At 40.0% G+C, this 72089-nt stretch overlaps 3 protein-coding genes across 5 annotated transcripts in view; 1 reads left to right on the top strand and 2 right to left on the bottom strand.

Annotated features, from left to right (window-relative positions):
• Positions 1 to 12146: 12146 nt before the first annotated feature.
• On the bottom strand, positions 12147 to 32424 carry DPM1 (dolichyl-phosphate mannosyltransferase subunit 1, catalytic). Of its 2 annotated transcripts, XM_038369674.2 has the most exons (9): positions 32290 to 32424; positions 31113 to 31212; positions 28838 to 28871; positions 26441 to 26517; positions 26310 to 26335; positions 24616 to 24711; positions 22178 to 22246; positions 21791 to 21905; positions 12147 to 13804 (listed from the first exon to the last, which is right to left on the bottom strand). In XM_038369674.2, the coding sequence occupies exons 1-9, from the start codon at positions 32406 to 32408 to the stop codon at positions 13700 to 13702; spliced, it is 741 nt and encodes a 246-aa protein (XP_038225602.1). In that variant the 5' UTR covers positions 32409 to 32424; the 3' UTR covers positions 12147 to 13699. The 2 variants fall into 2 exon arrangements, with proteins under 2 accessions (XP_038225602.1, XP_043351469.1); XM_043495534.1 differs by lacking the exon at positions 22178 to 22246.
• Positions 32425 to 32643: 219 nt separating this feature from the next.
• On the top strand, positions 32644 to 34258 carry MOCS3 (molybdenum cofactor synthesis 3). Its single transcript, XM_038369673.2, has one exon. It carries the CDS (start codon positions 32644 to 32646, stop codon positions 34018 to 34020), a length of 1377 nt encoding a protein of 458 aa, XP_038225601.1. The 3' UTR covers positions 34021 to 34258.
• Positions 34259 to 69612: 35354 nt separating this feature from the next.
• The window catches only part of KCNG1 (potassium voltage-gated channel modifier subfamily G member 1), a 10954-nt gene continuing 8477 nt past the window's right edge, over positions 69613 to 72089 (bottom strand). For both annotated transcript variants that reach the window (XM_038369853.2, XM_043495533.1), the window contains exons 2-3: positions 71881 to 72089; positions 69613 to 71342 (exon numbers count right to left, since the gene is read on the bottom strand). The exon at positions 71881 to 72089 is cut by the window's right edge and continues 596 nt beyond it. In XM_038369853.2, the coding sequence (XP_038225781.1) occupies positions 70572 to 71342; positions 71881 to 72089 (980 nt within the window). In that variant the 3' untranslated portion in view covers positions 69613 to 70571. The remainder of the gene's footprint in view (positions 71343 to 71880) is intronic.

Raw genomic sequence — 72089 nt, 5'->3', positions numbered from 1 at the left:
GCAATAGAGACCAGGTTGTACAGCATGCATAGGACAGTAATGTACAGCATACACCGAGCAGTAGTTATCACAAGTGAGCTGTGGTGACCACGTACAGAAGGAGCAATCACACCATGGACAGTGCAAGAGTGACCATACACAGCAACAGCATTCACACCTCACACCATGGACAGCGCAATAGTGATCACACTGTGCACAGAGCAATAGTAATCACACCCTTTGGCTTTAAACGGTACAGAATAGAGAAAGATGAGTAGCTAAAATCTTTTGAGAGAGTTGGGTGGTTTTGATGTTTCTTTTATTGTATTGCAACAGTTACCCATATTTTATCTGGCTTTCAAAAATAGCAACAACACCTTGCAAACTATTCATTTGCCTTGACAGAACTTCCTTTTACACAGTTTGGACTTCTAGGAGTAGGTCATACTTTATATTTGGATAATAAATGTCCCTACTTAAAATTGTCCCTCATGGAAAAAGCTCAGGGTTGACTCAGCCTAAGACTTAAGGTTAAATCATAAAACTGGTTCAAACTGGGACAACTGGAATTAGGAAAATTTAAAATTAAATTAAGGAAATAGTAAATGTCTTATTACCTACATATATTACAATATCTTTCATTCTAAAAGAGAGAGACACTTTAAATATTTCTCTCTTTTTTTGCCACCACTTTCCAAAACTAATTGAGATTTGGCAGGTTTTGATCTAACATACAGAAACCAAAGGGTTCTCTGAAACTAGATTAATATTATATATCGTTCATTACTTAGCAGCTTTTACACACACAAAAGTAAATAAATTTTATCTTAACAATTTTTAGGTTATATTTCAAAACCATAGTTTCTGTTTTAAAACAAGTGTAATCTCACAAACTAAGGCCCCAATTGGGGCTACTCATGGTGCATAAACTTAAAGTAAACTAAAGATATGCAAGGTCCCTTTGCAGGATCGAGGTCTAATTCAATAACAGTGCACAAAGTATCTTTAAATGAGATGGGCTGGGAACTTTTATTACACCATAATACTGGGATATTTTATGGATACAATGTAGCTCAATTCATTCAGTTCTCAGTGTTTCAAAACTTGTTGATTCAGGATGAGGTGTATAACAGTTAGGTCACTAGTACTGAACAAACAAAAGTCTAACTAGTTTCTCAAACCATGGCCTGCAGTTTAAGAGCAAGGAAAACTTGTAATAAATTACTTAAACTTCACAAAAGTTAAATCCCAGATTTTCAAATGGCTCTAATCTGAAACACACCCACCCTTTTTTTGGTAGAATTTTGTGATATTTTGTAGAATTTTCAATTTTTTTCTCGTTTAAGACTTTTACTTGTTCCTCAGATTTTAGAATTTATTCTTTGATTCCAAACGACTATATGCATTTTCACAGTAAATTCAATTTAGTGGCATAGGAAACAGTAAGCCATGAAAACAATCCTTCATTTACAACGTCACTGAAATACACAAAACTTATTGAACCCTACAAACAAAAAACAAATTAGTCCGTGCTAGTTACTGTAAGAGGAACTTCTAGAAAGGTGATATCTAATTGTTCTTTATGTGCCTTCTAGAAAACCTGACAATAATTGTGCAACTTTAAGCAAAGCAAAAAACTATTTTAAGTTCTTATATAACTTTCATTTGCTTTACGAGGGTAGATATTTTCATTTTATAGTGCAATATAGGAAAAAATGCTGGAAAGCTTTTGTGAAGCATAGATAAATGAGTACCATATTCTTAAGCTAACCAGTTAAAAGGAACATTCTACAATGTTTGCACCCCTACAAAGCCCATGGAGAAAGACACCCTTTCCTGAGATACTGCTAAATTGACTGTACCACAGAGTGAAATACAGTAATATGTACTCCACATCCAATTAAATCAATTTGATGGCTCTATGTGAAAACAAAAACACCCACAAACAAGCCTTATGACCTTTAAATTTGCTAGATTTGATTTTTTCCCACTCTATCTCTTTTTAGCTATTACTTATTAATATTGCAGCATAACAGATGCTATTATTTCCTAAACTTGGCTCTATCTGGTCAGAATTTTGGTTTTTCTTTTTACAGTCAATTATGATCTGAGTAGTAGCTTGCCATTTGCAACACATTTAATGCTAGTCACAACCTTTTTGCTGAAATTAAAAACAGGACAAACTAAGATGATCCAGAGAGGGAAGAACACTGATAGGTTAGCATCAAGGAGGGAAGCACAGGGATGGAAGAAAAGAGTACCCTCTGCACTATTTCAGCTAATTGTTTTGAGCTGAAACTCATAAATAACTGAGATGTTTTACATTGTGCAGACTTAACTGAGGAAAATAAATAGTAGTTACAGATAAGTAAAATAGAAGTCACCAAGAATTAATTTAGATTTGTGGTGGCAAGATAGTCCTAAAGGGTATTTGTATGTACTTAGAAGCTGTGGAAGGCAAGGAGGAGTATATCCGTAAAGTGATTGCTTAACTATTTACCACTATACTGAGGAGCTATGGAATGAGTTTATGATGTGTAGCATAGAAATTTCTGTTTTTATATTTGTCAGTTTAAGTCAGTGGTCAAGTCCAAATACTAAAATTTATTTTTCCAGGAATTTTGAGTAGTATTCCTACCACTTGAAAAAACAGACTGTAAAATATTGATACTATGACTGCACAAAAGGAGGATAGTACTGTACATTCTAATACTCAGAAAGTCTCTTATAAATCAGTATTATTATTTATGTAGCACTGTCAATGGACACAGCTTTTACAGCAAATAAAATATATAATACAAAAGAAAAAGAAATTCCTTGGTCAGTTTACAGTCTGAAGGCATTAATATTTGTTGTAGAAAAGCACACAGGGAGAGAGATGCAATCCTTAGAGAAGCCAGGCATTATAGAACAAGAGGTGAGCAGTTTGAAGGAGAGGTAAGATTTGACAAACATGCACATAGAAGGTGACATGAAAATGTGAGTGTGTGAAGGAAGCAGGTGTCTCAGTTCTGAGCCATTCTCTTAGGAGAGGGAGTGATGGGGGATTCAAGCCACTTTTCGGTCACCGGGGTTCTGTGCTCAGCTAGCAGCATCAGAGCAGCCTCTGAGCCTGCTCTAAGTTTTGGTGGCTTCCACAGGCATCTAGAGGCCTCTCTGCCGGCCCCAAATGGCTGGAGTGCAGAGTGCTCTGAGCACATCCTTCCTGCCCACAACACCTGTGCTACAGAATTCCTGGTTGGAGACTGCTTTCCAGTCCCTTTGTGCTGCTGGCTCACAAACCAGAACTGGGACCAAAGGGATCAGTGTAGAGAAAAACTTGGGAAGAGTTTAGGAAAGGGGATTAGGTGTGAGAGGAAACTTAGTTAGATATGGGCAGAACAGAGCAGCAAAGCAAGAGGAAGCTCACAGTCCATGCACCAGATGGGAAACCCATGCAGAGATTTGTGAAGGCGGGGAACACAGAGTCTAAACAACAGGAGAAGAAGAGTTTCAGAGTAGCAGCCGTGTTAGTCTGTATTCGCAAAAAGAAAAGGAGTACTTGTGGCACCTTAGAGACTAACAAATTTATTAGAGCATAAGCTTTCGTGAGCTACAGCTCACTGCAGCTGCATTTTGCATAGAATAATGCAGGGATGAATGGGAGAGATGACCAGTTCTTGGGCTAAAGTTTTGGCAGTAGGAATAGAGACAAACGATGGATTTTAGCAATGCTGTCTGGGAAGCAACAGCAATATCCAGGGCCTGATCTTGCTCCTATTTAATTCAATGAGAGTTTTGACTATAGGCTTCAATAGTATAACACTGGGTCAAACAGTTGCAAGACATAAGAGCACAAGGAAAGAGGAGTCAATGAGGACACTAAGGTTGCATGCCTCGGTGTCAGGGTGTATACTGGTGTTAAAAGTGACCTGCAAAGTGGGGGGGGGGGGAATGTTGTGCCTATATTTTGCTTCTTTGTGATGTATATAAAACTGCAGGAAAATTTATTTAAAAAAAATCCTGTCTGCTCTTTATATCCGAAATACAGATTTTTTTCTACTATGAAAGTCTGTGGCACATGGAGAATTAGTGAAATTATGGTATCACAAGAAATAAGAGACTTAAAGTTGAGCAATTGAGAGGGAAACTTGGGGTAAAATTTGACTTTCAGGGGCTCCTACATGCCTATAGCACTTTTGAAAATGGGACATAAATCACTTAGGTGCTTTTGTAAAAAGAACAAGGAGTACTTGTGGCATCTTAGAGACTAACAAATTTATCTGACCATAAGCTTTCATGGGCTAAAGCCCACTTCATCAGATGCATGCAGTGGAAAATACTGTAGGAAGATATATATACATATATAAAGAGAACATGAAAAAATGGGGGTTGCCATACCAACTCTAACGAGCCTCTCGATTAAGGTGGGCTATTATCAGCAGGAGAAAAAAAACTTTTGTAGTGATAATCAGGCTGGCCCATTACAAACAGTTGACAAGAAGGTGTGAGTAACAGTAGGGGGAAAATTAGCATGGGGAAATAGTTTTTAGTTTCTGTAATGACTCATCCACTTCCAGTCTTTATTCAAGCTTAATTTAATGGTGTCCAGTTTGCAAATTAATTCCAGTTCTGCAGTTTCTCGCTGGAGTCTGTTTTTGAAGTTTTGTTGTTGAATAATTGCAACTTTTAGGTCTGTAATTGAGGATCCAGGGAGGTTGAAGTGTTCTCCGACTGGTTTTTGAATGTTATCATTCTTGACATCTGATTTGTGTCCATTTATTTTTTTGCATACAAACTATCTGGTTTGGCCAAGGTACATGGCAGAGGGGCATTGCTGACACATGATGGCATATATCACATTGGTAGATGTGCAGGTGAACGAGCCTCTGATTAGGTGCTTTTGATAATTTTACCTTTTGTCATTGGGAGATTGTATGAATAATGGGACTGGTAATGGAATAATGAGTCATTTCTAGATCACTTCATCTTAAAATGGTAGTAAAATCCCCTAATGGCTGTTTGGTGGCCTCAGTCTTCATCCATTTCCTTGTGGACATCACAACTAGTAGTCTCAAAACAGGGACCATGGATTAAATGGTCATAGAAATCTAAGTGTCCTCCTAGAGATAGGTATCTCTGACCTGGAGATAAGGCATACCAGTAGGAAAGCTTGTACTGCCATTAACTGAGACAAATCACTTCTGTGTATGCTGCTGAAGTTTCCCCTGTTGTCAATCCAGCACCTTTCATAAACACCACTTTTACTTACTGAGAAACTTGAATTTAAAAAGTATAATTTAAATCCTAACTTCAGTGATTTCATAATTTATCATTTTTTTCATAAATGGATTTTCTCTTTCACCTATCATCTGGATCCTTTCTTGCAAATTGCTTTGGTCAGGAAAAAAAAGCACAAAAGATTTTTGGAAACATTGAAATTAACCAAAACAACATGCTTCAATTTTTTAACCTGGACTCACAAGGGGAACTAGGTGCTATTCACAAAATGGAGATGGAGTTTTGCCATTGAGTTCAATCAGACCAGTATTTCACTCTATTATTGACCAGGCATGACTAATTTTGTATTGTTATTTAAAAATTTGTACAATCTTGCATTGAATTTTCTAGGTACTTCATTGGACGAGCCAATATCTGTATGTTGGCAACTAGATATGGTCTGAAGTTTGTGTGTTTTAGACACAGATTAAAGCTATTCTGAAACACCTATTTTTACTAATATGTGATTATATTGTAGGTGCAAGAGTATAATGCCCAAAGGTCAACATTTGGCATTTGAGACTTATGCAAAGGAAACCAAAATAGAAAGAAAAGGAGTACTTGTGGCACCTTAGAGACTAACAAATTTATTAGAGCATAAGCTTTCGTCAGCTACAGCTCACTGAAAGTTCACTGTAGCTCACAAAAGCTTACGCTCTAATAAATTTGTTAGTCTCTAAGGTGCCACAAGTACTCCTTTTCTTTTTGCGAATACACACTAACACGGCTGCTACTCTGAAACCTGTCAAAATAGAAAGGGAATTAATCACAGCTGTGTACACTGTCCACTAAAAGGGAAGCTCCCATGGAATCTTTTTGCTGCAGTAAGGCATTAAATAATTATAATTTTCATAGGAATTTGAAGAATTGAAATAAGAAATTTTATTTTTTGTTAAACAGATTGTTACCTTTTGTGTTTTGAATTGGCGTAAAGTTAACAAGACTTTAAAAAAAACCTTTAAAGTTAAAATGGCATCAGCAATGTCAGCACAGCTTAAGGACTTGCAGGGACAGCAGAGGGAGTAAAGACCATTTTATTTTTGCAGAACCTAGAAGTAGTAAGATTTGTATAGTACTTTCTTAAAAATAATTTAGATTTAGGGTCTGATTTTAAGACATAATTGTTTGTCTAATTTCCCATGCAGTCAGGCACGCAAATCAGGTAGCTGTATTTGCAAATGACCTTAGCCAATTTGTGAGTGTAATTATGTGCCCAACCTATTAAAAAAAAACCCAGGGCCTTGTAATCCACAGGATTTTCCTCAGCTACAAAATTAATACAACTAATGTTTTTAGGTCCAAACTTTCACCTGCTGTTCCAAGAAAATATTCCAATAAATATTCCAAGAAAAAAATTGTTCTGGATATTTATTCCATAATTTTGGTACTGTGATTTTATATAATTCAATATGCTTTATTTATATATATAACCATAATTGGTAAGCTATTATTTTTTGGAATCATGTACAAACAACTTTCCAGTACATAAGGAATTAGAAATTTGAGGAAGCATCAGCTTAGTTACATTGGTTAAAAAACAAATCATGGAGTTGTGTAATGGAGTGAAGTGATTTGTTTTAGGACAGGGGAAGAGGCATGAGGTCTAGTGGAAGAACTGCTCAAAGAACAGATCTAATTTTCGTACCAAAATTTAGGGAATTTGAATTTCAGGAAGTGGACAGCCCCCAAACCCCTAAATATTCTACCACAAATATGCAACTTTGCTTATTTGAGCTAAATACCCCAATGCTAGGGTCGTACTGGGCTCAGTTTAGCAAGGTGCTGAGCACCCAGCCCCAATCCAGCAACATACTTAAGCACGTGGGTTAACTTCAGGCACAAGTATTTCTGTAACTTCATTAGAACTACTCACATGCTTGAAGTTAAGCACATGCTTAAGTGGTTCAGTGGATTTGCAGGACTGAGCCTTCTGTGAAAGCCCTAAGGAGAATCCATTTATTTCCCCTACTCACAGTCAATACGTCTCCATTCTGCAGTTGCACAGATCTAGAGGCCCTGCATTATATCTATCAGCTCCCAGTCCACAAGGACTGACTGCCTCCTGCCTGCTACTGGAGCTAGCCAATCAGCTGTCTGGGGGAGGGGAGCATCACTGATACAAAGTACAAGGCACTTCCTTTCCTTCTTACCATTAAGCATGCTGAGCCAAATTCATTCCTACTGTAACAACCCTGACTTCAATGAATTTACACCAGGACTTAACATGGCCTGCTATCCTCACAGGGCCCATGGATTTCTGAGAGCAGGGCAGTGCGTCTACTCTACCATAATGCTCATGACTTTGTGGTATATAAATATAGGCAATGTAATAAGCCTCCCCGGAAAAGCTAAAATGTATGAAATTATGATAAAACAGGCATTGATATCAACACTTCCAGTAGGTTTTAGTAAATTTTACCCATCTTCCCTCTCAGGATTTTCAACATAAACCCCGCTGAAAATCATAGCCTTTGCAGGAGTCAATGTATAAGACTGTAAAGCAGTTCACATTATAAGCTGCTTATATGTATGCAGTTTTTTTAAAAAATCTCCCTTTTGTCTGAAATTTTCAATGGCTGGTTTCTACCTAAAAGAGAATTATTTATTTTTAAAAAGTTAAAAGACAAACCCTTCAAGTGTATGACTTATGTAAAGGTTGGGAAGGGTGGGGGGAGTATTTTCCCCATTATAGAAGAAATTACATCTTTATCATTTTGGTCCGTCTACCTCAAAAACAGAATACATTTGTAACATTGTTAGTGGCCCTTAATGAAGACTATTAATGGCACTTAAGTTGAAAAATATTAGCTTTTTTTTAAAAAGCATGTCCATTAAAGTTCTGACCAGCTGATGACTACACTGCACTATTTATTATTGACATATTGGCTTTAGCATGCACATCAGTGGCACTTCTATTCCTATCCCCCAGCAGTGCAATCAGTGTCATTTCACTGCACAAAATGGTGAATTTGGGGTTGTTGCAAAGCTTGCATTCATGGGGCTTCATATGCTGCACAATACAGTGTTTGGGAGCTAAGGAGGGTCAGGAGCAAAGGATCCATTGTTGTACAAGTCTCTCAGTCCCATGAACAGGGGGTATACTAAAATTGCGGAGGCTACTCTAGCCCCTAAGCTGGAGATGCCTGATTAGAGAAAAAATGCTCCACAGTCCAAGAGGAAGAGAGAAGGTGAGCAGCTGTTCTCCCAAAGACTCTCTTAGGCCAGTTCTAAGAGGTGGATTTGGGCATACATTCACAGTAGACAATTCTGTTGAGCCCATGTGTTAGGGTCAAACACCCTTGCCCTGCCCCTTCTCTGAGACTCCGCCCCTTCTCAGAGGCCTGCCCTCACTCACTCCATCTCCTCTTCCTCTGTCACTCACTCTCCCCCACCCTCACTTACTTTCAACAGGCTGGGGCAGGGGGTTGAGGTGTGGGAGGCGGATGAGGGCTCTGGCTGGGGGTGCAGGCTCTGGGGCAGGGCTAAGGATGAGAGATCTGGGGTGCGGGAGAGGGCTCCAGGCTGGGGCAGGAAGTTGGGATACGGGGAGAGTATGGGCTCCGGGCTGGAGGTGTAGACTCTGGGCAGGACCAGAAATGAGGGGTTCAGGGTGCAGGAGAAGGCTCTGGGCTGGGGCGTGGAGGGGTGAGAACTCCAACTGGAGGTGCAGGCTCTGTGGTGTGGCCAGGGATTTTGGGTGTAGGGGGGCTCTGGGCTAGGGCCAAGGGGTTTGGAGTGTGGTATCCACCTGTGGGTGTGGACTCTGGGGTGGGGCTGGGGATGAGGGGTTTGGAGTGCAGGAGGGGGCTCCGGGCCTTGGCAGGGGGTTGGGGTCATGTGGGCTCCATGAGGGAGTTTGGATGCCAGAGGGGACTCCGGGCTGGGGCAGGAGGTTGGGGTGCAGGAAAGGGTTCAGGGTCCTGGCATTGCTTACCATGGCTCCTGGGAAGTGGCCACCAGGTCCCTGCAGCCCCTAGATCAGGGGTTCTCAAACTGGGGATCATGACCCCTCAGAGGGTCACAAGGTTATTACATGGGGAGGGTCCACAGCCTGTCAGCCTCCACACCCAAACGCTGCTTTACCTCTAGCATTTATAATAGTGTTAAATATTTTTAAATGTGTTTTTAATTTATGGGGGTGGGGTCGCAATCAGAGGCTTGCTGTGTGAAAGGGGTCATCAATACAAAAGTTTGAGAACCACTGCCCTAGATGCATGGGCAGTCAGGGAGGCGTTGCCCTCACAGGTCACGGTTTCCAGCCAATGGGAGTTGCAGAGCCATCCCTCAGGGTCAGAGCAGCATGCAGAGCCTCCCTAGCTGCCCGTGCATCTAGGGGCTGCAGGGAGCTGCATGGAGCTAGGGCAGGCAGGGAGTCTGCTTTAGCCTCAATCCCCTGCTGTGCTGCTGATTGGACTTTTAACAGGCTGGTCGGCACCGCTGCCATAGTCCCTTTTCGAGCAGGTGTTCCGGTCAAAAACTAGATGCCTGGCAACCCTAGCCCATGTATCCACTTCCAGAGAGACTCCAAGAACAAACATGAGCTGCTTCTTCAGAAGTGCAGGCTTTTAAGACCGGGTTAAAAGGGACCCTTTTTTTTAAAAAAAACAAAAACAAAATGAGCTTCTGCTGCCTAATTCCCCTCCCACCCACCCCCCCTTTTTTTTTTTTTTTTTTTACAATCTTAGAAATATCAACAATGGTCATTCCTGTTTTTTATGGAGAACATACTGGATAGCTACAACAACTCTGATCTGTCACTCTTTTAGAGGAGCAGTGGTGTCCAAACATTAACAAAAATTCTCTTTCCAAATTGTTATTCACAGAAGTTTTATATAAATGTGTTAACACACACAACCACCACGCCACTGTTTTGAATAGTGACTTTTTCCCCTCAATTGCTCCACTTTCACTCTCTTGGTTGTCATTTGACAAGTTTTGAGTTATCAGAGTGACTTTTGTACTAGACAAAAATCAATATTGCTAATGTAAAAGCAGTGTAAAATATTTATTTTTTAACAGTGTTCAGGCCTTTGTTATAAGACATGAAGAAATTTTTTCGTTGCTTTGCATGTTGCCTCTAAGAGGTAGCAGAAGGGGGCTCTGTCACACAAACTGGTGTTCTCTCCTTCACTTCTCAAAAATTTAGTAGCAGGGCATTGAAAGGATTTTATTTCTTTGACTACACTAATACAAAATTTATAATACTTTGAAGAACTAACTGTCTTGTCAACATAAAGTGATGCAATCTGCTCCCCCCCCCGTTTTAAATAAAAGGTTGTCTGTTCGCAAATCTCACTAATCTGCATTGAGTCTTCTGGTCAACAGTGGGTGACATTCACTCAATACACAAAGAATGAGTAAATAGGCTTCGTACAGGGTACTCCATTGTGGTTGGGAGTGGGAGGAATTCATTTCCCAATTTGAAAACAGGGTGCATAGCTGCAGCCACTATTTCAGCCCGTGACTTAAATGAGGACCATTACCCCTTGATCCAGGGTTCCTAGCCACTAGATCCATGTAAATATGGATCTACTTGTCCCTCCGAACACTCCATTTTACAGGGATCTGTTCACATTCAGCAAAGAACCAACCTCTCTAGCACTGGGATGGTGCAGAGGGCCCCCACACCGTCACTGAAGGATACCATGGAACTTCAGGGGTGCAGGACCTTGGTGCACATCCCTTCACCAAGAGGTGAATTTCACACTTGTGAAGTTCTATTATCATTTCAAAAAAGTCATCATCTGCCCACCCACATACTTATAGCATGGGGCAAGCATTATAGTTTTTCCTTTGAGGTTTTCTACTGGTTCATGCTATTCAATACCACTCTTTGTAAAGAGTAAGAAAAGTTAATTTTACACTTAATATGCAAAGTAAGAGAAGTTCTCTATTTAGATAAATGTTGCTTATGCACCAGTATTAGAGATTTTGTTCCAAATTTTCAGATCTCTGCAAACAAAAACATGCAGGCACCTGTGAGCCTAATTTGCACACACAATTACCACACTTGCATTGATAATCAAGTAAACTGGACAAAGACATGACCAGTTAGATACCTACCTTTCACAAGCAAACTGCAGTAACTGTATGCACAAATGAGGTGCACACATTTTTGAAAATTCAATTAAACACAATTTAAAATCTAGGTCACACTGTCTTGCAGTTGGATCACAAATAACTGACAATAGTGACCTTCAGGACCTAATGCATACCTTCATCACCAGTGGGCTATAAAACTACCTAGAGGAAAAAATGCGATCTCACTGCACCCCCATTATACATTTTAGCTCATTTTAAAGCTTTACGGTGACATGGAAACAACTGTAATATTTTTGGAGTGTAAGATAAAAAGACCTATAATTTAATATAAAAGTAGTTACAAACATTTTATGTTTTGGGCCCTGATCTGCAAATAATTTGTTCATAGGTGGACCCTATTCATTTCAGACTTCATTGGGCTTGCCCACCTTTGCAGGATCAGGGCCTTAGAGTGCACCAAATGAAAGTATATAAATATGGATATAATTTGTTATAAATGTGATATATAAACAGACAAGATATTACAAGGCGGATGGCTAAATCAAATCCAACTGCAATTAAATTAAAAAAAGTTGTGACCACAAACGGTTTGATTTTTTTTTAAATAACTGATTATTAATATTATTTCCTCTGAACTCTTACAAAACTTTTAAACTAAGTAAAATATTGGATGAATATATACAACTTTAAGGAGGCTATCACCAATATATGGTAGACTTTCCAGTGATAAAATGCTGCTTAGAAATTATTTATATTGTAAATATCCCAAGTGTGAATTAATCTAACATTCCTTCTGGTGTTCCATTTTGTTAACTAGAACCATAGATCAGATGTTTATATCTACCAAGATAAAAGAATGCAAACAATTAAATAAAAATAATTATATTTAATGAAGTTTTATTTCATTCTTTGGCTGCTTTGTCTCCCCCCACTCTAATTTTTCAAATGAATGTATTTTTTATTGGTACCAATTATACTCTATTACAATTCACAACTAGATAATACTCTATTTTACATATAATTTGGTATTTGTACTTTACAGCCAATTCTTTTCAGAGGCTGAGACATACTTGTCTTAATTATATTTAACATTCTTAGAACAGCAGCATCCTCTGCTTTCCTCCTCCCCCACGGATGTCTGATTGCACTCCACAAAATAGGATTTTGAAGTTTCCAACACCTACAAGTCATCAGTGAAACACTGAAAAAATATAGAACTATGCTGTCATTCAACAGCTTCAACAAATTCATTAAATAGCTTCTAGAACAAATACAACTTCTGCATGGAGAACTATTGGTTAGAGCCTTCCCACATGAAGTCAACACGAGGGGTCTTTATTGTTTTCAGAGAGAAGTGAATTGGGGCCTATGTCACCATGGGTTTGGGTGGGATGGGTCTCTCTTTTTAAAAAAAATAAAAGTTCAAAGAGTATCAGATTGTTAAAGAAAAATAAATCTATAATCAGTCACAAAAAACTAGAGTAGTCCACATTTGTATATCTTCATATTTCTATTTTAAAAAGGGTTCTGTTTCTATCACTCCTGTCTAGTAGCAGGTTTACAAAAAACAAGTCCCTATAAGCATTTGTATTAGGAAATTCCTAAGCAACTCAATATTGTGTCATTTTACACAGTCTTACTTTTCTCCAGCTCCCCTGTAAGTTTTGTAGAAATGATCTTTCTGACATTTTATGTAGACTTTTGTTGGGAAAAAGAGGGACAGCTATTGGTACAAGTATATATAAAACCCCAATTATCTACAAACCACAAGGCAAAGATAAGATAAATCCTGTTTTTTCTGTCGTTACTTTCCTCTTTTTTAAAGCCATCTTTAACTTCAACATGAATAAAATGATGAATTAATAATGTAAGCATGCAACCAAGCTTTATGCAAAGGATCATTTGGATTTATTTGTGTATTATTCTTAACTCAGTATGTCTGACTGAAATTTTCAGTATTAGTCTGGAATAAAGAAAAAAATATTTTGTCAGAATATAATTTAGAAAAACTGCACCTTTCTGTATACAGTAGGCTCTTGCTAATTTGCACACTTTATAATTTTCATGCACGTAATAGGAAGAGGCATCATGACACTTTTCAACAAAAATGTATAGCACAGAACTGAAGTGTGGTCTAATTTATTAACACTTCATTATTCGTACGAAGAACAGTACTGCATAGGTTTTCATTATTATACATTGTTCATAAATACACTAGTTCATTTAATTTGAAAATAATATTCTGTGATACAGTTTATTTGCTTTATTATTGTTGGTTCACTTAATCACAAATAGGCGACGGGTTTCCTGGTCACTAGGCAAAGCAGCAAGCTTGCACAACTGAATATATTTTAAAAATTAAATTTAACTCATGAGAATGTTGCATTTTAAATAAGAATTAACTTAGGGTAAGCTCTTATCATGTAGTTGCAAACAAAGTTAACAGTCCTTTTAAGAAAGACACTATTTCATTGCCTCCCAGTTTAGATTGTCCATAGACACGGTCCACAAATGATATAGGAACCTGTTTAAAAAAAACAAAAAACACAAGAACAATTTATTCTAATTATTTTAGGAATTTAACTTCATTAATATAAATAAAACACAGCTTTAAATCTATAATGCATTTTATATTACATTTAGCACAATCAGTATGTTCAGAACACAGCACATCATCATGTAAAAAGTGAAATTATTACAGATTTAAATATGTCGTGATTGGAATAACAGAGACTTGGTGGGATAACTCACATGACTGGAGTACAGTCATGGATGGTTATAAACTGTTCAGGAAGGACAGGCAGGGCAGAAAAGGTGGGGGAGTAGCACTGTATGTAAGGGAGCAGTATGACTGCTCAGAGCTCCGGTACGAAAAACTGTGGAAAAACCTGAGTGTCTCTGGATTAAGTTTAGAAGTGTGTGCAACAAGAGTGATGTCATGGTGGGAGTCTGCTATAGACCACCGGACCAGGGGGATGAGGTGGATGAGGCTTTCTTCCGGCAACTCACGGAAGCTACTAGATCGCATGCCCTGATTCTCATGGGTGACTTTAATTTTCCTGATATCTGCTGGGAGAGCAATACAGCGGTGCATAGACAATCCAGGAAGTTTTTGGAAAGCGTAGGGGACAATTTCCTGGTGCAAGTGCTAGGGGAGCCAACTAGGGGGAGCGCTTTTCTTGACCTGCTGCTCACAAACCGGGTAGAATTAGTGGGGGAAGCAAAAGTGGATGGGAATCTGGGAGGCAGTGACCATGAGTTGGTTGAGTTCAGGATCCTGACGCAGGGAAGAAAGGTAAGCAGCAGGATACGGACCCTGGACTTCAGGAAAGCAGACTTTGACTCCCTCAGGGAACAGATGGCCAGGATCCCCTGGGGGACTAACATGAAAGGGAAGGGAGTCCAGGAGAGCTGGCTGTATTTCAAGGAATCCCTGTTGAGGTTACAGGGACAAACCATCCCGATGAGTCGAAAGAATAGTAAATATGGCAGGCGACCAGCTTGGCTTAATGGTGAAATCCTAGCGGATCTTAAACATAAAAAAGAAGCTTACAAGAAGTGGAAGGTTGGACATATGACCAGGGAAGAGTATAAAAATATTGCTCGGGCATGTAGGAAAGATATCAGGAGGGCCAAATCGCACCTGGAGCAGCAGCTAGCAAGAGATGTCAAGAGTAACAAGAAGGGTTTCTTCAGGTATGTTGGCAACAAGAAGAAAGCCAAGGAAAGTGTGGGCCCCTTACTGAATGAGGGAGGCAAGCTAGTGACAGAGGATGTGGAAAAAGCTAATGTACTCAATGCTTTTTTTGCCTCTGTTTTCACTAACAAGGTCAGCTCCCAGACTGCTGTGCTGGGCAACACAAAATGGGGAAGAGATGGCCAGCCCTCTGTAGAGATAGAGGTGGTTAGGGACTATTTAGAAAAGCTGGACGTGCACAAGTCCATGGGGCCGGACGAATTGCATCCGAGAGTGCTGAAGGAATTGGCGGCTGTGATTGCAGAGCCCTTGGCCATTATCTTTGAAAACTCGTGGCGAACGGGGGAAGTCCCGGATGACTGGAAAAAGGCTAATGTAGTGCCCATCTTTAAAAAAGGGAAGAAGGAGGATCCTGGGAACTACAGGCCGGTCAGCCTCACCTCAGTCCCTGGAAAAATCATGGAGCAGGTCCTCAAAGAATCAATCCTGAAGCACTTAGAGGAGAGGAAAGTGATCAGGAACAGTCAGCATGGATTCACCAAGGGAAGGTCATGCCTGACTAATCTAATCGCCTTTTATGATGAGATTACTGGTTCTGTGGATGAAGGGAAAGCAGTGGATGTATTGTTTCTTGACTTTAGCAAAGCTTTTGACACGGTCTCCCACAGCATTCTTGTCAGCAAGTTAAGGAAGTATGGGCTGGATGAATGCACTATAAGGTGGGTAGAAAGATGGCTAGATTGTCGGGCTCAACGGGTAGTGATCAATGGCTCCATGTCTAGTTGGCAGCCGGTGTCAAGTGGAGTGCCCCAGGGGTCGGTCCTGGGGCCCGTTTTGTTCAATATCTTCATAAATGATCTGGAGGATGGTGTGGATTGCACTCTCAGCAAATTTGCGGATGATACTAAACTGGGAGGAGTGGTAGATACGCTGGAGGGGAGGGATAGGATACAGAAGGACCTAGACAAATTGGAGGATTGGGCCAAAAGAAATCTAATGAGGTTCAATAAGGATAAGTGCAGGGTCCTGCACTTAGGATGGAAGAATCCAATGCACCGCTACAGACTAGGGACCGAATGGCTCGGCAGCAGTTCTGCGGAAAAGGACCTAGGGGTGACAGTGGACGAGAAGCTGGATATGAGTCAGCAGTGTGCCCTTGTTGCCAAGAAGGCCAATGGCATTTTGGGATGTATAAGTAGGGGCATAGCGAGCAGATCGAGGGACGTGATCGTTCCCCTCTATTCGACACTGGTGAGGCCTCATCTGGAGTACTGTGTCCAGTTTTGGGCCCCACACTACAGGAAGGATGTGGATAAATTGGAAAGAGTACAACGAAGGGCAACAAAAATGATTAGGGGTCTAGAGCACATGACTTATGAGGAGAGGCTGAGGGAGCTGGGATTGTTTAGTCTGCAGAAGAGAAGAATGAGGGGGGATTTGATAGCTGCTTTCAACTACCTGAAAGGGGGTTTCAAAGAGGATGGCTCTAGACTGTTCTCAATGGTAGCAGATGACAGAACGAGGAGTAATGATCTCAAGTTGCAATGGGGGAGGTTTAGATTGGATATTAGGAAAAACTTTTTCACTAAGAGGGTGGTGAAACACTGGAATGCGTTACCTAGGGAGGTGGTAGAATCTCCTTCCTTAGAGGTTTTTAAGGTCAGGCTTGACAAAGCCCTGGCTGGGATGATTTAACTGGGACTTGGTCCTGCTTTGAGCAGGGGGTTGGACTAGATGACCTTCTGGGGTCCCTTCCAACCCTGATATTCTATGATTCTATGATTCTATGTAGTGTGCTCGTTCTGTTAGCAAAGCTACTGTGCTTTTCCACACGGAGACCAGAATAGAAGACTGGTTCCTCAGGTTGACAGAGACTTAGCAACAACACCTGTAGTCTCCAAAGATGGTAGAATCTGCACTGGTGGTTCCTAACTTTTGTTGTTGAAGCCTCTCCTAGCAATTGATTTGTGGATGAATGCCATCTTCTGATGTCCCTGAATGCTGTGCCAGGTATAGTTGTGTCTGGTCTCACTGTGCTGTTTTTTTGTCTTCCATTTTTTCCCCCTTTAGTGTGGATTTGTCTTTTGTTTTTTTAATCCCTTCTGATCCGTCACCAGAAGGCTACATGTTGCATAGGAGTGATATCCATTAACAGTCTCATACACATCTGGGCTGCCTGTGCTCTCATTGTTTAGTGCCTCAGGAGAAAAAGGAGAAGAAAAGAGCAGCTTAGGTTTGCGAGCTGCTGCCTGAGCTCACAGCCCTGATTAAGTGAGCTTCCCTCATGGATAACTACATTAAGAGCTGCCACAGAAACAGAGAGAAAGGCTTAGAGGAATGCCCAGCACTTTACCTACAGCTGTGAGAACACATTTGTAAGGGAAATGGGGCAAATATCTGGGATCATGCTGCTTTCTTTATCATCACTGTTCTACCGTCAGTCTTAACTGTGTCTCATGGTTGAGATACTCGAGTGTATTGTTGATCACACCTAGGGACAGGTCTGAAGATATTACTCTATCATTAGACACTGAGTTTTCTGAACAAACTGTTCTCAAAGACAGGACTGGTGAACTGGACACCCAAGGGCTCACAACATGCTATGAAGTCCCAACCAACCTCCTCGTCTAAATTTCCTCTGGATCAGTGAGGCAAATGTCCATTGAGGTGGTTTAGGCAGAGATTGTCACAACTGGAAGTGGCAGAATTAAACAAGTACTTGCTTGATGCTCCAACATCAATTCCTCATCATTGGCAAGAGGGGGATCATGAAGTTGAGCCTTCTGCTCAACTTCAATGACATAACAGAGCTGTATACAGTACTTGTAATCAATGCACATTTGGTATGCAACATCCACTTGGGTCTATGGATCTTCAACAAGATGTTATATTATTCTTAGAAAAAAAGTTGCTTAAAATACATAATTTTTAGTTCCTTCAGTTATACAAACTTATTGTCCAAATTCACTTATAAACATATTGCTTCATCCAAGTACTTCCGTCTGTCCATTATTTTGCCAAAATGATATAAATACATTAGAGCAAGAGGAAGCCCAAGGACTAAGCAGGCCCATTATTCAATGAGGAGGGAACGCCAATAACAGAAAAAAATGGAGGAATGGCAGAAGTGTTAAATGCTTTTTTGTTTCTGTTTTCTCCAAAAAGGTTACCAGCAATGGGATGACTAACATAGTGAACATCTGCGCAACTGGGATAGGATCTGAAGCTAAAGTAGAGAAAGGACAAGTTAAGACTTATTTAGACAAGTTAGATGTCTTTAAGTTAGCAGTGTCTATCGAAATACATCCTAGAATACTTAAGGAACTAGCTGAAGAGATTCTGAGCCATTTTCTTTGAGGACTCATGGAGGATGCGAGAGATCCCAGAGAACTGGAAAAGGGAAAATATAGTACCTATCTATAAAAAGGGGAATAAACACAACCCAGGGAATTACAGACAAGCCAACTTAACTTTGGTATCCATAAAGATAATGGAACAAATAATCAGTCTGTAAGCAGCTAGAAGATAACAAGAACAAATCATATCAAACCAACCTAACATCCTTCTTTGACAGGGTAAGAACCCTTGTGGACGGGGGAAGCAGTATATGATATACATCTTGACTTTAGTAAGGCTTTTGATACTGTTTCACATGACCTTCTCATAAGCACACTAGGGAACTATAGCATAGAGGAAGCTATCAAAGTGGTTGCACAACTGGTTGGAAAACAATGAGAGTCGTTATCAATGATTGACAGTCAAGTTGGAAGGGCATATTGAGTAAGGTCTCATAGGGATCTGTCCTGGGTGTGGTTCTATTCAATATCTTCATAAATAATTTGGATAATGGTATAGAGTATACTTCAAAAGTTTGCGGATGATACCAAGCTGGAAGAGGTTACAAGAGCTTTGGAGGACATGTTTACTATTCAAAATGATCTTGACAAATTAGAGACATGGTCTGAAATAAACAGGATGAAATTCAGTAAGCACATATGCAAAGTACTACACTTAGGAAGGAATCCTCAATGGGAAACGACTGCCTAGGAAGAAGTATGGCAAAAAATAATCTGGGGGTTATGGTAGATCACAAACTAAATGAGAGTCAAAATGTAATAAATACTGTTGTTTCAAAAAAAGCAAACATCATTCTAAGATGTACTATCAGGAGTGTTGTAAATGAGACACAAGAAGTAATTCTTCCACTCTATTCAGCACAGATAAGTCCTCAGCTGGAATCCTGTGTCCAGTTCTGGGAACCACACTTTGGGAAAGATACGGACAAATAGGAGAAAATCCAGAGGAGAGCAACAAAAATGATTAAAGGTCTAGAAAATATGATCTATGAGGAAAGACTGAAAAAATAGGGTTTGTTTAGTCTGTAAAAGAGAAGACTGAGAGGGGACATACACTTCAAGGTACGTAAAAGTATGTTGTAAAAAGGATGGTGATAAATTATTCTTCTTATCCACAGAGGACAGGACAAGAAGCAATGGGCTTAAATTGCAACAAGGGAGACTTAGGTTAGACATTAGGAAAAGCTTCCTAACTGTCAGGGTAGTTAAGCACTGGAACAAATTACCTAGGGAGGTTGTGGAATCTCCATCATTGGAGATTTTTAAGAACAGGTTAAACAAACACCAGTCAGGAATGGTCTAGATAATACTTAGTCCTGCCTCAGTTCAGGTGACTGGACTAGATGACCTATTAAGGTTCCTTCCTGTCCTACAATTCTATAAGAACTCTTAATATTCGAATAGAAAAGCATGTGTTAAATAAGAATACTCCAGGGCCCAAATTCAACAAAATTATCTCTGTAGAAGCATATAAAATAAAAAATTTGGATCTGCACTCAAGTGGCAGTTTCAATCAGAAATCAGCTGGCATGTGTAATATAAATACACACCACGCCCTTGTTATTGTGCCAGAACTGAGTATGTCTCATCTCCAGGCACAGCTGCCTATGCCAAAAGAGAGCCAAGGCAATCATCTGGCAGATACAGTTCTACTTCTCACAACAAGAACAGCTAGCCAAAGAAGAACATAAAACTAAGACATTCAACAAACTCTCCTAGCTTTCTCACTAGGATCCCTTTAACAACATTGACAAGCACCTCAACAGTTATATTTAGCTGGGATAGGAAGGGAAAAAAATATCAGTAACTCCATGCTGGAGAGGAAGTCAGTGCAGGATGCTTAAAAAGTGGCATGGCATTCTATGAACAGTGAAAAGAGAACATTTTGTATTCACAAGCCATCCAACATCATGGTATCTCAGGGCACAATTTCCTCTACAGAATTAGAATTTACCTCTTAAACTGTTGCTGGACTACACCTTCTTGTTCAAGAATATGCATATTTTTAAATGGTGATGATTTACATAGTGCAAAGGCTGTAACCCTGATACCACCAGAGTGTGCATCCTGTGCACTGAAGTGAATTTCACACCTGGTACAAAAGAGCAGCAAAATAAAACAGAGAAGCATAGGAGACCATCCAGGTATGGCATATGCCAACTCTGCTACACACCACACAACTGTTCTCTTTTGAGTTGGTAGATCTCAACTATCTTTTTCTTTTCATGGCCAAGTTATGTCATATTAAACTTTGACTACTACTGAATTTTGAAGTATGCACAGAACTGAAATCCTAATCTTCATGTGCAGTTTCTGAAATGGTGTGAGCATACACATACACACAAACGTGCCTAATTTAGACCCTAGCATCTGCAATTACCCAATCTGCATGCACATTTATGTGCCCAATTTTTCTGAAAATCAGGGCCTTAAAGATCTGTATCTAGATAAGCATTTCTAGGAAGAATCTGTCAGAAACAACAAACATTTGTATGGTTCTAATATATATGATTTAAACTACATTTATACATTTTAAAATGTGTCATGAGTGCCTAGAGCTTGAGGATTTATCATAATTAATTTTTGCATTACCATAGCACCTAGGAGCCTCAACCATGGACCAGGACCCAATTGTGCTAGGCACTATACAAACTCAGAACATAAGACTGTCACTGCCCCAATCTAAGTATAAGACAGGAGGCAGACCAGACAGAAGGAGGAAGTACAAGCAAACAATAAGACATTGTTGGTCAGCATAATCAGCAGTTATATTAGTGTACCAGCAGCCTAACTGTTGTCAAGTACATTTTAGGCATCCTGGCAAAAGAGAGTTTTAAGGAAATTTTAAAGGAGGATAATGAGGTAACTTTGCGGATGTTTTCAGAGAGCTCCTCCAAATTGTGAGAAACTAAAGAGAGGTTTGAAAATTTAGCAAGTGGACAATGGAAGCTAGGAGTAGGTGCAAGGGAGATCAAGAGTTGGGATGGGTTGGGGACCCTGGGACAAGTGGAGAGGTTAGCGGAAGAGAGCAGATGAGAAACTTCTGCATCTGACAGGAGAAAAGGAGGAAAGAGAGTTACAAGAGGGGAAGGAAAAGCAAACCAAGGGGACAGAGAAGGTCATATTATATTTTGTCGATTTTCTCTTAGAAGAAATATGCAAGATCCTGCACAGAGAGACAAGTGGAAGAAGGAGGGGAAGCTCTGAAGAGTGAGTCAAAGGTGGCAAAAAAAAAAAAAAAAAAAAAAAAAAAAAAAAGATTGCAAGTGTGGGATTTAATTATGTTGGAGAAGTAGAGTTGCAAGCATAACCCCCTTAGGCTCGTTTGAAAATCCCAGCCCATAGCTGCAATGACACTTCCTAGGAGTTCTTGCTCGGCAGTTTCTTTGCTTCTAATAGCCCATACCCACTTTTACAGTATAAAATTGAAATGTGATTTTCTATGCTTTTACTGTACCTCTCCAATAGTGTATCCTAACTGTCTAGCTCGAACAATCATCTCCATCTGGAAGACGTATCCTTTAGAAACACATTTTTCCATTAGTTTCTGCAAGACCTCCTTTCTGTATAACCTGTAAATTGAAATGAAATTGAAACCAGTGGCAAAACTTTGGATTTCAGATTAATTTTTGGATTACAAAGATAACATGTACAGACATTGTACTAACAGCCTACCCACATAAATACTGTTTAAAAATAGTCACTAGAAAGTTTTATAACTCCAATCCATTTTTCTTTACTCGAATAGATGTCAAGGTTCCCACTACATATTCTTGGATAACAATTGAGAAAATTTTAATACAACCTCATAGTTATAAAAAAATAAAACAAATGAGCCATGTACCTGAAACTTCCTGTTAAATCTGATGCACCTGGTCTCAACAAAACCTGAGTTAGAAAGTTGGCACCACGACTGTCAAAGAAGATATGCATGTCAATAACCACTCAAAACAAAGTTTAGAAAGCACAAGCAGGGTTTCCATAAAAGAATTTACCATTTTAACATAAAAAAAGGCAAGATTTTATTGCTTTATATGGAAAGTTATATAGCTAAATAGGTTTTCACTGCACTAGACTGGATTAATAAATGTAGAATTTGAAGTAAAAAACATTTAGATCAGTAAATACATATTTTGCTTTTCAACTGGAAGTGAATATACAGATAACAATGTTCTTTAAAAAACAAAACACTGTTTTTAAAAGCCAGATTTACTATTCTTTTGTATGTTTATAGTAGAATGATCATATACAACCACACATTATACTGCTCTGTAAAGCAAACTGCAATACAAAATATTTTGCAATATAATTTTAGACAGATTAGTCTTCTGCTTGGATAATATTCGCCTGTAAAGGGAGGAGAATGATGGCCTAGCAGACAGGACATTGAACTTAGACGTAGAAGATCTGTGTTCAGTTCCTGGCTCAGGAAGATTTCCTCTGTGACTGTGGGCAAGTCATTCCTAAAGTCTCACAACTGTAAGGGTGCATGACTTCATGTATAACTCTGTAGCTCCAAGCACACTTTGGACACTAGACAATAATTATATATAGCCAATGTATGAATGGAATCAGTACATTCCACTTCCTCCAGGCTTTTGCTCTAGTCAATTTGGTTTGGTTGGCAGGAAGATGAGGATAACTCATCCTGCCATTTCTGATTGTTTTTAATTATCAGAAATTTATTAATTTATTAAGTTAAGAGACTGATGTGAATTTTTTGAAATGTACAAAAAAAGCATTTCCATTTATTCTGAGGTATCCAACTCTTGGTTTGGGGTTCCCATTTAGTTTTTACCTTATCCAATTAGCTAGCAAGCAAGTAGTCCCTCTCAAAGAATGCAGCTCTTCTCTTCAGATTTAACATGGCTGCAATATTATATCGCTCTAAACTCTACCACAGTTTCCAATCTAAGAACGATTGTTCTATCTTCATCAGTTCCTGTGGGGTCTGACTTAAATCCAAGAGGAAAAAACACCCACATCAGCTGAAGCTTACACAGAGCTCTCTGTAAGCTCAAAAATTTGTCACTCTCATCAACAGAAGTTGGTCCAATAAGAGATATTACCTCCCCACCTTTGTCTCTCATAAAAAGATGAATAGTTATTCTAGCCATTAAAATAAAAAAAATCCTGAACATAATAGGTGTGGTGCCAACTCCTTTTCAAAATGACACCAGGGCTTCTGCTCCCAATTCTTTTGAGGACCAACTGAGTCAGACTTGTTCTGAGTGAACAGACCTCAGACAAATTCGAGAAGAGCACGATTTTATATGGGGGGAGGAGGGGAATCTACCCCTGCTGATTCAGCCCTCAGTGATTACAAGTCCACCACAGAATTCAGAAGCTGATTTCATGTTCATATGTGACTTATAGCATTTTTATTTTGTCTTCTCTTTAGGAAAAAAAAGATTTCCAACTGTCTATGGTTAGAACTGTATTAGACTTTCTGGCAAGATCTAAGGAATGGTTTATATAGGCTAGTAATTAATTTAAAATGAAAGCTTATGTTAGATAACGCTTAATAAATGAAAGACAATATTATAACCAAAAAGAGAGCAAGTGGTTTACTGTCCAGGGGAAAGGCCAGCACAGCCTTTAAATATAAAGGTACACATCTATGAACTTTGAAAAAATGTAGCAGTAGAAGCTAGTGTTCTATATGTGGCAAGGCCAAAAACTGTCCCAAATTGATACAGTGAAGATTTACCCACAGTAGTGTTCCAACTCTGACCTAAGTAGTCCAATTTCCCCAAAGAGATCACATGGTTAAGTTCTTTCTTGATGTTCTCCTATCCAGAAAATGTCAAAGCATATAAGTTTCTATTCTATTATTAAATAGGATTTTGTGATGAGAAGTACTGTTCTGTTTAAACTTCTTACACGTCCCCTCATCCCGTTTTATCTTAGTGCCTCACAATCTTTATTCTCAATATCTTTGGGATGTAGGCAGTACTATTATCCTAATTTTACGAATGGGGAATAGAGAGGCTAAGTAACTTTTGTGTGTATGATCCTGGGCAAGTCTCTGGTGGAGCAAGGAATTAAGGCTGGGTTTCCCAAGTCCTATGTTATAATGCCTTAACCATTGGACATTCTTTCCTAGTCATTTGAGATCTAATCCAGTTCACAAAGAACTGCAATTTGAACTTCCAGGAAGGGGGAGTCCCAGAGATGAAAGGCATGATGATTTATTGGTTGAGTTTGCTTTTCTTTGAAATTCTCAAAAAAAATTTAAGCAGTAATTTTCTTATCTGCAAATATATAGGTAAAAATACTAACCTGATTATTTTTCTTTTCAAATCCCAGCCGTGCACACCTCCATTTCCTTTATACCGAGTTCCAGACACAATGTCAAAGTTACCTTCTTTTTGCTTTCTTCAGGAAATACAATTTATTTCAAACATGAAAAGTCATTGTATTAGTTTAAAGCAAATTTATATTGTATAGACCTTCAAACAAGGTAGGATAGAAATTGACATGAAGGCGATAATTATGTTGGTTACATTTATATACCTTTTTAAACTACTCTCTTTACATTCTTAAAAAGCAGGACTATTTCAGAACATCTCATAGAACTTCAAAGACTGCTTCATGAATAATTTATCTAGACCTACTTATTTTAAAAAGGAAAGAAAAATTAGACTCCAATGTAAAATGGAGATTTAAAAAAAAAACAAAAACCAACACCATGTATTAAAATATTTCAACATCACCATAAACCGACAGTAACAAGGAAATTAAAAGACAAGTCTGACACTATCCTGCGCCCCTCACTGTACCTAGCTCTGCAGAATATTATATAGAATCCATTGTTTGAGATCTTCCGCATTACATCCCAGAAAGAGGAAAATTATAAACAGAGTGACACCCTTAACTTTGAAGGTACTTGCTCTCGATTATTTTTGATACAACTTTTAACGTTAAGGAAAAAAAGTCTTCCATAATTAGTGACAGTTAACTCTATTTTGTAACTGGATACTGCACTTTTAACACATCACTGACTCATTATGGAAAACAAAACTTTTGTTCAGGGACTGTTCTTGTAAAATAAAATCTAGTTTTAGTCTTTAATTTTTTTTTGACTGATCTTTTAACTACACATATACCTCTACTCTCAAAATAATAAATAATAGTTGTAACTGTTCTATCTAGCTATCTCATAAAATTTAAAGTCTGGTTCTACTCTGAAAATTAATAACTCCATTGAGGAGTTTCATGGTTATTGTTTATTAGTGACTCAATATCAAATATCCTCAGTGTGCAAGTAAAAAAGATATTTTTTTCTTCGAACTGGAAGCCTTGCAAAAATCAAGCTAGGATCTCTCCTTCTTGTGCATCATCACTTGAAAACCAAATTCCACCTCAATTACACCTGTGCAACCCCATCGGCTTTAACTAGTTTGCAAAGTGTAACTTATTAAACACATCTACTGATGATGCACTAGCAGGACTAGAATCCAGCTCTCTCTCTCTCTCTCTCTCTCTCTCTTTTCACTATCCTAGCCCCTGCAAGGATAACAGGAGTAAAAAACTTTATTTAGTCATTCAACTCAGCATCTTTAGTGCTAACTGCACACTTGAAGCAGAACTGTAGAGTAAGAAGATACCATTTTATTAAGTTACTTTTCAAAGTAAAACCAGTTAAGAAGAAAAATAAGTGCTTAGTCACACATTCTTTCTTCCTTTAAAGACATGTTCTTGTAGTCCTTAAGCAAATAAAACTTCCATTGAAGTCTATGGGAATTTTGCTGGAGTTAATGTCTGTGGTATCGGTACTTTAGAAATATTTGGGTCTTATCAGAGCCACCCAAATCCTTGCCCTGACTACGTTTCTTGTTGCAATTGGTGCTAAGCCTTGAAAAAGTTTTTCTGATGCAATGAGGCAGCCATACAGTAATGGAAGGTATTCAAATATTAACATATAACTTCAACAGCTTAAAAGTTATACTCCAAATATTAAAAATAGTACCCACCTGATAAACTCTGGAATAAATTTTGGCTGAAAACAGGCAGATGGGTGGGAAAAGAAGAAAAAGAAAAAACAGTCAGTAACAATTAATTAAAAACACTTAGGAAAAAAAAAAGACAAGATATAAAAACTTACATGGTGTGAGAGATCCGCATCCATAATAATAATGAAATTCCCTGTGGCATGCTGCATTCCATGAATATAAGCAGTGCCTGATAAAGACATCATAGAAATAATTTCATCACTATCTTAACATGCACACAGGTCTCTAACCAAATTCAATCTTTCAACAAAGTCTCAAAATTATATTACAAATGTGGATTAAGTAAATACCCCTGAGGTTTTTGTTTTAAAAAAATAGGATAGAAAAATCATCTTAATGTTTGAAGATTGTTGTTTCTCCAATAATTTCAGTTCTAGATTCCAAAAGCATAAAACTTTGCAGGACAAACTTCACTGCAGTAGAAATAACCTGAAAAATGTGACTTGGTAAATGGATAGCCAATACAGGTAAGATTTTCCACAGTGCCTAAATTACTTGAAAATAGACTTATTCACCTAACTAACGCACGTGCTTTTGAAAATTTTAATATTGACCTTAAAGATACTTCTTATTAACTTCTACTTTGTTCAGTCAGTCAACATTTACGAAAATGCTCCATCTGATGCCTAAACTTAAAATCTTTCCTTCCTCAATTTACATTTTTTTGTTCTAACCACATTATGTGAATCAGTTTATCTATATCAAAAGATACAGAACAAGTTAAGGTATCCAAGTTTTTCCTCAAGCAGGCCACTTTCTGATCTCAGTGATGCTGTTTTAAGTTCACATTTTTTCCAATAAAGCTACAATGGCATAACTGAAATCAAAATCTGGCACCCGCTCTTCATTACCTCAGATTAACTTTGCTGCCCTCCTAGAAATTTTCCAAAAGGTAGATGCCAGTTTTTAAAAAGCATGCATCCAGATGTGGACCATGGTGCCCATATCAAGCATTTACACAGGGAATTCTACTTCTAGTTAATGAACAGCTCATCTCTGGTCTCTTGCTCATCATGTTTGCAAAATTACAAGCCAGGAATGTTGCTGATCCATGCAGTGTATATAATTAGTAAATAAATTTATTACAGGAAAGACAGGGTGCATTAAAAACCCAGAACCAAGCCAATTTTAATAAATATAAATAAATATAGAATTTTGTTCTTTGAAACATGGAACAGGAGATTACAACCAAGGTAAGGATAAATATTAGGTAGAAAATAAAAGATACTTAGGCTTTTTAGGCCTCATATCTAAATGAGAAATGCAATCCGATATAAAAGGTGAATTTAAATACACACAATTCAGTATCAAGACTTAGAACTTTGCTCTCCTTTTGGGTATTGGCACATACCATAGTTAAACATTTCCTGTGGGACAAATAGATTAACTGCACAATATTCAATAAACAGGGCACCGGAAATACTTCACCAGTTTGTGGGAGTGGAAGGTGTCAAGAGATTCAGTAAGAGACAAATACTGATTTTCATTAAGTCAAGTAGGTAAGTTGTGTTCCACTGCTTTTTCCATTTCAATTACTGGAGGTGAAGAAATCTGGCATGGCTAACCTTCCCCCAGTATGTTTTGTGATAAGTGTTTACATTTGAGTAAGAAAATTATCGAACACTTATTTTTTAAAAAAGGCAAAAATTAACAATGAAAAACAAACGTGGTCTGCATATTCCTTGAGTAGTAGTAATGAGGCAATGGTGGAGCTACAGAAGGCCCAATCTTGATCATTTAAATTCACATCAATCTTAGAACTGATTACAGTGGTTCAGGATTGGCCCCAAAATTAGGACTACATCCTGGTATGTGATAAGGAACTCTTGTAATGTGCCTAAAAGACTTCAAATTCACACTGAACTTAATAGGGGAGGATGGTGCTCCCTTGCATAATTGGACCATTCAGGAAAATGTATGATTTGAATTACAGTAGTACAGCATGTCCCAGTAAATTGATTCAAGCCACAATGAGCACTGTACAAACACACAGTAGGAAAGAGTTCCTGCTCTGAAGTCCTTAACAAATTAAGATCCCAGTTCTGCAATTTGCTGCACATGAGTAGACTGTTACACTTGCGTAGAGCCCTAGTGACTTCACTGAGTCAATGGGGTATCATGTGAGCACAGCAGTCTGCCCATGTACAAGTGGCAACTTGTTTAAATTTAGGACCTGACTGCGTAACAAGTAGGTGAAGCAGGGGAAGGAGGATGAACATAGTAACTGTTTTCCTGCTACTATGTAGCCTGGCCAAGACCACAATTTTCAGGTTTGAGGTTGTGGGGAACTTGCTGTAAGTTCACTATAATATAATGTGTGTGGTTTTTTAATCACTACACATTTGTTTGCTTATAATTACTTGATGAAAATGTTTATTTCTGTCTGAGGGTTCCACTATGACTCCTCCTATGGAACGTTAAAACTAAAAACCAAACAAAACAGACAGCAGGAAGTTTTACTCTAAACCAGAAGCTTAATGAGTACTTACCCAATCCCAGTTTTTTTGCTCTGGGCCTTAGAAGCTGCAAGATATTTGGGGAAATTAGGTCATAAATTAATAAAGTTCTATTAGCTGAGAGTAGAGTTTCTCGCACTTTCAGTGACATCCCACCATTACATAGCTGAACCAATACTGAAAGAGTGATTCTTTTCCTTTAAATATCTAGATACTACACAGGATCAGATTCATGTAAGGAAAGACAGGTTCTACAGAAACATTTATATTAACTGGATATATAAACTAGATAAAAAGCCAATCTATTTTAAAATTTTACTGAAGAACTGCTATGTAACATTCTGGTTGTTTTCTTAAGCCTCTCCTCCCCCAATACCCACTGTTTGAAATAACCTCTTACAAAGCTGAACTCAATATCTGAGCAAACTCTTGGAGTGACTTAAGATAGTCAGTACTGAATATACACTTTTAACACAAGTGTAATTCAGCTTAATAGTCAGTCACCTTTTTGAAAATCATCAGTAAGAAGTCAGAGGGAGCTCAGCCCCTCATAGGTCTAGGTTCCTAGACCAAGATTCCTAGGCCAAGGGTTTGTTTTTTTTTTTAAAAAGAGTAACATTAGACATTCAAGTCCATATTTAGATTCCCGTCTGATTTTCAAGAATGCTGAGCCCCTCAAAATTCCCACTGACATTAATAAGAGTTGGTGGGTGCTCACTGAATAGGGTGAACCAAATATGGACTTTGGAGTGAATCAAATATGGACTATGGGCTAACTTTAGACTCCTTGATTTGAAAATCTTGGCTTCTTTTGATCCATTATTAGTGCCTGTGAGATTATAAACATTAGTGTGAAAACCAAAGGAGAACAAGGATAGACCTCCTGTAAGAAGTCAGTCGTCATTAGAACTTCTGTAGAGTGGTTATTTTATTCTCTTTTCTTTTTCCCAAAAATCTTTGTACGACTCTGTGTAGGAATCTCAATTCCTCTGTTTCTCAGCCAATTTTAGAAAATCAAAAGTAAACTTCTTGACCTTCAGTAACGGAGTTTCCTCAAGACCAGGATATAGTTACTACCTAGTAAACAGGAAGCACCATCAAATTGTTTAAATATAGACCTTTGTGCATCAGTCAGAACTGATTTTGCTCACGACCTACAATTAATTTCAGGAAGCAAAGAAAACTGGACTACAAAGAAATCATAACTGATTTTTACTGATGCTCTCTTATTTTCCTGACATTAGATCAGGGTAAACAGATGCCTATGCCTGCATGGAGTTCCACTGAATTATATGAGACTCCATGCAATACCAAGGGTCAGCTCATGTGGATCCAACTGCAGGATCGGGGCCTTAGAGACAAGTACTGTAGTGACCTGCATTTGGTATAACTGTTTTATTCAAAGTAGCAATAGAAAATACAACAAAAAACTCCAAACTCCATATACACACTTATCCTTACACAATCTTTAAAAATAGTATTTTAATTCACAAACACTATCTTAAACTTCAGTCCCAGAAAATGAAACTTTACAACTGTCAATTAATGGACCCAGGAGGTGGGGGAAAGAGGGAGATAAAACATATTACATTTTTTGTTGCGCAGAACACAATGAAATTGAACTTTTAGTTCTCAGACCACATTATGGTTATGTGCTTTTATCACTGAAAGGAAGCATCTTTAAATACTCAAAGTCTGAATGAATTAAAGTGATATTTACCCCATCATATATACTTCACTTTATTCCACGCTATTGTTCTGGAGTAGTACAGAGAACAGAAACCCTTAACAATCCTGTTAGAAGGTTCTTCATATTAATTAGTATATTTACTTAGAAGTAAATTATGAAGAATAGTGTAACATACATCTGCCTAGTTACTCACACCTGCAGCCAAAGAAAGTAAAATTCAGCTTTATCTACTCCTCACCTTTCCTTTTAAATATGCCCAGGCCAAGTACAATCATCATAATTTCTTTGACCGGGTGCATGTGCACAAAGTACTGAAAACATTTTGTAAACATTAATTCATGGGGCTTCACAATATTCCCTGTGAGGCTGCTATTATTACTATCCTCATCATTTATCATCATGGCCTCTTAAGAGCTCTTCTAGGTCAACACTTCTATGAGTCTATGATTTTATTGAAGAGTAAACTGGGTCACAAAAGTTAAAACAGATTGCCCAGGGATATAAAGAAAGCCAGGTCTTGCACCCAGAAGCCCCAACTCTAACCCCCATTCTAACCACTTTAAATACTTCTCTATCAAACAAAAAAGCAAAGCAAAGAAAAAAAAACATACCACTCACAATTTTATCTGAACCATATATCTTTTCCAACTGTTCAGCAACTTCCCATGTCCCATCTGGGCTTCCATCATCTATGACTATAATTTCAAAGTTGCTTCCACTGAAATGACAATTATTTTGAAATGAACACGTGGGAAGCCAATTTCAGCAGCTATGTTGTTTCAAAAGGCTTGAAACAGAAGAACAAAATGCAGAGTGGTCCACCAGCAGCAAAAATACAAAAAAGTTGCAGCTTTTAGAGACATATTTTAATGTACTCCTGTTTCACTTGCATCTTAAGATACAGTTGCTTCACAGCAAATTGAAACAATACCAGCCTGTTCATCATCTTACTACAAGACTCATTTCTAGTCCCAAGCCTGTGAGACTCTGGATATTAAAATGATCATTGATCCCTTGATCTAGTAATTTTTCCTCATAGTAATACAGGGCTGATTACAAATGCCAGATTCGTACTCTGTTTACAGTAATTTTGTTTCCCTAAATAATCAGTGGGGAAAAAAGGAACTCTTCACTGCTAACAGAAAGAATGTAGATGTTTTCACACCATGAATGACTTTATTATCCCTCTAGGCCATTGCTAGTACTTTATAATTCTTATGGACAGGGACCAACTAGTCATATGAATATTTATGCTCAGATGTTCAAAAATGTGTTTGTATGTGTGTAACTGTGCAAAAAGCCAAAGAGCTCCAAAAAGAAGGCCCAGAAGAAGTTAAGAACACTTAATTGTAAGCTTCTTGGGGCAGGCACCTCAGTTTTTGTTCTACAGGTGTGACCCCTAACACAATGGGGGCCTGCGTTAGGCACTGCCACAACCCCAACAGCCATACTAAAACCTGGCTTCCACTACGCCCCGCGAAAAGTGACGCTGGAGAGGCTACGAATGCGGAGCGCCCGCGTCCGCAGGGAGGTTGCGCTCACACGGCGGCCGGAGCCTGGCTCCCCAACTCGGCTGGACGGGCCCGTCCCCGCCGCGGCCGCCCGCGCTCTGCCAGCCTCCCTTCAGCCCCCGCAGGGCGCGGGGATCCCCGCACAGAGGCGCCGGGTCCGGCAGGCTCCCGGGGACAGGGACCCGTTCTGGGGAGGGGGCGCAGGCGACGGCGCGGCCCGGCAGGCCCCGGGAGGGGGCGCGGAGTCAGGCACGGGTGGGCGGGAGAAGCCGGGCCCCGGGTACCTCTCGTGAAAGCTCCGCACCAGCAGCCAGACGATGAGCGGCAGGTTCTCGCGCTCGTTGTATGTGGGCAGCAGCACCGAGTACTTATCCCGAGCTCGGTTCAGGCTGGCCGCGGCCATGGCGGGGCCAGAAAGCACCCGGAACTAGGGGAGCGGTTACTACACTCGGGGAATGAGGCAGCCAAGGCGCAGCGAGCCCGGCGCGTGGCACCGACGTGTGCGGAACGGGTTAGGCGCAGCAGCCCCGCGGTCGCCGGACCGGTTAAGGTGTTGGACCGGAAGCGGAAGTGTCCCTCGCTTCGCGGCGCCTTGCGGGCGGGGCTAGGCGCGTGTTGCTTGGGCCTTCGCTCCGGTCATGGCGCTCAGCGAGGCGGCCCGGCTCCGGGCCGAGATAGACCGGAGGGAGCAGGAGCTGCGCGCCCTGCAGGGGCAGCTGGCCGGCGTCCTGGTGAGAGAGGCCGCTGAGGAGCCGGCGGCGGGGCTGGAGCTGCCCCCCTTGGAGGCTCGGGCCTCCCTCAGCCCGGCGGAGATCCTGCGCTACAGCCGGCAGTTGGTGCTTCCCGAGCTGGGAGTGCGAGGGCAGCTGCGCCTGTCCCGCTGCGCCGTGCTGGTGGTTGGCTGCGGCGGGCTGGGCTGCCCCCTGGCCCAGTATTTGGCGGCCGCCGGCATCGGCCGCTTGGGGCTGCTGGATCACGACGTGGTGGAGATGAGCAACCTGCACCGGCAGGTCCTGCACGGGGAGGCTAGGGAAGGGCTGCCTAAGGCCCTGTCTGCAGCTGCCACCCTGCAGCAGCTGAACTCCACGGTGCAGTATGTGCCCTACCACCTGGCCCTGAGCCCCAGCACTGCCTTGGAGCTGGTCCGGCAGTACGACGTGGTGGCCGACTGTTCAGACAACGTCCCCACCAGGTACCTGGTCAGTGATGCTTGTGTCCTCGCTGGGAAGCCGCTTGTATCAGCCAGTGCTCTCCGGCTGGAGGGGCAGCTGGTTGTGTACAATTACCAAGGGGGACCCTGCTACCGCTGTCTCTTCCCAAAGCCTCCTCCACCAGAGACAGTGACCAATTGTGCAGATGGGGGAGTCTTGGGTGTTGTGCCAGGCATCATGGGGTGCATCCAGGCCTTGGAGGTGCTGAAGATAGCTTCAGGAATAGGTTCTACCTTCAACCAGTTCATGCTGATGTTTGATGCCCTTGAAGGGAGATTTCGCAACATCAAGTTAAGACCCAAGAAACCAGACTGTGCCATTTGTGGTGACAAGCCAACTATGACCAGCCTACAGGATTATGAAGCATTTTGTGGTTCATCAGCAACAGACAAGTGTAGGATTTTACATCTACTGCCAGGTGAAGAAAGGATATCTGTAGAGGAGTACAAAAAGTTACTAGATGAGCAAGTCCCTCATGTACTGGTAGATGTTCGTCCACAGGTAGAAGTGGACATCTGTTATCTTGTACACTCTGTCCATATTCCTTTAAGTAAACTAGAGGGAAAAAATGAAGAATGTTTGAAATTTTTAGAAAAGAGAATATGTGAAGAAAAGCAAAGAACTAATGGCAAAACAGCTTTCCCAGTGTATGTTGTTTGTAAACTAGGAAATGACTCCCAGAAAGCTGTGCGAGTTTTACAGGAGTTGCCTGACAAAGGACTTGGCTCGATATTGGCTAAGGATATCAGAGGGGGACTTATGGCTTGGGCTAGCAAAATCGATCCATCATTTCCCCAGTACTAACATTCTAAATATCAGAATAGAAATTATCATAAATTTCTACTGCTAAATGGTCTTGTGTCAGACCTACTATGGTGCATGTACACAATGGGGAGAAGATACCACAAAGTTATCTATTAAGTGCTTTCCATGTTCACTTCTAAAAAAATGTGTATGTTTGAAATTCATTAACATTGAAATTTGTTAACATTCTACATGTTTGTATAAAAAAAATAATACACTGGGGTTTTTTGTGTTTGAATTATGGATGTTTGGTGTATTGAATTGAACATGGATGTGAGAACTACTGAGTAGCAATTCTGGTCCTGACAGTGACTCACTTCCTTTGAAAATCTTTACCAATTTACCTATTGCTGGTCTAGCACCATTTCAGCTCCCTTGTTACTAACAATGGAGAGAGCTTTAAAGGTGCAGTGGTAAAAATTGCACTAGCACTTCCACCATTGATAACATCCAGGGTTGATGCATCAGTATTAGACCAGTGGGATGATACCAAGCTGAAAGGATTGCAAGCACTTCAGAGAACAGAACTAAAATTCAAAATGATCTCGATAAACTGGAGAACTGGTCTGAAACAAGATGAAATTCAATAAAGACAAGTTGAAAGTACTACACTTAAGAAGGAAAAATCAAATATATTTGTACAAAAGGGGAAATAACTGGCTAGGCAGCAGAAAAAGATCTGGGTTCATAGTGGATCACAAATTAAATGAGTCAACAGTGTGATGCTGTTTCAAAAAAAGCAATTGTCATTCTGGGATGTATCAAAAGGAATGTCCTATGTAAAACATGGGACATAACTGTTCTGCTGTGCTCTTTAGTGGTGAGGGCTCAGCTAGAGTATATTGTCCAGTTTGGGGTGCCAAACTTTTAAGAACAATGGACACATTGGAGAGAGTCCAGAGGAGCACAACAACAATAAGATTTTTAGAAACCATTACATATGAAGAAAGTTTGAAAGAACTGGGCATGGTTAGCCTAGAGCAGAGAAGGCTGAGGGGGAACATAAGTCTTCAAACGTGTAAAAGATAGTTGTGAAGAGGATGGTGATCAATTGATCTCAGTGTCAAGAAGTAATAGGCTTAGTTTGCAACAGGGAGGATTTATGTTGGATATTGAGAAAAACTTTCTATAAGGCTAGTTAAGCACTGGAGCAGGTTACCTAGGGAGACTGTGGAATCCATGTCCTTGGAGATTTTTAAGAACAAGGTTAGCCAAAACAGCTGTCGGGGATGGTCTAAGTATACTTAATCCTGCCTCAGTGTAGGGGGGATGTACTAGATGACGTCTTGATGTCCCTTCTAGCACTACATTTCTATGATTATATGAAAGCCACTTTAGACAAGTCTCTTAATTTTTTATTTTATTTTTACTTTTCATGTCTATAATATTGCTTCACAGCTGCTGCTCTTTCATCACACTTTTCATTCTCAGACAACACTAGAAAGTGTTGAGTGTTATGAAAGACAAATTATCATTGCACCAGGGCAAGGACAGTAGAGCTACCACACTCACAGTAACAAAACCACAGAGGATCACTTCCTTGTTCAGCAACTGTTCCTGGAATGCAGCCAAGTATAAAGCTAAACTCCAGTTCTCATGACATTTCTATAGTACCAACTATACAAGAACCTTTGTAGACTGCTCTAGAAGCAGCTTTAAAAAAATAAACAAATTTGCAATTAAATTGAATAATATAATTAAATAGTAGTAGTTTTGAAAATTTGTGTAAAAATATAAAATGGTTTTTACACTGATCTAAAAATATTAAGCACTATAAAAGTGCTACATGTTGGGGGTTTGGGTCAGTTTAGTTTATATGGAGTTCTTTACTGTATTCAGATTTCATTCATACATTTGATGATGGATGTTGTTGCCTCTATATGAATTTCCAGCTGGGGGTATACCTTGAAACTCCCTTGGGCAGCACTGGTCTTGTTTCTCTGGGCAGGGAAGACGAATGGAGAGTGACGAATGTTATGAAGGGTAAGCATTGAAAAGACCAAAAGCTCTAGTTCAGAAAGGGTGCCCAACAAAGAGCTTGGTAGAAGATGTAAGGAAAAGACCCTAGAGAAGGCTGGGCAGCACTTTCACAAATTGATAGTGTAGGGTATAGAGAAAAGACATAAAACACCTTTTCCTAGTCCTAGGACCTCATATTTATTAACACTGAAAATCTCAATAATCTGTTATCTGTAACTGTAGGTTGTATGTTCCCCGGAGTACCGAAAAACTTTAATTGCATGGACAGATATTTGCGTCTGAATAGCTATTCCTGTCTGACGGAGAAAGAAATAACCAACTCTAATAGGGAAGCAGGATGAACCTTCTTCACTTGCAAATAGAAATTATCTTTTAAAGATTTTAATTAAGGTATGGATTTCTTTTACATTCTGGGGAGAAAAAAGCCCTCCAGTGGTGACTAATCTTTGCACTGCACAAAGGGAAAGAAAAGGAGTATTACCAATATTCTAGTTGAAAAGGCATAATTTAATAGCACAAATTGTAGTATACCCATACCTATCTACTATAAGATGCCATAGGTCCTAGCACTACAAATCTATATACTCTGTTGTGAAGGAAACGGTTTAATGAATGTACAAAGATGGGGCTAAACCTTTTTCAATTTAAAGTACAATTAAAAACATCTAAGGCCAAGATTTTCAACAGGGATTAGTGATTTTTGGGTTCCCATCATGAGATATATTAATAGGGTTTAATTTTTCAGAGGCTGGATGGATTCCTGAAAATCAGGCCTCCCTGGGATGTCAATTGTTGGGAATCTGAAAACAGAAACCTAAAATCATTAGTCACTGTAATAGCAAGAAGGAAAACATAATCCAAACACAAATGTAGAAGACGTGAAGGATAGAGCTTCATCAGTACCCAAGGTCCCTCTGCATACCAAGCAATTGATTGTGTGTCTGGATGCCTACTTGATGTGAGCAAACAATTTCTCTTCAGTAATCCAAAGGCAATGAAAATCCACTACTCACAAGGTTCTCACTGCTGTTCTTTGGTGGAAAATTCCTCTCTGATCCTAAATCTGGTGGTATATTAATTCCAGTGCATGGGAATAGGGGTCACCATTGTAAAGCATTTTATTACATTTTTACTTCAATCTGCCATTGCTAGCAGAAATTATACATAAACTGAAAGAAATACAAGGCAAAATCAACCAAATAAAGCATACCCAATTTGATACAGCAGATCTCTGTAACCAGAGTCTTTGCATCAAATCAGCAAATAGGAAACAAAATGTAAACATTCATCATGTTTTATAGCAAACAATATTCTACTTGTGTGCCAAGGCCGGAAGGGCTCCACGTGAAAAAGCAAGGCTTCAGATGCGAAAGAGCCAACCAAAAAATATTGGAACTATTCAGAAACTTAATGCATCAAATCAGCATATGGGAAATATTGTAAGATATATCATGAAAAGTGGGAATCTTTGCTCCCAAAGACTCATTCAAGGGCCCCTGAATTCCCCTTGATTTTGTGCAGCTTTAACTGAAGAATCTTGAATCAAAAGAATCCTTTATTCCACAATACAAAAATTAAAAACAAATAAGTATGTAGATTAGCAAGCGATCTCTCTTTATAGGAAGGCTTCAAGCCTTCAAGATGTTGTAGCCTACTCCATGTAGCTTTTTCCCTTAATGGGGGGAACATACTCCATATCTTCTGAAAGGCCGATCAATCTAGCATATCAGCCGACTGACCTCCAGTTTTTCATGGGATTATCTGAATTCCGTATTCTGCTCTTGGATGATATTTCATCCTCTTAAGTGTGAGGTGCAACTCCAGCTTCAGTCAGGCAGCAGTGATTAAAGAAGCAACTGCTGAAGATGATGTGAAAACGTAGGCGCTTTTTAGACACACAAAAAAGATACAGTCCCTGCTCTGATGAGTGTACAATCCAAATTTTATACCAAGAACAGTATGAGCTTTTTTGAATGCATTTTATTGACTATTAGAATGCTGATATTTTCTAGACTGCCAATCAAGAGCTGATTTAACAAAACACTTAAAGACGTGCAACTTCAAGCCCTAGTAGTCCCAGCTGAATTCAATGAAACAACTCGTATGCTTAAAATTACAGCCATACTTAACTGGTTTTCTGAATTATGGCCTAAGTGAATACTTAGGATAACACAAATATATTTTCAGTCTCCAAAAAGTGAATGGTACTCTCTCAAGTTTCATGTGTCTGAATTTTACAATATTTTCCAGTAATCTGAGAAGAATTTGATATAAGCAGAGCCAGACCTTTGTTATAGGTAAAGAGCGAGGGAACTAAGCAATATTGCTAAGTAAACTAGACAAGGACTTATGGGACTATAACTTACAAAAAATAGAAGAAAATATACTGCAAAGGTCAAATTTTTCAACTGCAGTTACTTAAGGTGCTCTAGCAAATTCTCCATACAGGAACAGGATTTATGTGAATTATCCAGGCAATTGCATGTGGAAAAAGGTTATTATAACAGCATCCACTATGAAGTTTGACTGTTGCATCCACTTCACTATTATGTCGGAATATTCACCACATGAAAATCGATGAGCTTCCCAAATCACACATGGGCCTAGAAGCAAAATTCCTATCTTGCAAAGTCAAAACAAGTTTATTAGGTATTTTAGTGCCATGGCAAGTCAAAGGAATCTTTCTATTGTCTTCAGGTAAGATACTAATGCTATTGTGCCTTGATAGTGTAGGTTTAATCAATTAAGAATTTCCTTGGTTTGGGGGTTTATATGATAAAATTACAATAATGGGATAAATTCTGCCTTGGTTTATACCCATACAATACAATTTCATTGAATTTAATGATGTTATGCTGCATACAAGTCAGTGGAGAATTTGGCCTAGCGCTTGCGAAATGTGAATGCTAGAGTTTCAGAATCTCTCTGAGAGCTTTATTATTCCACTCATCAATGTAATTTCTGATCAAAGATGATTTTAAAAATAAATCTTGCACTGGATGCTTAAAATACATGCTTGCAATATTTTCATTCTCTCTTTTTATTTAGTATATCATTGTAAACTGCCCCCTTTAAAAGCACATCAGCAAAAATGGATGTTTGTTTTTGCTAGGTGGCACTATAGGTTAATAAACCATTCTTTTATAGAGATTACAATTTAGCAGAGCTCAACAAGGGATTAGAATTAATTTGGTTCCTTGTAAAAAATAGTTCTGGTCACATTTTTTTCAAAAATTTGTTGAGAGAACTTAAAATGCAATAAGAAAAGGAGTACTTGTGGCACCTTAGACACTAACAAATTTATTAGAGCATAAGCTTTCGTGAGCTACAGCTTACTTCATCGGATCCGATGAAAGCTTATGCTCTAATAAATTTGTTAGTCTCTAAGGTGCCACAAGTACTCCTTTTCTTTTTGCGAATACAGACTAACACAGCTGCTACTCTGAAACCTGTTAAAATGCAATGCTGCAATTTGACATTAAATGCAACAGTCCAAGAAAATACAATGAAAACCATCAATTTTAAAAAGCACTACATTTGTTTTAGATACCTAACCTGAAATTTTGTGTGGTAAACTTAATCTCTCAGGAAATTTTGTAGTCAAGTTAGAAAACCCTATAAAGGAGAGTTTATTGGAATTACTAGCACAATTTTACCTTTAGAAATTTAAGGCCTTAATTCTGCACAGCAACACTACCAGCAGATTTTTAACACATGAAAGGATTGTTTTCAGCTTTAATTGTGTTAGGTCAGCACTAACTTGTGCGTTAAAATAATCCAGAATTGGCATTGTAGTTTTTTAAAGCATTACGGGAACAGCCTTAAAAATTACAGTTTTCCTACTTGAGTGATAATCTGCTATTCATAAATGGAAAACATAAGGAAATATTTATCTAATGAGCTCCTGAGAGTTCAGGATTTTCAGCCGTGGTTAAGAGTTTTCGATCGATTTGGAAATGCAAAAAGATTTTCTTTTTGTGTTCCTCGCTTTTGTAAACCTGGAACTGAAATATTTATTGTAGCCCTCATGCTATATTTGTTTTTTAAATTAAAAAACCCTCAAAAATGGATATCACTGAACCTGCCCCACCAAACACAACAGAAGCAAAACACAAAACTAGCAACTGCCCAATGTATGTAAGTAACCCTACAAATCAGTATCACAGCCCAAAATTCATGAGCAATCCTACAGTAACAAGGTAGTTTTTAGAGTAGCAGCCGTGTTAGTCTTTATTCGCAAAAAGAAAAGCAGTACTTGTGGCACCTTAGAGACTAACAAATTTATTAGAGCATAAGCTTTCGTGAGCTACAGCTTACTTCATCGGATGCGTTTGGTGAAAAAAAAGGTAGTTTTTGATTCCCCCAACATTCACATGAAACCTGAAAATTTAATGACAATCCTTTGACAATATTTTTAAAATCTTTACATCCGTTCAGACAGTTAGGTTAATGGATGGCTACCTTTCCCAGCTTTGGATACACTATTAATGCTGTGATTAAACATTCACATTACACTGGAGGTAAAGCCTGACTCACTTCTTGTTTACCCAGGTATAAATCATAACTCCATTGCAGTTACATTGATGCAAAACAGTTGTAATTGGATTCCAGATGTCACTGACTACAGAAATGAAAAAGATGTCACCTATATATGCTACTTCCAACAATAGACTATCATGAAACTGCTTAAACTGCACATATGCTTAAATCTTGTCTTAGGTGACTCAGCTTTTTGTTCCTGAAACTGAATTATTCCATCACTAAAGATGATAGGCTCACTTATCACTCTGTATTTTACAAAAAGTTGAGTCATTACAAACTCAGCTAGAACTTCATTGGTGACATCTGGTTTATAAATGTCTCTGAGACTAACTGTTTCAATAGCTTTTAAACAGAACTGAGAAATCTGAGAGCATGTAGAGTAGCAGGGATGCAACAATTCTTCAGCTGGGTCCAGATAACCTGTGCAGACTGCTCTAGAGGTTAAAGAGGGGAAATTGGCATGGGCAAGTCATTTGACATATGCTTGATATAGTTTCTCCACTTGAAAAAATGTTATAATTGCCTGTCTCACAGACTGTAAAATGTTTCTAAGGACTTTGAACAACTGTGAGGAGATGTGTACTGTACCAGTAGGTCTGTGTAAAATATTATGGAACAGTGGTTGTCATTCCGTAGTTAAGCTTGAAACTAGCTTGCTGATTTCCAGAACTCCTCCTCCATGAGAAACAGATCCCTATGAAATTTAATATGCCTCGTCTTATGTCTGGGTGGAATTGTGACTGGGAGGGAAGGGAGGGGAACAAGCGACAGGAGCCCATGAACTCTATAGTAGTCTTGATCTACAACTACAACGTAGGTCTATCGTATATTGCTTTAGGGGGTGTGAAAAATTCACATCCCTGAGAGTCATAGTTAAAACAATCTGGATTAAGAAAAGGAGTACTTGTGGCACCTTAGAGACTAACATTGATTTGAGCATAAGCTTTCGTGAGCTACAGCTCACTTCATTGGATGCATTCAGTGGAAAATATAGTGGGGAGATTTAGATACACTCACAGAGAACATGAAACAATGGGTTTTATCATACACACTGTAAGGAGAGTGATCACTTAAGATGAGCTATTACCGGGGGGGTTAGGGGGAAGAAAACCTTTTGTGGTGATAATCAAGGTGGGCCATTTCCAGCAGTTGACAAGAACGTCTGAGGAACGGGGGGGGGGAAGGGGAAATAACATGGGGAAATAGTATTACTTTATGTAATGACCCATCCACTCCCAGTTTCTATTCAAGCCTAAGTTAATTGTAGCTCACGAAAGCTTATGCTCAAATAAATTTGTTAGTCTCTAAGGTGCTACAAGTACTCCTTTTCTTTTTGCGAATACAGACTAACATGGCTGCTACTCTGAAACCTGCCCTGGAATAGACACTGCTAGATCAACAGAAGAATTGTTATTCTGTAGTATATGGCTAGTGAATCTTGCCCATATGCTCAGGGTTTAGCTGATCGCCATATTTGCGGTCGGGAAGGAATTGTCCTCCAGGGCAGATTAGAAGAGGCCCTGGAGGTTTTTCGCCTTCCTCTGTAGCATGGGGCACGGGTCACTTGCTGGAGGATTCTCTGCTCCTTGAAGTCTTTCAACCACGATTTGAGGACTTCAATAGCTCAGACATAGGTGAGAGGTTTTTCGCAGGAGTAGGTGGATGAGATTCTGTGGCCTGCGTTGTGCAGGAGGTCGGACTAGATGATCATAATGGTCCCTTCTGACCTTAGTATCTATGAAACTATTCCTCCATTCCTACCACCTTCTGATGGGGTGGATTTACTACAGAAGTGGAAAAAACCCTGCTGTTGCTGTAGCAAGTGTCTATTCTATAGTGAAGTAGCTGCTATGTATCAGCTGTGCCAGTGGAACACTTGTAGTGTAGACACAGAGTAAAGATTCTGTTTCATACAAATGTCCTTCGTAAGTAAGAATGCAGTACTACATGATATCAAAAAGGAGTTAGTTCTAAATGGAAAGAGTTTCAGAGTGTTCTGTGAGGTGTCAATAAATCTTTACAAAGAAAAGGAGTACTTGTGGTACGGCTGCTACGCTGAAATAAATCTTTAGACGATTAAATTAAAATTCATATTGATAACAGATGGCTATTCATTTATAAAAGCATAGTTATTACAAAGCTATGATTATTCTAATTCAGCTTTAACAGCATTTATAGCTAGCATATCATATATGCATTTATAGCTAACATGGGTCCTGATAATAGTCTTATAATGCCCAGGTCTGCAAGACCATTGAAGTCAATAAGGTTTCTGGGAGTGCTTGACTTGCAGGCACTGCCCACTGAAGTCAATGGAAATATTCTCGTTGATTTGAAGGAGCATCGGCTCAGACCTATAATGAGGTTAGCAGTTGCCTGATGCTGCAGTAGGTATACACTCAGGCCACGAATTCCTTTCCACTGTAGACTATGAAGGTAATAAGAAAAGGAGTACTTGTGGCACCTTAGAGACTAACAAATTTATTAGAGCATAAGCTTTCGTGAGCTACAGCTCACTTCATCGGATGCATTTGGTGGAAAAAACAGAGGAGAGATTTATATACACACACACAGAGAACATGAAACAATGGGTTTATCATACACACTGTAAGGAGAGTGATCACTTAAGATAAGCCATCACCAACAGCAGGGGGGGGAAGGAGGAAAACCTTTCATGGTGACAAGCAGGTAGGCTAATTCCAGCAGTTAACAAGAATATCAGAGGAACAGTGGGGGGTGGGGTGGGAGGGAGAAATACCATGGGGAAATACTGTCACGGCTAACCTGGTGGCAGAACTTTGTGACTTTGTCCTGACCCATAACTATTTCACATTTGGTGACAATGTATACCTTCAAATCAGCGGCACTGCGATGGGTACCCGCATGGCCCCACAGTATGCCAACATTTTTATGGCTGACTTAGAACAACGCTTCCTCAGCTCTCGTCTCCTAATGCCCCTACTCTACTTGCGCTACATTGATGACATCTTCATCATCTGGACCCATGGAAAAGAAGCTCTTGAGGAATTCCACCATGATTTCAACAATTTCCATCCCACCATCAACCTTAGCCTGGACCAGTCCACACAAGAGATCCACTTCCTGGACACTACGGTGCTAATAAGTGATGGTCACATAAACACCACCCTATATCGGAAACCTACTGGCCGCTATTCCTACCTACATGCCTCTAGCTTTCATCCAGATCATACCACTCGATCCATTGTCTACAGCCAAGCGCTACGATATAACCGCATTTGCTCCAACCCCTCAGACAGAGACAAACACCTACAAGATCTCTATCATGCATTCTTACAACTACAATACCCACCTGCTGAAGTGAAGAAACAGATTGACAGAGCCAGAAGAGTACCCAGAAGTGACCTACTACAGGACAGGCCCAACAAAGAAAACAACAGAACGCCACTAGCCATCACCTTCAGCCCCCAACTAAAACCTCTCCAACGCATCATCAAGGATCTACAACCTATCCTGAAGGACGAGCCATCGCTCTCTCAGATTTTGGGAGACAGACCAGTCCTTGCTTACAGACAGCCCCCCAATCTGAAGCAAATACTCACCAGCAACCACACACCACACAACAGAACCACTAACCCAGGAACCTATCCTTGCAACAAAGCCCGTTGCCAACTCTGTCCACATATCTATTCGGGGGATACCATCATAGGGCCTAATCACATCAGCCACACTATCAGAGGCTCGTTCACCTGCGCATCTACCAATGTGATATATGCCATCATGTGCCAGCAATGCCCCTCTGCCATGTACATTGGCCAAACTGGACAGTCTCTACGTAAAAGAATGAATGGGCACAAATCAGACGTCAAGAATTATAACATTCAAAAACCAGTTGGAGAACACTTCAATCTCTCTGGTCACTCGATCACAGACCTAAGAGTGGCTATACTTCAACAAAAAAGCTTCAAAAACAGACTCCAACGAGAGACTGCTGAATTGGAATTAATTTGCAAACTGGATACAATTAACTTAGGCTTGAATAGAGACTGGGAATGGATGAGTCATTACACAAAGTAAAACTATTTCCCCATGGTATTTCTCCCCCCCACCCCACCCCCCACTGTTCCTCTGATATTCTTGTTAACTGCTGAAATTAGCCTACCTTGCTTGTCACCATGGAAGGTTTTCCTCCTTTCCCCCCCCTGCTGTGGGTGATGGCTTATCTTAAGTGATCACTCTCCTTACAGTGTGTATGATAAACCCATTGTTTCATGTTCTCTGTGTGTGTGTATATAAATCTCTCCTCTGTTTTTTCCACCAAATGCATCCGATGAAGTGAGCTGTAGCTCACGAAAGCTTATGCTCTAATAAATTTGTTAGTCTCTAAGGTGCCACAAGTACTCCTTTTCTTTTTTCTGATATTCTTGTTAACTGCTGGAATTAGCCTACCTGCTTGTCACCATGAAAGGTTTTCCTCCTTCCCCCCCCTGCTGTTGGTGATGGCTTATCTTAAGTGATCACTCTCCTTACAGTTTTCAGAGTAGCAGCCGTGTTAGTCTGTATTCGCAAAAAGAAAAGAAAAGAAGTGAGCTGTAGCTCACGAAAGCTTATGCTCTAATAAATTTGTTAGTCTCTAAGGTGCCACAAGTACTGTAAGGAGAGTGATCACTTAAGATAAGCCATCACCAACAGCGGGGGGGAAGGAGGAAAATAGTGATCACTCTCCTTACAGTGTGTATGATAAACCCATTGTTTCATGTTCTCTGTGTGTGTGTATATAAATCTCTCCTCTGTTTTTTCCACCAAATGCATCCGATGAAGTGAGCTGTAGCTCACGAAAGCTTATGCTCTAATAAATTTGTTAGTCTCTAAGGTGCCACAAGTACTCCTTTTCTTTCTCCTTACAGTGTGTATGATAAACCCATTGTTTCATGTTCTCTGTGTGTGTGTATATAAATCTCTCCTCTGTTTTTTCCACCAAATGCATCCGATGAAGTGAGCTGTAGCTCACGAAAGCTTATGCTCTAATAAATTTGTTAGTCTCTAAGGTGCCACAAGTACTCCTTTTCTTTTTGCGAATACAGACTAACACGGCTGCTACTCTGAAACCTATGAAGGTAATGTTTGTGTATGCTAATTGAAGTGTGTTGAAATGCAAGTAGAGCAGGACTTTAGGCCTAAAGTTTAGGCTGCATATTAGCTAAAGTTAAGCTGTTAGCATAAGTGAATAAGAATTATTAATAGAATTGACTCAAGGCATATCCTGGGGTCATGGAGTAAACATGCTTTTGTTTTAAATGTTTTTAACCAGTGTTATTGGGGAATTTTTGGAATATTGGTAACTGAAGGAGTTGCATTGATGCAAATGATAATTAGAATGATGTTTGATATTAATAGCCAGTAAGGAAGTAGAAGATATTTGGATTTTGGAGTATGGAAGAGTAAATATGGTAATGGAAGAATAAATATGATTCAAAGGGGGATTTATTGTTAATTAGCTTATTATAATTTACTATAAATAGGATTGCTCCCAAATTGTGAGGCACTCCATACACCATCATGCACAGCTTAAAGGAAGGACCCTACACCCATTTTTTCATCTAGGAACTGACTACCCCTTGGTGTAATTTCATTTTAGAAATATGAGTATAAATGTAGCATTAAATTGTTATGCTGTAATTCTTTTATGCATGCTTGCTTTAGTTTTATCATATAATAAAATTCTGAATTTCATCACTCATTGTGGTACTCAAGGTTCTTTGACCAAATTAAATAAATTACCTGTAACCGAATCAAGGACCGAACCTTGGGCTTATATTATTTTTTAATTTTGCATCAAAACATATTAATGGCAATATCTAAATCAAAGATTACACCCTGTGAAACTGAAAGCATCTGTCTTTTGCTCCTCTGTGATCACTTAATGCTAATGAAATGTGGCAGCTGTTTGCTGTGGGAGAAGACAAATGGTTTAACCTAAGCAGGTCACATTTATCTAAGATCATCTGAGAAATGTTCCCTCTGAATGAGAAGAGACTAATAGGGGGATAATCCAGTACCATCATCCTTTTATTCACAAATCCTAGTCAGTAAATTGTAGGACAGAAAATTTAGCTGTCAAAATTGTATTATATGCAGCGTTGTTGTAGCCTTGCTAGTTCCAGGATATTAGAGAGGTGAGGTGGGTGAGGTAATATCTTTATTCTGGGACCAACTTCGGTTGATGAGAGAGACAAGCTTTCAAACTTACATAGAGCTCTTCACATCGAGTAAATATACAGAGTGTCACAGCTAAATACAAGGTGAAACAGATTGTTTAGCATATGTAGTTAACACATATTTCCAGGGCCCATTCAAGATGAAGTGGCTCATTCACATCCCTCCAGTCATGGGGGAAAGAAGGAGGAAGGCAGCTAGGGGCATTGTTAGTGGGTTATAGATTGTTGTAATAAGCCATAAATCCAGTGTCTCTAGTCAGTCCATGATTTTTAGTGTCTAGCAAAATTATGAATTTAAGCTCCCAGGTTCATCTTTTCAAAAAGAAAAGGAGTACTTGTGGCACCTTAGAGACTAACAAATTTATTAGAGCATAAGCTTTCGTGAGCTACAGATGCATCCGATGAAGGGAGCTGTAGCTCACGAAAGCTTATGCTCTAATAAATTTGTTAGTCTCTAAGGTGCCACAAGTACTCCTTTTCTTTTTGCGAATACAGACTAACACGGCTGCTACTCTGAAGGTTCATCTTTTGAAAGTGCTGTGCAGATATCCTTTGAGGATAAGGATTGATAGGTCAGATACAGAGTGATGGCTTTGTGAAAAGCAAAAATGGAGAATGCAGATTCATCCTCTCTGTTCCACGGCTGTGTGAGCTTTCAAGCAAAATTGAGTTTGCAGGACACAATCCCGCAATCATAACTCCCCCCTGCACAATGGGAGTTTTGCCTATATAAGGCCGGTTAGATATATTTTGTGTGTAGTAACTATGACAAACTCAGCAGAGGCATGAACAGGGCTAATCTCCAATGGTTAATGAGGCCTTTAGAGGAAGGGAAGCCACGCAAAAGCCTTGAAGCTGTGGACAGAGATAAATAGCAAGGCCGGATTTAGGGCCTTTCTTGTGTTGGCCAGGCTCATCCCCTTAGCTTCTTTTCTCACCTTTCGGTGGGATGATGTGTCAGCATAAGTTTCCTCCCACATTTCCCACCAGGTGCGGATGATCCATCTAGTTGAGCAGTCCTGGGATGACCATCAGAGCAAAGTACTGCCCAATATGAGTAAGGGTTGTAGAATTTGGAACATATTTATCGGGTGCTAATGCAAACCACAGAAAAGTTATATATACTCTGTGGTTTGTGGTAGAAACCTTCCGTGTTTTTCATAAGCACTAGTTAAATATATCAGGCCACACTGTTTACCTCAGGCTATAGCTTTGAAAACTTTGTGGTGGGAAATAAATATCATAGTATCATAAAAATGGGCAAGAAATGACCTCCATAAGTCATCAAGTCCAGCCCCCTGCACTGAGGCATGGCCAATAAATTTAGACCATCCCTGACAGGTGTTTGTCCAACCTGTTCTTAAAAACCTCCAATTATGGGGATTCCATAACCTCCCTTGGAAGCCTATTAAAGAGTTTATCTACCCTTATAATTAGGAACTTTTCCTACTATGTAACCTAAATCTCCCTTGCTGCAAATTAAACTCTTACTTCTTGTCCTACTATCTGAGGACATGGAGAACAATTGATCACTATCCTTTTTATAACAGCCCTTAAAATATTTGTAGACTATTATCAGTTCCCCCTTCAGTCTTCTTTTCTCAAGTCTAAACATGCCCAGATTTGTTAACCGTTTCTCATAGATCAAGTTTCCTAAACCTTTTATCATTTTTGTTGCTCTCCTCTGGGCTCTTTCCAACTTGTCCACATCTTTCCTAAAGTATGGGAAGGGATTTCCATAGCTTCCAGCTATAAGTAAAGCAGAGTTGCATAAAGGAAGGATAGTTTTGTGGTTAAGGAAATAGACTGAGACAAAGAGATCTGGGTTCTCTTGAGCTGTGGCACAGACTTCCCAGGTGACCTGGGGCAGTTCACTTATCTCCTCTATCTATTATGTTGTAAAGAGACATTCATCAGTGCCTGTGTGGTGGTCAGATACTATGGTGATGGGACCCCAGAGAAGCCTGATTATAAGTGTTGTTCTGGAACAGCTCTTAGAACTTGAACAGGTAATATGACTCACATACTGCATGCTGGGGTCAGATGATGGGATATTGCTGTGACTCTGTTGGAAACAGAGATAAGTTGTTGGTGACTTCTAGTGCAGCTGTATTATATCCTTTTATTATACAGTCAGTAAATCTAGTTGCACATTTGTGTGCTCTTCTTGTCTGTACAGCAACAGAAGAGAGTGCCTTACATTCCAGTCCTGAAATCAGGAAGAAGAATGAATTTTGTTTGCATCATTTTCAAGATCCTTTATCATCCGGTGGATTAATTTTCTTTACAGTGTTTTTCATGTGATTTGGTTCAGCTGATTGTTAAAACCCATTGAAATTTATCCATGTCATGGTGCTGCTCTGACCTCTTGGTTCTCTCTATTTTTATTGTAAAGCATTTGCAATTCTAATTTTCATTCTCATGCCAAAGATTGCAGTGAAGAACAGAAAAATAACTCAGTGTCAAAATCTATATCTGTTCTATGAATTTAATAAGAAAGGGAAAATGGTGTAAATTTAGCCTATTCCCTTTTTAGTGTTTTAGATTATAAGTATTTGCATTTCTCTAAATGCTGGCTATTTCAATATAAGGTTTCAAGCCAACAGTGAGGCTATTTTTATGTCTTAACAAGCTTGCTTAAAACTAAAGTACCTAATTAAGACTAGACACAAGCCATAGCTAAATCTATAGAATCACAAAAGCAAGAGATGGAAAGGACATATCAGATCATCCAAGCCTTGCCCTGGGGCCCCAGATTGTTCCATACAGAGAATTCTCCAGTCCTCTATCCTCTGTCCAGTCCAATTTTAAATATCTCAGTCATATCTCTCAAAGTGAGACTACTGCACACTCCTTTCTTCTCCTACTCTTCCTTCTCCTTCCCCACCCTGCATCTCTGGGTTTGGGTCATTATGCAAGCATCTACCATCTTCGTCTGTCTGAGGCAGTACTAACGTCTATCTGCTTACCATCTTTTTTGATGCAATACATCCATCGCTTCCTATGCTTTCTTCGGGGTCCCTTTCCTACTACCCTCTCCTGCCATCTTACCTTCACCAGATCCTCTTCATTCATCCTCTGTAGGTGTCCAAACTAGCGAAGTTGGATTTTTTCAGCCACATTACAAATTGTGACGTCCATCCTAATGCTTTCATTTCACAATCTTACAGATTAATCCAAGTCATGGAATATTTTTCCCTCTTCCCTTTCACAAAATACAGACTCTGTAAGTGCTGGAAAGGAAAGCTACACTTGAAATTACCCACTTTCTCTTGGTGAAGTAGTTTAACAAAATTCCAACATCATGGGTTGTGTAAAAGAAGAGCTGTTATACTTTTAAAGTGGGATTTTATGAACTCTCATCATAGGTTTTACTCTGCTCTCTTTGGAGTCAGTAGTAAAACTTGGACTTCAGTAGGAACAGAATTCAATGGGAGCAGTTAGGCCAGCACTGAGTGCTTTTGAAAATCTCACCTTTAATTAATGAGGTAGGTTCCTTGGGTAGCTTGTGGATTCAAGATATTGCGATGGTGGGTCCATAATAATTGCTTAAATTAGTTAGGTAGATTAGACAGACTGTGCATCCTATGAGACTTTGCAGAATTATCTCTGCAGTTCCCATATACTTAAATAGGTTTATGGTCAGAAAAGTGAATTCGTACAAATGACCCCTGGTACTATGCCTATTGGCTGTTATGGATATGGTCAGCCTTAGAGCTGAGTGAACAATTGCAATAAAAGCAACTGTGATGCTGTAACAACATGTGCAAATTATGCATCCAGTTGCACTTTCCTTTTTATGTGCATGTGTTCAATTAATACACTAGATCTACCCCTTTGATTCTTTATCTCTGTCAACAAAGAGAGAAAGCACATATGTATTCCATAAAGCATAGAAAGAAATTATTTTCTTTCTAAACAAAATTCATTCCATCTATGGTGCTTGCTGTCAGTAGTGCGGGACGTCCTAAGAGTTTTCTCTGGAATAGCCTTTCCATTCTCATCTGTAACATTTGGTATTCACCCTAGTGTTCTGATCTCTAAACTTGCTCCCTGTGGTGGAGCGTTCCGCCCCTTTAAGAATCAATCTAGAGTTTACAGCCAAGACAGTCTGGGCACAATCCAGAAGCATCCTGCCTTGTCCTTGGGCCAGGGCTATATAAACAGGAAAAGGAAGTTGAGCAAGGAAAGGGTGTGTGTGTGTGATGGGCGTGGGGTGGACCAGAAGTCACGCTGATGGCTACAGGTTGCAGGCCTGCTCAAGCATTAGGACACTAGCCTAGGGCCTATAGACTTTTGTTTTCTAACTTTAAAGGCTTGTCTACTAGTGTGTAGTCTGCACTAAATTCTAGTGCAAACTAGTTTTTGTACAGTAACAGATACATGTGGACCTGCTGGTGTGTACTAAAAATTCCCTAGTGTGTTTTAAGGTAGTACTGTAATGTAATGTACTAGTCATGTAGTATGCTGCATGAGACAACTACGTTAATGTGCATTAGGGAACTTTTAGTGTGCGGCAGCAGGGTCCATGCAGGCCAGTGAGTGCACAAATGCACAAAATAGTGCACCCTGTAGACAAGCCCTATGTTTGGTTGCTCTGGTTCAAGGCTGTGAGTTAAGAGCTTCATGAACTTCATTAAGCTGCTTCTTCCCTGACCTGCTGCCTAAGGGAAAGGGAGAAAATCTGCCTACTTCCTAGAACAATAAGGGGACTGGGAACTCTGCAGCCGTGGTTGGTTTGGAGGCCTACTTAAAGGGGCTTCCATTTATTTATTTTTTAAATTTATGAGTTTAGTTTTGGCCTTCCCGGTCTCAGATCCCGTACACTCCCCACTAAGTAAGGAATCCTGCTCAAAGTCTCCAAACCAACATGTGCGATGCAGAGCCTTTTGTGGGATCTACTGTAGTAGAGAGATCACATCTCCTTGCCTGACCATTACTCCCATGGTAGCTGCCTTCCTCTGGAACAATGAAACTATTAAGTAGTATAGGGGAGGCTCATTATGAATTCTGGGGACAGAATTTGCTAAGGAGTTGGACCTAGTCTATGGCACTCACTCCTGCAAGAGACAAGTATGTCCTTGGAACAAAATGCAAAACTAATTTCTTCAACTTATTTTTCTCTTGATAAATTCACACTCAAACACAATACACTTATAAAAATACATACGCCCTTCCCCACAACCCCTCTGCCCACCAAACTAATCAAACTATTTTTCCTACAGGCTAGGAAGGAAGGAAGGGAGAGTTCCTATACTTCCTATACTGACTGTCTATAACTGCATGGGAGGTGTTCAGATACTATGGTGATAGAGGCCATGTAGGTACTTAGAGATAGATTCCTTCCTTCCTTCCTTATTTCAGTGTGTGTGCATCTGCAACAGATTTTGCTGACAGAATCATTCATAATGGCACCGAAGGAAGAAACTGACAATTGAACATTCTTGTGGCTCTCCCTGCCCCTGGCATGAAGCCCTTCTGTGCAAATCACTGTTGTTTTATTCACAAGGTGTTCCTGCCGTTGCTAGGAGACCGACTCTCTTCTTGGGAAGAAAGATTATTTCCAAATTTAAATTGGCTCATCTCCTATCTTTAACTAGGAAATTAATTCTCTTACACAAAGGGGAATTCACCTGTCCATGAATACTGAACAGAAGCCCAGATCTTGTGATAAAAGTATTTGCCCCCACCAGCTAAGGAATGGTTAGTTTTCTGTAAGGCAGATAAGGGTTTTAACTTTTTAAAGGACAATAAGGGATTTAATTTTTTTCTCATACAAACACAAACATACTTAAGGTAACATATGATGGCATCATGGGTAGTTTTTCAGGTGTAAGATGAATGTACAGGAAGCACTCCCAAAAGATGTATGCTGTGTATTATAGGTTTCAGATATATTTTTCAGAGTAGCAGCCGTGTTAGTCTGTATTCGCAAAAAGAAAAGGCGTACTTGTGGCACCTTAGAGACTAACAAATTTATTTGAGCATAAGCTTTCGTGAGCTACAGCTCACTTCATCGGATGCATTCGGTGGAAAATACAGTGGTGAGATTTATATACACACACAGAGAACATGAAACAATGTGTTTTATCATACACACTGTAAGGAGAGTGATCACTTAAGATGAGCCATCACCAGCGGGGGGGGGGAGGGGGGAGGAAAACCTTTCATGGTGACAAGCAAGGTGGGCCATTTTCAGCAGTAAACAAGAACATCTGAGGAACAGTGGGGGGTGGGGGTGGGAAGAAATAACATGGGGAAATAGTTTTACTTTGTGTAACCTAGAAACCTATTTTCGACGTCTCCGACTCAAGGAATATTTCCAACACACCTCTGACCAACGTATTAACCCACAGAGACCTTCCTACCAACACTACAAAAAGAAGGATTCTGGGTGGAGTCCTCCTGAAGGTCGAAATAGCACACTGGACTTCTACATAGAGTGCTTCCGCTGACGTGCACGGGCTGAAATTGTGGAAAAGCAGCATCACTTGCCCCATAACCTCAGTCGTGCAGAACACAATGCCATCCACAGCCTCAGAAACAACTCTGACATCATAATCAAAAAGGCTGACAAAGGAGGTGCTGTCGTCATCATGAATTGGTCAGAATATGAACAAGAGGCTACTAGGCAGCTCTCCAACACCACTTTCTACAAGCCATTACCCTCTGATCCCACTGAGGGTTACAAAAGAAACTACACCATTTGCTCAAGAAACTCCCTGAAAAAGCACAAGAACAAATTCTCACAGACACACCCCTGGAACCCTGACCTGGGGTATTCTATCTGATACCCAAGATCCATAAACCTGGAAATCCTGGATGCCCCATCATCTCAGGCATTGGCACCCTGACAGCAGGATTGTCTGGCTATGTAGACTCCCTCCTCAGGCCCTACGTTACCAGCACTCCCAGCTATCTTCGAGACACCACTGACTTCCTGAGGAAACTACAATCCATTTTCAGATCTTCCTAAAAACACCATCCTAGCCACTATGGATGTAGAAGCCCTCTACACCAACATTCCACACTAAGATGGACTACAAGCCATCAGGAACAGTATCCCCGATAATTTCACGGCTAACCTGGTGGCTGAACTTTGTGACTTTTTCCTCACCCATAACTATTTCACATTTGGGGACAATGTATACCTTCAAATCAGCGGCACTGCGATAGGTACCCGCATGGCCCCACAGTATGCCAACATTTTTATGGCTAACTTAGAACAACGCTTCCTCAGCTCTCATCCCCTAATGCCCCTACTCTCCTTGCACTACATTGATGACATCTTCATCATCTGGACCCATGGAAAAGAAGCCCTAGAGGAATTCCACCAGGATTTCAACAATTTCCATCCCATCATCAATATCAGCCTGGACCAGTCCACACAAGAGATCCACTTCCTGGACGCTACGGTGCTAATAAGCAATGGTCACATAAACACCACCCTGTATCGGAAACCTACTGACCGCTATTCCTATCTACATGCTTCTAGCTTTCATTCAGATCACACCACACGATCCATTGTCTACAGCCAAGCTCTACGATACAACCGCATTTGCTCCAAGCCCTCAGACAGAGACAAACACCTACAAGATCTCTATCATGCATTCTTACAACTACAATACCCACCTGCTGAAGTGAAGAAACAGATTGACAGAGCCAGAAGAGTACCCAGAAGTCATCTACTACAGGACAGGCCCAACAAAGAAAATAACAGAACGCCACTAGCCATCACCTTCAGCCCCCAACTAAAACCTCTCCAACGCATCATCAAGGATCTACAACCTATCCTGAAGGACGAGCCATCACTCTCACAGATCTTGGGAGACAGGCCAGTCCTTTCTTACAGACAGCCCCCCAACCTGAAGCAAATACTCACCAGCAACCACACACCACACAACAGAACCACTAACCCAGGAACCTATCCTTGCAACAAAGCCCATTGCCAACTCTATCCACGTATCTATTCAGGGGATACCATCATAGGGCCTAATCACATCAGCCACACTATCAGAGGCTCGTTCACCTGCGCAACTACCAATGTGATATATGCCATCATGTGCCAGCAATGCCCCTCTGCCATGTACATTGGTCAAACTGGACAGTCTCTACGTAAAAGAATAAATGGACACAAATCAGACGTCAAGAATGATAACATTCAAAAACCAGTTGGAGAACACTTCAATCTCTCCGGTCACTCGATTACAGACCTGAGAGTGGCTATCCTTCAACAAAAAAACTTCAAAAACAGACTCCAGGGAGAGACTGCTGAATTGGAATTAATTTGCAAACTGGATACAATTAACTTAGGCTTGAATAGAGACTGGGAGTGGATGAGTCATTACACAAAGTAAAACTATTTCCCCATGTTATTTCTCCCCCCCCACCACACCCCCCACTGTTCCTCAGATGTTCTTGTTTACTGCTGGAAATGGCCCACCTTGCTTGTCACCATGAAAGGTTTTCCTCCCCCCTCCCCTCCCCCGCTGGTGATGGCTCATCTTAAGTGATCACTCTCCTTACAGTGTGTATGATAAAACACATTGTTTCATGTTCTCTGTGTGTGTATATAAATCTCACCACTGTATTTTCCACCGAATGCATCCGATGAAGTGAGCTGTAGTTCACGAAAGCTTATGCTCAGATAAATTTGTTAGTCTCTAAGGTGCCACAAGTACTCCTTTTCTTTTTGCAAATATATTTTTGGAGCCATCTGATCTAGACTGCAATTCTGTTACTGAACCTGTGGGTGTCCAAAGATGTAATAATAATCAGGCCCAATTCAAGCACATATGCCGACTTCTCTGCCCTGCTGCTCCGCATCACTGACTCTGACTCTTAGAACTGAGCCCCTCACCTTCTCTCTTTCTGCTTTTCTCTGTCACTGTTGACCACACCACCATTCTCCTTGTCACTTAGGCCTTAAACCTAGGGCTCATTTTTGACTCCCTTTCTCTGCAGATCCAGGCTATATCCAAAGCTTGGCACTTCTTCCTTCATAATATTTCTAAACTTTTGACATTTTCTTTCTGTTCATACAGTCAAAGCTCACCAAGCCCATACCATCTCCTGCCCTGTTTATTGTGACAATCTCCTCCTCTCTCCTCTGTGACATAGCCCCCTCCAGTCCATACAGTATAGCTACTGGGATGGACTTTCTTCCTGGTCACTCTGATCCCATCACCTCCTCTTTGAATCCCTACACCCCTTGCTTCATCACATCAAGTTCAATCTTCACATCTTCACCTTGCAGGCCCTTCAAAACTCTGGCCTTCCTTATGGTGTCTGCTCTTGTCTCTTATCACAAGTCCCCTCCTTCTACCTCTTTTCCCTAGCTCCTGTTGCTGCAGCCTCCGTGTCCCAGACTTTTAGAGATCAATCATATTGCATGAGAAATATTTATGCTATTTGTGGGAATCTTTTGCAACAGGTGGGCATTGATGGGAATAATAATGCTTTGCACTTTTCACTCCAGGATCTCAAAATGTAAACATTGACTGAAGCAGCATCACAACATCCCTGGGAAGAAAAATAGTACCTGTAAGGGGGTGTCTGCCCCACACAAGACCTGAATGGGTAAATTAGGCCAATTAACCTTAGGCTGTACCTAGGGGGTGGTAGGGCCTAATTGCAGATGAAGTCCAGCCGGGGAAGGAGCTGGGCAGGGTCTATAAAGAGAGGAAGTTGGTAGGCTGCAATAAGGGAGGAAAACCTAAAGTTGCACTCCCTAATATAAGGAGGAAGAGCAGGAAGCTGCCCAGGGAAGGGGCTGGGAGAGAAAAAGCCCAGAGCTTCTGGGTTGAGGGGTCCTGGGACTGGAACCTGGTATACAGTGTGAGCCCAGGTTCCCTACAAGAGGTAGGGAGCGGCCTGTCTGTGACAGTTTGTCTCAAAGGACTTGTGATACCCTGGAAGGGGGGAGAACTTTAATAGGATTTAGCCAGAGGGCTAAGCTATGAAGAGGACAGTGTCACACAATACAGGAGGGTTGATATTGGGACTAGAACCCAAAAGTTGTGCCTCCTAGTTTTAGAATCACTAGATTCACTCCGACCGTAGTAATGGTTCCATTGATACAGGGCTGTTCTACAGGAGTGGTGGACTTGAGTCGGCATCGGAGGAAGATGCTTTTTGTTCCCAAGCAACTCATACCTTTGTATTTACACACAGCAGTTCTGGAGAAGCTATTGCTGTGTCACTGGATGTGCTATTCTAGAGCTCCATGAATTTTTGTTTGTGTGACAGTTTTTTATTTTTCTTTTTTCCTCTCTGAAGGTGTCAGTAGTAGGAAGAGGCTGACAACATACCTCTGTAATGATGTTGCAATGGCCTTGTGCAAGCATGGGGACCAGGTTTGTATAATTTTTGGTGGTGCCCAGACCGGGTCCAAGCAGAGCCATCCTGTCCACAGGATGGAACAGGGCAACTGCCCTGCGCTTCAGGGAATGCAGAGTCCAGGGTTGCCTGGGAAGTTAGCAGGGGGCCTGGTGCTGGTAGAAGTGAGAGATCTGGCCCCAGCTCACCCTGCTCTGTCCCACTAGATCCCTGCGTCGCCTGGGGGAGGTTGTGGAAGCTAGAAAGAGGCGGGGGCAGGGGATTGGGAGAAGGGGTGGAATGGCAGTAGGGAGGGGGTGGAGCAGGGGCAGGCTGGGGCTGGGTCGCTCACTCCTGCCAGTGCCAGGCCCTCCACTAATCCCTCAGGCTCCCCTGGACCCAGAGCCGTCCCGTCCATAGGATGAACTGGGGCAACAGCCTTGGGCCCCGCACTTTGGGGTTCCCTGTGCTTCAGGGGGACACGGGGTCCAGGGTGGCCTGAGGGGTTAGTGGGAGGCCTGGCACTGACAGCAGCAAGCAGCCCAGCCTGCCCCTGCTCTGCCCCCAACCTGCCCCCATTCCACCGTTTCCCCCAATCACCTGCCCCACTTCTTTCCAGCTTCCACCCCCTTCCCCGAGCAACACAGAGAGCTGGTGGGGCAGAGCGGGTGTGCTGGGGCCGGGTCACTCACTAACCCCCCAGGCCGCCCTGGACTCTGCATCCCTCTGAAGCATAGGGACCCTCAAAGCACGGTAAGCCCAAACATTGATGGAACCGGGCCCACATTCCTAAATATTGGTGGTGCATGGGCACCCTGAACCTATATAACTCACCGCATATGTGTGCAAGTGTTGCTCACATCACCCACAAACTTTCACTTTACCCCCAAAATTCATTAATCTGCTCCCTTCTCCTCCTCCAGATTTCTCTTCTGATGCGATGCCTACAGGGCAGTACCTATCGATTAGGCAGGTGGCAAAGCAGCACTGTGTGCCCAGCTAGTCTATAAGAAAAATGCTCTTATTAATTGTTACCTTTTTCTTTTTACCCCTCAGTCCACCTGTTTGTTTGTCCCATTTATCTGTTGTGTCTTGTGATTATCAGCTCTTTGGTGGGTAGGGACTGTTTTTAATCCATGTTTGTACAACACCAAAACAATCGGGCCACTTAAATCATAAAACAATTATTAACAACTTCCCAAAGCCTTGAAAATCTTAGGCACAAATAAAAAAGAGGGTGAGATTTTACCCATTGCTCCATATTGGGCCTAACTCTGCTCCGACAGAGGTCAGAGTGGATTTGACTATTGACATCAGAGGGAACAAAGCTAAGGCCACACTAAGCCCAGCCCTTTTGAAAATCTCATCCAGGATGCCTCTCTAAATTCTGAATTTCTGTACTCCTACTAACAATTCAGAGGGTCACATTTTCAATAGGCTGACAAAAATACTCCTGCAGAATGGAGTGATGGAGATATCACTGTGGGTGCATGGCACACACTACATAAAGCAAATGTAGGATTTCTGTGTGCAACTAGACATATCCACAAATATTGTGGGTGTTTTGGGGGGATCCATTGAAAATGTGCCCCATTGGCCCAAGTTTTCACAATTACACAACAAATTTGCATATGCGATTACCACAACTGGTTCAATCAATTGGGTGCGCATTTTGTGTGTGCTATTGTGTGCCAAACTTTTATGAAAAATTGAGGCCAGAATGTTATTTTCAGCATGGCTTCTTGTATATTTGGTTTCTGACCTTCTTCCCTAACAAAGCAGCCAACCCTCAGTGTTTTGGTTCTCATTGAAGAGAACACAATAAAGGTTTCCTGATTTATGGATTAGCCCAGTAGGGGGTGCCCGGCTTTCAAGAACGTAATTTACTGAGGTTTATGATAGGGAAGTTTTGGATACTTTACCTGTTAGGAAAGGTTAAGAGATTGTTGAAGCCTGTCATTGGATCAGCTCCCCAAATGGTTGAGATTCGTGTGTTCCTCACAAAGAGAAGGGGCCTCATACACAAAAAGCTGTGTTACAAATTTGTTAATTCCTTCCTCAAAACCCATGCATTTTCCCCCTGCTGCACTCTGAGATTTATGGAATGCTGTTGCTGACAGGGCTCTCAGCTTCGAAGGCATCGGCAGGCGCTCCCCCACTCCCCCTTTGAAATCTGCCACTTCACAGGTGCACCTTCAGAATGAATAAAGTGCTTGACCTAAGCCTGCTTTATACAAAGCTGGGCTAATCAGGACGAAAAGTCCTGTTTTCATTTTTCCTCTTACAGTGTTTTAGTTTATTTTGCGTCTGGCTCAGACTGTTCTGTAGCTGCGTGACACTTCTCTGCCAGTATACGTGTACCACTATAACCATTCAAATTGACTTCAGGGATCCTATACTTATGACAGTGCCATTTTTGCTTCCTTCTTCACTTATTTTAATGCTCTACCTTGGCTTTTGGTGATATTAATAATCAGTTTTGCAATGGACTTTTGCGGTATCTAGCCATATAGGCTGCATTTGTGGTCTTTTTCAGTTATGTTAATTGTTTAGTTATTTACATCTGTAGGTCAGTTTAGAACCTGTAATGTCTATATTTCAGTTTATGTTGACTACATTTCCAAACACACTTCCCAAAACAATAAGCATTCAGTGCACAGGATATAAGTTTTGTTTGTATGGTGGAATTGTTCAGTTTCTCAGTTCATTTACAGCAGTGAGATCCTGATGCTATAAACCCTTGTGCACTTGCTTAACTTTTGTCCCATGGAACTACTCACATGGTTAAACTTAAGCACATGTGTAATAAGTGTTTTTAAGATCTGGGCCTAACTCCTCAAGTGCATACATTCACACTACTATGCAATTATTAAAATATCTTGGCAATGAAGAAGTGTAAGATGGTCCCTAAAACAAGTGTGGCCCAGAATATCCAAATTTCAGGTGCCCAGGGGACTGAGTGAGTTTTTGTGTGTGCAAATTATTTTGTGTGGGGGGAGTCTCTTCTGGAGGGCACACCTAAACATATATAAACCATATATAGTGCAACAGGAGGTAGCAGTTTCTCAAGCAACATACAATTTATCTGAGAAAGTTAGAAGCTAAAGTATTACTATGTGATTAAAACATATATCAATTTACAGAGAAACAGATTTTTTTATTTATTTTTTTGCTCAGGAGTGGTGGGAAGCAGCTAAACAGGTAATACCCCTTTGATCAAAACAGTTCACCAGAATTTGGGACCTGGCAGGGATGTTTCCATTTGAATGAAAAATGATAAATCAGATAGATCCTCAGTATAATCTTGTTTTATTTACAAAAGTGTATTTAAAGTCCTTGTTCTCTGAACACAATAGAAACAAACAACATCAAGCAGTTTCCTTGCTCAGAAATCCCCAAATCTGCCACTCCAGAGAGCTCTCTGTTTTTATAGAGCATCTTTAGTTTTTACATTTTGTTCAAAAATGAAAATATATACTAACAAGTAACTAAATTTTAATGAAAGTACCAATGTCATTTTTTCCATGTGCGCAACCTATTCCTCTTGGGTTGATTTCTGAATGTGCTTTAAATTTACATAGCTAAACATACTCCAATAAACTGCTTCTGGCATACAGAGGTTACTTAATGGTATATAGGGGTTTGTGTGTAAATGCATCTCAAATTTCACTTCAGCCTCCATATGTGAGTAAATAAAGTTATGAAAAGATGCTGAAAACTTTAAAAATCATCCTGAAAGACTGTGTCATCGAGTTTGACAAGGACAAATTTCATATTGATGGTAAAAAGAACAAGAGTACTTGTGGCACCTTCGAGACTAACAAATTTATTAGAGCATAAGCTTTCGTGAGCTACAGCTCACTTCATCGGATGCATAAAATGGAACATATATATAAATACACACATACAGATAAGTTGGAAGTTACCATACAAACTGTCAGGTTTCAGAGTAGCAGCTGTGTTAGTCTGTATTCACATTCTTCATACAAACTGAGAGGCTAATTATTTAAGATGAGCTATTATCAGCAGGAGAAAAAAAACTTTTGTAGTGATAATCAAGATGGCCCATTTAGACAGTTGACAAGAAGGTGTGAGGATATTTAACTTAAGGAAATGGATTCACTATGTGTAATGATCCAGTCACTCCCAGTCTCTATTCAAACACAAGTTAAAATTAATTTAACTTGTGTTTGAATAGAGACTGTGAGTGGCTGCGTCATTACACATATTGACTCTATTTCCCTATGTTAAGTACCCTCACACCTTCTTGTCAACTGTCTAAATGGGCCATCTTGATTATCACTACAAAAGTTTTTTTTCTCCTGCTGATAATAGGTCATCTTAACTAATTAGTCTCTCACAGTTTGTGTGAAGAAAAGGAGTACTTGTGGCACCTTAGAGACTAACACATTTATTTGAACATAAGCTTTCGTGAGTTACAGCTCACTTCATCAGATGCATTTGCAAATGCATCCGATGAAGTGAGCTGTAGCTCACGAAAGCTTATGCTCAAATAAATGTGTTAGTCTCTAAGGTGCCACAAGTACTCCTTTTCTTTTTGCGAATACAGACTAACACGGCTGCTACTCTGAAACCTGACAGTTTGTATGGTAACTTCCAACTTATCTATCTATCTCTTACTATATGTTCCATTCTATGCATCTGATGAAGTGAGCTGTAGCTCATGAAAGCTTATGCTCAGATAAATTTGTTAGTCTCTAAGGTGCCACAAGTACTCCTGTTTTTTTTGCAGATCAGACTAACACCGCTGCTACTCTGAAACCTGTCATATTGATGGTAGGCTTCAAACTAGCTTAAAAACTTTAAATATATCAATAAAACATTGTATTCAACTGATACTTATATAAATATATATATTGTAGCCAGGGAAACTAAAGTTCAGTGATTCATTTTAATAGCAGAAAAACATGGATTTTTTTTTTTAATTCTGTGATTACTCACAGAAAACTAGGATCCCTGCTTATCACTAGGTTACAAGCCTCTGGAATGAAATACCATGAATGGGCTGTAGATGGCAATGTAGGATGCATAAATCTGAATCCTGAATTTGACTCATTCTTAACTCTCCACTGATGAAAATCATTATCTATGTATCTTGTAGACTGAAGCACTGTTGCAGTGTAAATCTTACAAATCCCAGAACCTCTAGCTTTTAGCAGGACTGAACACAGCTGCTCCTGTGGTTTATCATGGATCTTTTGAGGCTGGACCTTTTTAAAATGAGCGGTATAAACCTCTACAAAGTTTACAAGCACTGACTAGAGTTTCAGCTTACAGTGGAAAATTGCCCATTGGCATTGGATATCAGTTGCATCCACTAAGCCTGTGTGAGCTGCATGGCCTTGTGAGTGTTTATGAGTTGCCTTGGTTTTGAACCAGAGCGGCATCTATAAATGGAAGGCCAGGGAACCAGTAATGGGAGAAGATGTGTGTATGGACTCATGGTAGTTCCCATTGCAGAAAAGTGGTCTCAGTGCAACTTTTGTTTTAGGTGCTCTTTCCATGCTTATACCATGCCCTCTTTTACTGTCATGTTAATTTTTTAGTTTTTGCCCTATTTCCACCACTCCCTAGAAGTAAAATAATTTATGACCCATTTATTTTGCCACACAATGCCTCACTCCAGTGCTCCTCTAAAATGTACCTGCCTAGTTTCTTAAAATACTCTTTATACTAGCACAGCATTTGGCCTATTTTGCTTTAGATTAATGCTGGTTTTACACTCCAAAGTGTATGGCAATTGGTGACTCTTGCAGTGAGTTATCTTTCCCTTGGATGACCTGATAGATTTCACTGTAAAAGCTGTAGGATGAAATACTTCAGACTCTTTTATTAAGTATTTAGCTAATGAAAATATGTATGTACTGCTTAGATTCATAGCTCAGCAGCTGTACGTCTTAATGTCAAAACACAATATCCAGCTACCATCCCAATATAATTAACTGTGCAGGAAATACATGCATGGCCATATACTTAGTGAAGTGCTTATTGCAGAAACTTATACTGAGCTGTGGAGCAGAAAGTGATATACATCTAAATATGGAAATACTTGCTGACCTGCTGTACTTTACAGAAGTTTCAAAAATTGACAATTCTGTAGCCTGGGAAGCAAACAACCTTGGCTTTTAACTCAGATCCCCAGATGATAGTATGGAGTAATACTGTGTATTCCAAGTTAGCCCCTTGAGCATCAGATTTGATGCATGCTAATGACCAAATTTTCCACCTGTTTTTTGGACTAAAAAAATAAAAGCAGGAACAAAATGATTACCAGAAAAAGAGGCTTGGGTAAGGAGAAGCTGAAAATTTGGCCTTAAGGCTAAGATTTTACAGTGCCAGAACTAACTTCAGAGAGTCACATGGATGTACAAAGCCTATCAGCAGGGCCACAGGGTAACAATGTGGTTGTGGTAGCTTGTATACATGTAACACACATTCTATAATTAGTCTGTTTGGGTCTTTGTGCTTCTAGCTAGGACAGAACTTTATTTCTGTTCAGGTGACATTCATTTCTGGATTAGGTGTTCGAAGCAGAGAGGAGGTAAATAGCTATTGGACAGAGAACACGGAAAGATCTGCCAATATCATATGAGCTTGCTAGTTTTCTTCATCAGTAAGGGCTGTAGCTTATCAACTGTGCTTTCAGCATGGTTAATGGTGTCCATGGTGATTTCTGTGGAGGATTTCAGAGAATATGAGATAATGGAGCATTCCAAAGAAAGGCAAAAGAAACGGACACAATAGTAGGAAGTTGTAATTTTATTGTTAATATTTTGGGTCAGATTCTGAACTCCTTCTTTAATCAATACACAGGCAAAATGCCCATTAACTTTACTGATGATGGTATAATTTACTGTTTCCTGGGTAACTCAGATCCCATCCATCTAATATCCCATCTCAGGGGATTTGGCCTATTTACCCTGAATATTTAAAGATCAATTACTTACCAAAATCCCATTATCCCATCATACCATCTCCTCCATAAACTTATCAAGTAGAATCTTAAAACCAGATAGATCTTTTACCCCCACTGCTTCCCTTGGAAGGCTATTCCAAAACTTCACTCCTCTGATGGTTAAAAACCTTCGTCTGATTTCAAGTCTAAACTTCCTGGTGGCCAGTTTATACCCATTTGTTCTTGTGTCCACATTGGTGCTGAGCTGAAATAATTCCTCTCCCTCTCCTGTATTTATCCCTCTGATATATTTATAGAGAGCAATCATATCTTCCCTCAACCTTCTTTTCGTTAGGCTAAACAAGCCAAGCTCCTTAAGTCTCCTTTCATAAGACAAGTTTTCCATTCCTCGGATCGTCCTAGTAGCCCTTCTCTGTACCTGCTCCAGTTTGAATTCATCCTTCTTAAACATGGGAGACCAGAACTGCACACAGTATTCTAGGTGAGGTCTCACCAGTGCCTTGTATAACGGTACTAGAACCTCCTTATCCCTACTGGAAATGCCTCTCCTGATGCATCCCAAAACCGCATTAGCTTTTTTCACAGCCGTATCACATTGGCAGCTCATAGTCATCCTATGATCAACCAATACTCCAAGGTCCTTCTCCTCTTCTGTTACTTCTAATTGATGCGTCCCCAACTTATAACTAAAATTCTTGTTATTAATCCCTAAATGCATAACCTTACACTTCTCACTATTAAATTTCATCCTATTACTATTACTCCAGTTTACAAGGTCATCCAGATCCTCCTGTATAATATCCCGATCCTTCTCCGAATTGGCAATACCTCCCAGCTTTGTATCATCTGCAAACTTTATTAGCACACTCCCACTTTTTGTGCCAAGGTCAGTAATAAAAAGATTAAATAAGATTGGTCCCAAAACCGATCCCTGAGGAACTCCACTGGTAACCTCCCTCCAACCTGACAGTTCGCCTTTCAGTAGGACCCGTTGCAGTCTCCCCTTTAACCAATTCCTTATCCACCTTTTGATGTTCATATTGATCCCCATCTTCTCCAATTTAACTAATAATTCCCCATGTGGCACGGTATCAAATGCCTTACTGAAATCTAGGTAAATTAGATCCACTGCATTTCCTTTATCTAAAAAATCTGTTACCTTTTCAAAAAAGGAGATTAGGTTAGTTTGGCACGATCTACCTTTTGTAAAACCATGTTGTATTTTGTCCCATTTACCATTGATTTCAATGTCCTTAACTAATTTCTCCTTCAAAATTTTTTCCAGGACCTTGCATACTACAGATGTCAAACTAACTGGCCTGTAGTTACCTGGATCACTTTTTTTTCCTTTCTTAAAAATAGGAACTATATTAGCAATTCTCCAATCATTCGGTACTACTCCTGAGTTTGCAGATTCATTACAAATTCTTGCTAATGGGCTTGCAATTTCAGGTGCCAATTCCTTTAATATTCTTGGATGAAGATTATCTGGGCCCCCCCGACTTAGTCCCATTAAGCTGTTTCAGTTTTGCTTCTACCTCAGATATGGTAATATCTACCTCTATATCCTCCTTCCCATTTGTCATGCTACCATTATCCCCCAGATCCTCTTTAGCCTTATTAAAGACTGAGGCAAAGTATTTGTTTAGATATTGGGCCATGCCTAGATTATCTTTAACCTCCACTCCATCCTCAGTGTTAAGCGGCCCCACTTCTTCTTTCTTTGTTTTCTTCTTATTTATATGGCTATAGAACCTTTTACTATTGGTTTTAATTCCCTTTGCAAGGTCCAACTCTACTCGACTTTTAGCCTGTCTCACTTTATCCCTACATGTTCTGACCTCAATAGTTAACTTGATTAACTTTTTTTTTTAATGCTCTCCTATAATATAGGGTATAGTTAATGTGTGGTCAGTCCTGAATCTCTTAGTATCTGTTTTCTGCTACTGTGTTATCTAACTGCTCTGAGTTGATAGAGGCCAGCTCCTTTCTGGGCACTACATCTGGATTTAATGTGCACTATGTAATGAATAGGATGTTCAGTAAGCAATTGAATGGGGGATGGAACTTGTGGCACTGTACAACTGAAGACTTAAACTGTTGTCCAAGGGTTAGTACCTCCTCACCTATGATAGGGTATTTTTATTGAAGTATCCTGTAAAGACTAACTCTTATCAAGAGACAAGAAGAGAAGTGGAAACGAGATACTGTTCCACCACAGCAATTTTTAGTTTTACATCAATCTGAACACTCAGCTAAACTCTGCCCACACGTCATGAATGTGCAGAACGTGCCAGTTTTCCTTCTCAGACACGTGTATTAGATGATGCATGAATCCATGACTCAGCCCTGCACAAAAGGTTTTTGTTTAATAGGACATAGCCAAAGGCATTGAATATTCATATAGGAAAGACTGAAAGTACAATGGAATGATGTTACAGTGGGACCCAATTCCTACATCTGCCACAAAGGGAGATTTCCCTGAGTAAGGATTTCAGGACATGGTTCATGGTGAAGTGGCATTGAGTAAACCTCTAGTAAGGGAAGTATAATGCAAGTCTCCCATTCTTCCAAATGCATGGCAGTATGCAGACTGCCACTGCAATCAATGATCCACATCAAATGATGTTCAGTGAGGGAAAATCAAAGAGAAACTCACTGTATCTCTATTTCTTTGCTATAGAAATGTTTTTAAATGATTTTTAATATATATTACACTGATCTGCTGAATTTTATTTTTTGCCACTTTTGAGAAAAGTGGGAAAAAAGAAGAGATTTTCAGGAGTGTAATTTAATGAGTTGTCATCCTAACTGGAAATGCAGGTCTCTGGATGGATTCTTCTCTTCACTTGAACTCCCCATCTGATTCCTATTCATTCCTTCAATTTCTGTCCCTGATTTCTTCTCTTCCCATTCTTACTTAGTTTTACAAACAATTTTAAAACTATGTCCTGACTGTCAGGGGGAATGCATAAGTTTCTGGCTCTCAGAAACACATGAGAGAGAGGGTTCCTGTACTCAAGCTGTTGAATTGGCACTTAGAGCCTAAGGGTGCACTAGAAGTACATAGGCACATAGAGAGATTTTGACTCCTGACTAATGCTCTCTTCTGTAGCCAACCTGCTTCAGCTAGTGATGTTCATTGCCCAATCCTCTCTCCCAACTGGTAGCCACTTCCTATGTGGGACCTCAGAATGTCAATCACCCATGTAAGTTCTCCCACTTTTGCTTTCTTTGCACCCTCTTCCATCACTCCCTTCTTGCATCCAGGCATGAGGAATGTGTCACCAATAGAGGATAAAGGTGAATGAAAGTCTTTGTCTGCTCTGACATTTACTCCACTATTGTATCATCATCTTGCTCCACTGATGGCGCTTCAGCTGCTTGTGGTAGCCAGCCTGCATTATAAGCAAGCACATGAAAATATAAAGCCCAACTCTTTATTCATCAAAATTAATATAGCTACTACCATTCAATTTGAAAATGTACATACTATTGCTGTACATACAGGATAAAACAAATAGCAAAGCGAATCCAGCTCTAGCAGGATATTTGACAAGTACCACTTTTTATCAGTGGCAATTTAAACAATTCCTTTGTACTTCATGAAAGCACAGCATGTTTTTATAGGAACTTTTTGTTAACTTCACATGCTGTTAAAAAGCAAGAAAGGAAAGCTATCAGACTCAGTAGCTGTCAGCTGTGTGGCTCGAAACATTTCAGAGTCAGCTTTTGAATCAATCTACAATTTCATAAATTTGTCTAAAAATTGAGATAATACACTGTAAAGAGTTATAATAATTTAAAATCTTCAGGCTTCACAGTAGAAAATGGAACTCAGCATGTGGGATTCATGCTAATGTTGTATTCCTAAGACATACAGCTGTATTAATTTAGCATAAGAACTACAGTATGTATCACTTTGCTGTAAAACACAAGCAATTTGTTACAATGATTCATAGTACAACATGTTGATACTCTTACAAGTTATTTGTTGCCAAGTGCAAAATTACAATGGGCTACATCCTGAAATCCTTATTTGTTTCTGACTCAGGCAAATCCCCCTCTGGCTTGATGCTTAGTACCGTTAAGGATTTGACTCAAATCATGACTTCAGGATCTGGCCATAATTTTGCAACATAAAAAACAATATCTGAAAAACACTTACTTAATGCTGATTTAAACATAAATTGATGAAATTAGGCCAAATCCTCAGCTGGGGTAAACTGGCATAGCATGGTGCTCAGCAGAGGATGTGGCCCATAATCTCTTGATTTATGTTTATTTTGACATACAGCTTCTCCTTTAAGGCCCAGTCCCACAAACACATACTAGTAATTTTACTCTTTCAAATAGTCCCATTACCAAATCCTTTTATAATGGATGCTAATACAAAGGAATAAAGATGTCGAGTGCTTGTGTTGTGATTAAAGTTACAGCTGGTCAAAACATTTGGAATTTTTTTGATGGAGAACAGACTATTTTTTCATGAAAAAATAGTCCCTGGTTTTTTCAACTCTAAATAAAGCACAAGAATAGGGGTCAGTTAGGACTATAACCCACTTCTTCTATGTCACACAATTGCTGTGACCTTGGGCTACTCATTTGACTCATCTTGTCTCAGTTTCATTGGAATATTTACCTATATTACAGCAATTTTGTGAAGCTTCATTCTTCATTCATTAATGTTTGTAAAGTGCTCTGAAAACTCTGGTTAAAAAGTGGTAAGGAGGTTTGAACTATTATTTCTTAATAGGAAAACATAAGATGTCTGTTATGATAATTGTATACATCTAATATTATTTTATTATTATTTATAACTTAAGCCAAGTCACTGTAACATGGAGACTTGGCCATTCAGTGTAGGCCGATACACTAGGTTTCACCTTTCACAGACAAAAATTCAAGTGAAGATGAGTTTTGATTTCATCCCCAACCTCTTTGATATAAATCACAAAACCATCACACAGTTTAACACGATTGAAAGTCCCTGTTTGAGAGAGATCAGAGACCAGAACAGGGATTCCAAAAAATAGGTTCAAGGTGAGATGGCAGAGATGCTGGGAACTTTCATATTTCTTGGCTCATGACAGTTAATGAACAGGAAATTGACATTGTTCTTTTAAACTGGGAAACTTCACCTACAGTTAAGATTTTCAACACAATACACTCTCTCTAAGAGACAAATCAACCAATTTGATTTCTTTGTTAAAGTTCCGGACTTTGTCTCTTGAGCTGTCATATAGCCCAAACCTGCTCTGATTGAAATGAATGGGAGATTTCTCATTGACTTCTGGGGGAGTCAGATCAGGACCCAATCCTGAAAGCCTTATTCATCCATGTGGTCCCATTGACTTCAAGAGAACAACTTGTTTAAGGACTAGTAAAGTAAAAGATGCAGGATCGCGTTTCTTTAGTTGCCTTTAAGTTTCCCAGAATAATTTTTCTTCAGAGCTATGATGCCTGCTGTAACAGTGAAGGAAGAGCTAATTAGCTGAAGGCTTTCCACCTTATAGTCTTGAGTCACTGGAGACTGACTTAGTCTCCCATGATTCAACTGGTATTATTTCCTTTTTACATCACTGGCAACTTGTTGTAATACTCCTTGCTTTTTTTTAAAAGAAGCCAGATGCCATACAGTCAACACACAGCACCAGAATCAACCTGATTAGTAATGCTGTAGCTTCATCTAGAAACAGTCTTTTTAATTTCTGTTTTCTATCTGGTGTAAAGGGATAACATTGAAACAGACATCAATACTATGATGTTATCATGCACATTCGGTTTAATTTGCAGCTAGCTATCTCCTTGTCATCTGTACTGGATATCACAAAACTCAAGACCCTCTCACCCATCACTGGGAATATTTTGTTGAACTATATCAGAGCTACAGTATAAGCCCATTTAAATTGTGAAGCTGCTGAGCTATAAGTAATTACATCTTCAGCACATGCCTGTCCCAAAGCACCCAGAAAACAATAGCTCCTCTTCATTGTTATTGTTATTTTCAGGAAAGGCTCACAAGGAAAATACTATGTTTGCCTGCCCTAAATGACATACACCTTGTTTAATCCTCTCCAAGGGCACAATGGGTAATTTACATACTTGGTTAATTCTACTACAGTCAATGGAGATACACCGGGGTGAATTTAGACTTGAACTTGTTATCTTTATAGTATTTGTATACATGAAGAAAATAAAGAAGAACTTATTTAATTATCAAAATTAATACCTACATAATGTCTTGGTTGGAAAATGGTACATCACTTTATATTAAAAATACAACACAGCCTGTATCAAGTATGTATTTTACATTGTTCTTGTTTCAGTCAGAGAACCCAAATTCCTAATATCCCACTGCATGATCTCATGGGGAAAAACTGTCTTAACTGTACATTTTGTTGAAAAGAAAAGAAAAAGCCTTTAATAATAGGTTTAATAATTTAGCTTGATGGCTAAAACCCCCTTTCTTGCTATTTGTATAAAGATTTCTTTAAATGCTTCCAAAGCAAATGGTAAGATGGGATCTCTGACTGCATAACTTTGCCCAATATCAGACAATTATGGCAACTTAAATTTCAGATATTGTCCCTAGTCTCAGAAGAGATGCTGGGAAATAAAATGTCACTCCTTTGTGATGCATTACTTAGCTGAGACTTAGTTTTTAATAAGAATTGTGCTTTCCTGAACATGAGTCTTTCCTGCTCTTGCTTCAGCTCCATGTAGGAGCGTGAAAACGTGTGGAAGATGGAGGTGACTGGAAATGCCATGAGGAGAATGCCACTCAGAATGCTGCTTAAAGCCACCACCTGGCCTGGAATGCTTCTGGGAACCATGTCGCCATAGCCTACTGTTGTCATGGTGATTACTGCCCACCAGTAGCATGCAGGGATGCTGGTAAACTCCTGTGAGTCCGCCATCTCATTCTCAATGACATACAAGAGCGGTGCAAAAAGTGCAATGGCCACGCAGAGGAAGAGCAGCAAGAGTCCAAACTCCCGGGTACACCTGCGAGCAGTGAGTCCTAAAGTCTGCAGGCCGAGAGAGTGCCTGGCCAGCCGCATGACATATAGAATCCTCAAGGCACGGAGTATGCGGAGCACCAGACCTACTTTGTCCAGATAGATGTTGCCAGAGGTTGGCTTTTTAAAGCCCACCGAAGTGGTATCTACTAGTAAAGTGATATAATAGGGCAGAATGGCAATAATGTCAATCAGAGTTAATGGTCTCCTCAGAAACACAAACTTGCTCTTTGCCTGAATGAATCTCAACAGGAATTCCAAGGAAAACCACGCTACACAGACAGATTCCACGATGAAAATATTGTAGCACATCTGGGAGCATTCACCCTAGAAGAAAGAGAAGGAGTTTATACTCAGTAAATGAACAGTCACTATTTTAGTTGGTAAAGTGACAGGAATTATATTTTTTTGGTCTTTAAAGCCATAATATTAAATGAATTGAAGCTGTATTAAGGGGTAACCAATTTGGCAAATCCGCTGAATGACAAGCTAAATACAAAACTTACCACACCCCCAATACTACTTCCACTGAAGTCAATGGCAAAACTCCCCTTGACTTCAGAGGCAGTGAGGTCTGGCTCCAACTTCCCTAGTTTCTATTAGTAATATGGTGTTCTTAAGTAGCACAAACAAAGTTTCAAAAATTCATGATATGGCTGTCCAGAAGAATGCATATTTACAAAATGTTTTTGTCTGAGAAAAGTGTCATTTACAACTTTCAGTATCTTTATCTACAGGCCTTATCCTGCTTGCCCTGAAGACAACTACAAAACTCCCACTTGCTTCAATTGGAGCAGAATTAGGCCCTGTATTTGCTTTACTTTTTCCAGAGAGTGATGTTTTACCATCCTGAAAGTCAACTTACTCTCTCCTCCTCCTCTCTTAAGTCGGGCATGGTGCTGATGGATAGGTTCACTGCAGTAATGGTCACAAACAATACAGACAAACATGCAAATACTTTTCCAGGAAGCCCAGACTGAGGCCTCTCCACCATGTCTTGTAACTTTTTCATGCACAGGCTGGCTCTTGTCTCTTCCACTGTTTCACCTGGGTTTTCATTCTCTATGAGGTCTT

This window comes from Dermochelys coriacea, chromosome 13 (genome assembly GCF_009764565.3).
Source record: "Dermochelys coriacea isolate rDerCor1 chromosome 13, rDerCor1.pri.v4, whole genome shotgun sequence".
NCBI lineage: Eukaryota > Metazoa > Chordata > Testudines > Dermochelyidae > Dermochelys > Dermochelys coriacea.
The sequence above is the reverse complement of the archived record's forward strand: the minus strand, read 5'-3'. Positions and strand labels throughout refer to the sequence as shown.

Coding starts and splice junctions, on each gene's coding strand:
- MOCS3 (XM_038369673.2), top strand. CDS start 32,644: ATGGCGCTCAGCGAGGCGGCCCGGCTCCGGGCCGAGATAGACCGGAGG.
- DPM1 (XM_038369674.2), bottom strand. CDS start 32,408: ATGGCCGCGGCCAGCCTGAACCGAGCTCGGGATAAGTACTCGGTGCTG. Junction 28,872..31,112: donor TATATGGTTCAGATAAAATT/GTGAGTGGTATG, acceptor AATATCTTGCAG/CTTCTAAGGCCCAGAGCAAA. Junction 21,906..22,177: donor GATTTAACAGGAAGTTTCAG/GTACATGGCTCA, acceptor TTCAATTTACAG/GTTATACAGAAAGGAGGTCT.